Consider the following 62,834-nt stretch of genomic DNA (forward strand, 5'->3'; position numbering starts at 1 on the left):
GGCTGCCCATACATTTCCCAGAACATCCTGTCCTTCTGTTTTCATGGCCTCGTGTCCTGTTTTGTGATGTGTATCTCACCAAACATCAAGCATAAGCCATTATTTTCCAAGAAGAATGGATCCCCCCGATTATAAGGCAGATGGTTTGTGCAAACCCAGGCCGAAGGACATTGTAACTCAGCTGTAAGATTTCCCATATGAACCCCAGACTGTTTGCTCTCCATGCAGTTGGCAGCTCTCTGCCTCTGCCCAGTGTTGCCTCTGTTGTCAGGGTGTTTCTAATAAATCCACCTTTGCTTCTTTGCTGCTCTGTTTCGGTGAATCCTTTCACCCCATTCCCCCAGCTACACTCACAGTCAGCTTTGTGACCTCGAGGCTCCAGAGCCCAGGAGGTCAGGCTGGTCATGGTCTGTGACCTGTGTGGGGTCCGGTTTCAGAGAGCAGAGCCTCTGGTGCGGCAGGGGGTGGGGGTCTGGAGGCACAGCTAGAGACTTACTGAGGGGCCTTGTGGGGCAGGCACCACTAGACATCACAGCTGCTTGTGCAGAAACTCAGAACTGGCCCGGAAGACTGTGAGGGAGGCTTGAGGTCCCTCCATCCCAACCAGGTCACCTGGCTGTGCCCTCACTCTCAGCCAGTCCCCCTCCTCATTCTCCTGCTCTTTTTGTTATCTGTGAAAATGCAGGTGCACTGTTGCTGAGAATGACACACTGAGTCCTTCTGGGGCTTCAGCACGGCCCCTGGGACCAGCAGGCTCGGTGACAGCACTGATAGTGCAAGTTGATGGGGGCAGTAGCTCTGCACAGGCCCCATATTCACATGCCTCCAAATTCATTTGATGCCCCAGACAGTTTCTGGGGGTGGGGGGAGTAGTTCTTGGCAGCATGACTATTCCAGAAGAATCCAGCAGGTAGGAGGAGGGAGATCAGAAGGAACCCCAGAAAACAACATCTATCATGGCCTTCTGTTAGAAGTGGGTCACTTAGACTGGGAGTATGGATAGACCTACCAACGCCCATGTTCTGCGGGGAAGCAATTACAGAAGCCAGACCTTCCACCTTCTGCACCCCACAATGACCCTGGGTCCATGCTCCCAGAGGGATAGAGAATGGGAAAGCTATCAGGGGAGGGGATGGGATATGGAGTTCTGGTCATGGGAATTCTGTGGAGTTGTACCCCTTTTATCCTATGGTTTAGTCAATGTTTCCTTTTTATAAATAAAAAAAATTAAAAAAAAAGAAGTGGGTCACTTAATTTCGAAATAGTTAGGGAGCTTCTTGTGTTCTCTCTTTTTGCCGCCAGGGTTATCTTGGGGGCTTGGTGCTTGCACAGCGACTCCACTGCTACTGGTGGCCACTTGTCTTTCCCTTTTCCTTCCCTCTTCTTGCCCCTCCCTTCCCCCCTTCCCCATCTCTTCTTTCCCTTCCTTTCCTTCTTCCCTTTACCTTTAATAATAAAAAATACTTGATCATTTTATTTTTCTTATATTTGATAAGACAGAGAGGAATTGAGAGTGGAGCAGGGAAGCAGAGAGGGGGAGAGAAAGAGATACCTACAGCACTGCTTCACTATTTGTGGAGTTTCTCCCTTACAGGTGGGAACCAGGGGCTCAAACCTGGGCCCTTGTACATCTTTTATTATTATTACCTTATTTTTTTACTCATATGAACCTCGTGCAATATAAAATTAACCATTTTAAAGTGGACAATCCAGGGGCCAGAAAGATAGTTCACCAGATAGGGGAAGAACTTATGATTCTGTGGTACCTCTCCCTCCCTCTTTCTGTCTCTCTCCCTGAATGAACAAGCAGTCATCCCCCACACACCGTCCCCAAATAGTGAGCAACCCAGTGGCATCTGGTACATTCACCATGCTGTGCAACCACCACCTCTGTGGACTTCCAAAAGCGTTTCTTAACCCCCCAAGGAAGCCTGCTACCTAATGAAGCAGTTGGTCCCTCTTCCCCTCCCACCCAGCCCCCCCCCCCCCCATGTCCCCGGGAACCACAAATGTGGATCTGGGCCCCTGGGTTATGGGCCAATTGCTATTTCTATCACTCAAGTTCCTCTTGTTAGTCAGAGGTTCTTTCACTCTTCTCTTTGTGGTTGCCTCAGAGACTGCCGCATGTATCCAGGACTTACCAGCTTTTACTTGAAATGAGTACTTCCCTTGCTTTGGGGAGCCTCTGTGCTCTCCAAAGGGCAGCTGACACAGCCAGGCTTATACATGTCCCTGAATCCAGCCCCACCTCCCTGCCAGTGCCAGCGCTCTCCCCTGGATCCTGGCTAGCTTTTAGCCAGTGAGTCATTCAATTTCATCTTCATTAACTTTTTATTAGGTGGTTTAACTTCACTCATAAAAGGATTTGAAGCATCATTATAGCTTAATTTCTGTTATGTAAGTAGCATACTTAAAAGTATATGTATATTTATTTGACAGAGAGAGATCAGAGCTCTGCTCCGTTCTGCTAAATCTGGGGCCCCTGGAGCCACAGGCACTAAAGGCTGGTATGCAAATTCTGCGCTATCTTCCTGGCCCCTTATAAATATATGTGTACTTTATTTATAAATAAATAATTTTATTACATGAGCATATATTTATTGTGTACATATTATTTAGTAAATGTTAAACAAGTAGCTGAATTTTTATTATGTAATTATATGGGCATTCATTCTAATATATAAGTAACACTGTTCAACATATCTGAAAATATAGTTGGACAAGAACAAAAACATTCAAGTCACTCACAATCCCTCTGCCCAGATGGCTGGCACTGTGTCCTGTCCAGACTTGATTCTGCTCGCTTCTTCCACAACAGTGTTGATATCAACAATGGTTAACACTTATGAGTTCTTGTACTTTGCAGTCACTATTACCAGTTTTATCTCTATATTTCCTCATTTAAAAGTCACAGCTCTCTGTAATATAGCTTTTATTGTCATCCTGATTTTGTAGATGAGGGGACTGGGCCCAGATAAGACTGGCAGCTTATTCAGAGTAATTTCACTTATATGGAATTCCAGTCTACACCTGTATAATGGTTTATGTGTTTTTTTAATTTTCTTTATTGGAGGATTAATGTTTTATTATTTATATTTTTTATTTATTTATCAATGAGAGGCATAGGAAGAGAGAGGGAAAGAACCAGACATCACTCTGGTACATGTGCTGCCAGGGATCAAACTCAGGACCTCATGCTTGAGAGTCCAATGTTATATCCACTGCGCCACCTCCCGGACCACAGGGATTAATGTTTTATAGTCGACAGTAAATACAATAGTTTGTACATGCATAATATTTCTCAGTTTAATGGTTTAATTTTTTAACTTTTATGATATTTCCTTTTCTTCTTACTATTTTTTGTCATTAGGGCTTTACTGCTCCAGGACAACTTTTTCTTTTCCTCCTTTAAAAAAATAATTTATTTATTTTGGATAGCTATAGAGAGAAATTGAGAGGGAATGGGAGATAAAGAGGGGGAGGAGAGGAGAGGGGGAGGGGAGGACAGGAGAGGAGGGGAGAGAAAGGAAGGGAGGGGAGGGGAGGGGAGAGGAGAGGAGAGGAGAGGGAGAGGGGAGGGGAGGGGAGGGGAGAGGAGAGGGAGAGGGGAGGGAGAGGGGAGGGGAGGGGAGGAGAGGGAGAGGAGAGGGGAGGGGAAGGGAGAGGAGAGGAGAGGCCTATAGTATTGCTTCACCAATCATGAAGCTTCCTCCCCTGCAGGTGGGGATGGGGGACTTGAACCTGGGTCCTTGTGCACTGTAATGTCTGCACTCTAGCAGATGCCCCACTGCCCAGCCCCCACTAACAATATTTTCTGTGGTCGACACCCAGCTTCAACAATAGCCCGTCATCTTTTCCCTTTCTCCTATAGAGCCCCCATCCCAGTGACTCTAAAGCAAATCCCAGGCATCATACCATCTTACACAGGGTGCGTGCTTCTAAGGCTGAGGAACCATTTTCAGATGCAGCCACAATGAGGTTCTCATCACTTGTCCAAACGTACAACTCCCTAACATCCACTTCCTAGCAGTGCTCATATCTACCCAGCTGTCTCCTGAATATTTCTTCAGTTTGTTGGAATCAGGGTCACACACACTCCCCACATGGTTGGGGTTGGAATTTACATCCAAACTATCCCCTCCCTCTCGCCCTCCCCCCTTCTCTCTCCCTTTCAGTTCCTTTCCCCCCTTCCTTCCTTCTTCCCTTCCTTCCCCCCCTCTTTCTTCTTTCCCCACCCCCTATTTTTTATTTGTGATTAATAGTGGGTTATTAGATTGCAAGATTACAGGGTATAGTTCCACACCACAGCCATCACCAACATTCTGTGTCTCCACCCTCCCACCTCCCAGAAATAACCACCATAGTTCTCACAAAGTCCTATAGACAGTTGGTTTGCTTCTGTGTTTTTTTTTTCTGTTCTTTCTTTTTGCAAAATTCTGTGTATCGGTTCTCTAGATTCCACATGTAACTGATGTCATTTGGTAGTTGTCTGTGTCACGTCTTTACTCATTTCCATCCATTTTGTACCAAAGGACACAGTCTCATCTTTTTTGATTGCAGAGTAGTTTTCAATGAAGCACATCTCCCATAACTTCCTTTTTAAATGTTAATTTAATTTTTTATTTATAGAGACAGATAACATTTGAAATGGAAGGGATAGAAAGGGAGGGAGAAAGACATCTGCAGTACTGTTTCACTGCTTGTGAAGCTTCCCCATCTGCAGGTGGGGACCTGGGGCTTGAATCCGGGTCCTTGCACACTGTAACATGTGTGGAACTGCCGTACCCCATAATTTCTTTAATCAGTCATCTGTCAATGGGCATTTAGGCTGCTTCTACTTTTTGGCTATTGTGAATAATGCTGCTATGAACATAGAGTTTGCATGTCCTATGGATAAATGCCTAAGAGTGAAAAGCCATGTTCTTTTTATGCACTAAGTTCATGTTATGAATTGGAAAAAAGTCTAAAGTTAGCTTTTCTAGTTATAACTCATAGGTTTTAGGTATGGATAATCAGACTATAATACTAATGTACATTTTTTCATTTCTCTTCACTAAAGAACTGGTGAAGTCTAACCAAATGTTAGCTCTGTCATCTGCCAAATTTCTCATATGTCCTGTAGGGCTTTTGATCTCCAAGGAGGAGTTTTCTTCTCTCTCTTTGTCCCCAAATAGAGTATTTTCTATAACAAAGAAATTACAAGGTTCTTTCTTGTTATTCTCATCCATGCATCCATCCATCCACTCAATAAATTCAATAGCTATCATTTGCCATAAGCCATGGTTGACAAATATGCTCCCTATCCTGTGGACTGACCTTAATGGACATGGAAAAAAAAAAAGAAAAACAACTTTAGACTGTAATAAATACCATGAAAGCGGGAAGGAGTGACTGTAGAATGGTAGAAAGTGCTTTCAAAAGCACTTAGAAAAAGATTTGATTTTTTTGAACTTGGGACCTTGTAACCTCAGGCCTGAAAGTCTGTTTGCATAACCATTATGCTGTCTTCCCCCGCCCTACAGTTCATTTTAAATGCATTCTGCTTTGTTTTCATTTCTAGATTGTATATTTCAGTACACTCTGCTAGTTACTTGCCAGGCTAGTCTCCAATGTCTTCCCTTTCTTTGCCAGAGATGGCGGCAGTTCTGCTTCTACAAGGCTTTCATTTTAGCAGTGTATGTTCTGATGTATACTTGGTGGTGGTGGTGGGACATTTAACTGGTTTCTTTTGTGACAAAGGTAACTTCCATCCGGAGTGAAAGCAGAAAGCAGATTTCTTAGCAGGAAGAGATGCAGTTAGATATTTGTTGTACAGTTCTTCTGGATGTTGTTGTTCAGTTCATGAAAATGCATGTACTTCAGGTGGCGCAAAGCACAAGAACAGGCATAAGGATCCTGGTTCGAACCCCGGCTCCCCACCTGCAGGGGAGTCGCCTCGCAGGCAGTGAAGCAGGTCTGCAGGTGTCTATCTTTCTCTCCTCCTCTCTGTCTTCCCCTACCTCTCTCCATTTCTCTCTGTCCTATGCAACAATGACAACAACAATAATAACTACAACAATAAAACAACAAGGGCAACAAAAGGGAATAAATAAATAAAATAAATATATAAAAAAAAGAAAAAGAAAATGCATGTACTTGAATGAGTACGTACTTATTTATTGGAAAATGGAAATGCTGCAATAGCTTATGATGGAAACACAGTGCCTATCAATCCCCTCCTCCACTCTCAGCAGCCATGGAGCGTTCCCCCGGGGTCTCCCCATGTATAGGAGGGATATTAGGATCGGTTGGAGGATGAGGCCAGAGCAGACAGATGTGTGGAGTGGAGCAGCCTCTCTCAGGAGCATGCAGTCCTCAGTGGTTCTAACACTCCTGGGTGCTGGGAGCTTTGTCTGCATTGAGCACTGTTCTCTGAGAAGTTAGCCTTTGGAGCAGAATCCAGCATAGCACACCAGTTGCCACTTAGCAATTTTTGGAGATAATGACTTGTGTTTTTATGAGCATCTTGTCACTGTAGGGCTTCTGGATATTTTCCAGATTGAAACAAACAACACAGGGAGAGGATGTGACACTATCAAAGTCATCAACGCTCACACAACAGGCAGTTTCAAAAGGGACGTTCAGCTAATGTCTCAATAGGCTGTAACTCAAGCAGTGTGGATATGCAAAGGTAAGTAAGTTGAAGAATACTAATGATGTAAGCAGGGATTGTTTTTTTATTTTTTAAATTTTTAAATTACAGAATTACATGTCAACAGGGGTTTAAATCCACACCATTCCCACCACCAGAGTTCTGAATCTTCACTCTCCCCACTGCAATCCACCACAGTTCCCCTAAAGTTTTAGACATGGGCCAACTATTTTCTCTACAACTGTCTGTCCACATTTATACATAGTTGCCCCTTCTTTTCCTGATTCGATCCTCTCTTTCCCTCTAAGCCACTCACGGCATCAGAACTACCTCCATATGTCCCTCTCCTTTTCCTTCACTCTGTCTGGGTGCTGATGGAGCTGGAGTGTAGAGTCCTCTTATCTTCATCCTATCACTTCTCCCCCGCTGGGAGTATGGATCAAGTTTTTTTATGGGGAGCAGAAGGTAGGAGTTCTGGCTTCTGTAGCTGCTTCTCTGCTGAGCATGGACATTGACACGTCAATCCATACCATCAGCCTGTTTATATCTTTCCCTAGTGGACCAGAGCTCTGGAGATGTGAGGGTCCAGAACACATTGGTGAGGTCATCTGCCCAGGAAAGTTGGGGTGGAGTCATAGTAGCATCTGCAGCTTGGTGTCTGGAAGGTGGCATGATCTAAGTTGAGACAAGATGGTTAATGAACAGGAACAAGAAAGTAGGGTCAGAGCAGATGAGATTAGGGATTTTAGGGTAGAAGAAAGCTAGGAGAACCATTTAAGGCATGTTCCTAGGGGCATACAACTATAGCAGTTTTGCTTCAGTTTGGTAGCTAGCCTGAGGTTAGATGAGAATATTGTCTGAGAGAATGGTGTCAGAGTGGAGGAAAGGGCCAGAAAACTGGATTAGGGAAGAGAGTAGCTCCCATTCTTATTAAAAAAAAAAAGTGGCTAAAATTAACTATCTCCATCCACCTGCTCCAGGGCCCATATGTAAATGCATATTTGTATTTAGTGCCAGAGCCTGTGTAACCTCTAAGTCCCTATTGGTCTGAGCTTATAGCTCACAGTCACATCTGAGGAACATTGCAGGCTGCACTCACTTCAGGACCAGTCTTTTCCAAGTGGCAGGGTAGGATACCCCCAGCCTCCCTTCAGAGACTGTAAGCAGGAATTGTTAACCAAAGTACATGTGGTTCAGCCTTCTCCGCATGCCCTGGTCTCACTTTGAGTAGAGTAGGAGTTTATGTAGGATGTTCTGCAAAATGTGTTTCCATTCAATAGTATCCCCTAGTAATACAGTTTTGTCTTGCTTTTTTGATAGAATGCACAATAGTTCACAGTCTGACTATCCTGTACTTTGTATAAACATTTCTTTTATTTATTTATTTGATAGAGGCAGAGAGAAATCAAGAAGGAAGGGGAAGATAGAGAGGGAGAGGAAAAAGAGAGACACCTGCAACACTGCTTCACCACTTGTAAAGCCCCCCCACACACACAGGTGGGGATTGGGGGTTTGAACCTGGCTCCTTGCACATTGTAACATGTGTGCCCAACTAGGTGCACCACCACCTGGCCCCATGTATAAGCATTTCTATGCTGGCAGGTGCTAACGGTGACTCTCTGTATTGTTGCAACAAATATCTTTGTACACATATCCTTGAGTGTACATGTATTTCCAGAGGATCGATTCCTGAAAGTGAATGTTTAAGTCCAGTGGTATAGTTGAACTATTGATAGGTGCTCTCAGATTTTCTTCCAAAGATTGTATGAAAGAGCTCTTTCTAAAAACCTTCCCACCCCTTGGTATTATCAAGTCTTCTTCTTCTTCTAGCGTTTGCCCTTCTTCCGTAGCCAGTCAACAGCGTCAGGTTGAGCCTGATGTAAAGTTTTGAGACCTCCTTTGAATCTGGAGAGGGGGCAGTCGTTGACTATGTGGGTCATAGTCTGTCTGTAGCCACAGGGGCAGTTCGGGTCGTCTCTGGCTCCCCAGCGATGGAACATAGCGGCGCACAGGCCATGGCCTGTTCGATAGCGATTGAGGAGGGCCCAATCATAACGTGCCAGGTCAAAGCCGGGTTGACGCTTGCAGGGGTCTGTGATGAGGTGTTTGTTCTTGACCTCAGCTGACTGCCAGCTCTGTTTCCAAGAGACTGGAACAGAGAAGTTCAGTGTAGGCGTAGGGGACCAGATTGGGTGACGAGATGTCAAGCGTTGGACAGGGTGGGCGAAGATATCCGCGTATATTGGCAGGTCCGGTCGAGCGTAGACGTGGGAAATGAACTTAGATGATGCCGCATCCCGACGAATATCTGGCGGGGCGATGTTGCTAAGAACTGGCAGCCATGGAACCAAGGTGGAACGGATGGTTCCAGAAATGATCCTCATGGAGGAATATAATTTGGAATCGACCAAGTGGACATGGGGGCTACGGAACCATACTGGGGCACAGTATTCTGCAGTGGAATAGCATAATGCCAGAGATGATGATTGTAGTGTGGAAGTGCTCGCGCCCCATGAGGAGCTGGCCAGTCTTGCAATGATGTTATTCCTCGCGCCCACCTTTGCTGCAGTTTTTATGAGATGTTCGTGAAATGACAGGGTGCGTTCGAGAGTAACGCCAAGATAGACTGGCTGGGCTTCATGCCGGATTCTCGTATCGCCAAGCTGCACATTAAGCTCACGCGAGGCCGAGGCATGGTATAGATGGAAAACAGATGATACCGTTTTTGCAGTGCTAGGGATTAGTCGCCATTTTTTACAGTAATCAGATATCAGAGACATGTCTTTCGTGAGTGTTTCCTCGAGGATGTCGAACTTGGATGCCTGAGTTGCACAGCAGATGTCATGGGCGTAGATGAACTTCCTTGAAGAAGTTTCTGGGAGGTCACTGATGTAAATATTAAATAGCGTAGGAGCCAGAACAGAGCCCTGGGGGAGGCCACTGGAGACAAGTCTCCATCTGCTAGACTTGTCACCCAGGTGCACCCGGAATCTTCTGTTTTGGAGAAGAAACGATATAGTGTTGGCCACCCATGGAGGCAGGCATCTTGGGATCTTGACTAGGAGACCACGGTGCCAGACCGTGTCATAGGCTGCTGTGAGATCAACAAAGGTCTTCATATTGATGGATGCTCAGTCTGACGTACCTAATATAGCATCTTGTTTTCCTTTGAATTTCTCTGGTAAGTAGGGAGGCCACATCAATAGTCTTCTCAATGTCTCTTTTTGCCATTTATGTTTCTTCCTCTGAAAGTTTCTTGTCCATTTCATTTGCCCATTGTTCTGTTGAGCTGTTTGTTTATATTGATTTCTAGGAGTTCTCTTTGGTAGCGATATTAATCTCTGGATTATTTCCTACATTGTAAATACTTTCCAGTTTTTTTTCTTTTCAAATATTCATTTTATTTTTTTCCTATACAGAAAGTAACTTTCATAATTTTGGGGAGGCAATTTTTTTTTTTGTTAAATGTATCTGCATATTTACTTGTACTTCATTAAACACAAAATAAGCAGCATAGCTAATATTACTGAGATACACACTGAGATGGTACAACATGGGCCAGGGAGGGTTTAGCTCTAGAGTGCATTCTTGCCCAATGAAACCCTGGGTTTGATCCTTGAAACCACATACAAATAAGAAAAAAAGAAATAGAACATCATATATGGTAGAGTAAGGTTCTGTTCTCTCTTCGTCCGCCTCCCCTGTCAATATTTGAGGTTCTAGATTTGATCACCAGCACCATTTTTTTTTTTAAAGAAAATTATTGCAAGAACAAGAGACCGGAATAATGCTGCAGCATGTGTGGTGCCAAGGATATAAGCTGGACTGTGGGCAGAGACATGTGCTCTACCCACTGAGTCCCCTCCCTGGCTGCAATCTTGTAAAATGCAGGAAGTCAGTTTTTCACTCTGTTTCTTTCTGACTTCTTGGATCTGTTTTTGCCAAATTAACCATTAAACTAACCAGACTTCCTCAAATTGGCTGGGGGCCATTTTGGCTGCTCAAGGGCTTCCTCTCTACTTCCTGCAAGTTAGGCTACAACCGGAGGGGTGTGTGTGTGTGTGTGTGTGCACGTGTATGTATTGCGAGGTGGTGGTGGTAATGGATAGAGGAGAAAGGGGGAAAAGGAAAAGGAAAAGGAAGAAGAGGAAAGAGTGAAGTGAGAACAGAAGTCAGATAGAGCAGAACCTGCCAGCTCCCATTCCTGTCACGAACCTTTGAAGACTCTAAGAAAGTTAATTATGAAACATGTCTGTGTTGCCCTGCATGCTATTTCCCCCTCTAGATGTTCACTTTTCATCCGTAGCCTTCTATTTCCTCATGGCTTTAGGGGTGCAGGTTTAGGTTCTTTCTATAAAAATAAGACAAAATCTGAAACAGTATCTCAGAATTTCTTTACATAAGGACAGATTCCACTGGTGGTGTGGAGAGGTCATTTATAGGTGGTGCATCAACCAACACAAAGTAACTTTAAATCAGAAGATGAGGACACTATGTCCTTTCTAATTGTTTCTTTTATTTTTTCCCCTTTATTCTCCTCCCCTCCCCTCTCCTCTTCCCTCTTTCCCTTCCTTTTGCCTTTTTTCAACTCCCTTTCCCTTTTCTCTCTTTTCCTCCCTCCCTCCCATCCTTCCTTTCTTATTTTTTCTCCCTTTCTCTTTCTCCTTTTCCCCCTTCTCTTTCTCCTTCATTCCTCCCTTCTTTCCAGAACTCCACTGCTCAACTCTGGCTTGTGGTGTTGTAGACATTGAACCCTCAGGTTGCTGCACTTTCTTCTCCCATCCCCCCATTGTTTCATAATTTTTTCTACTGCTGTGAGGAGGAATTCAGTGGGGTGCTAATGTTTCCCACACCTCCATAATTCATGCTTCATCTCTCTCTTCAAAGTAAATAGGCCCCAGGCTAACATCTTTTTGGCAGGCAACTATTCAGCTAGAATTTAACAACATACTATTGGTTTCCTTGTATTTATTTTTAGCACTTACAGTCTATTTGTAGCAAAGGATTCTAGAGGGATTTGGAGTAGGGACAAAAGCATTTCCTTTTAAAAATATATTGAATTATTAAAAAAAAAAAAAACCAGTCAGTAGTAGTGGAGATGGTGCTAGACTGCAATAAAAGTCATGCTGGTGCTAAGTCAAGGAGGAGAGTTTGGGGGAAAGATAACCATCACCATCAGAGTCTACTCTGCCCCCTCAGCTCTGCTTCCTTTAACTCTGGCTCTTCCTTAGAGACTCTGCTTTTACTCCCGACTTCAATTCTGGCTCTCTCTGCTCCTCCAGTCACATCAGTGCTGATCTGACATTTAAAGGTGCCTATATTGCATTAGTAATGGGTATATCCCGACCAGCCCATGATGCCATTTTAACGATGACTGGTCTCTTAGTCCAAGAGAGGAAATGGGTAGAACCCATGAGTTCTGTGATCTGATAGGTCTCAACCTACTAGTAATTCCAGCCTTAAACTTTAAGAGTTAATCTGAAGTGATTCAGCTAACCTATAGGAGTCAGTTTAGCAAGCTGCAAAATTGAGAACAAAGGGGAAAGAACAGCCTTGTAAGATAGCTGGGGGACATAGGAGGGTTGTGTTAATATATACACACATACCGCTTAGGACTCCAGGCCCCCAAACAATAGAGGGCTTTTTGTTTCTATTGGTATAGCAATCGCCATTAGGGCTGGGGAGACCACATAATTGTTAGACAAAACAATTTCAGGCCTGAGGCTCTGAAGTTCCATATTCAGTCCCCAGGATCACAAGAAGCCAGAGCTGAGCAGTGTTTTGGTATCTTTCTCTGTATCCGTCCCTTAAAATAAGATAAAACATTTTAACGACAAAAAATCACCACTAGGGGCTACTATAAAACTGACCATCATATCGATTGATTGAAAATAGGGTTTTCTTGCCTTAGAGATAGTTAAAAAGTGGGGCTGGGCGGTGGCTCACCTGGTTGAGTGCACTTGTTATAATGTATGAGGACCTGGGCTTGAACCCCTAGACCCCTCCTGCAGGGGGAAAGCTTTGCAAGTGGTGAAGCAGGGCTGTAGGTGTCTCTCTGCCTCTCTTCCTAAGTTTCTCTTCCCTATCAATTTCTGACTGTCTCTATCCAATAAATAAATAAATAAATAAAAAGAGAGAGAGATAGTGAAAAAGTCAGAAAAGAATGTCCATGTCAGCTGCTTCCCCTGAACAGGTTACTGCTTCTCCCATTATTGCTTCTGCTACCCTGTGTATCCAGTTGCTTTTTTAATTTATTTAATTTTTTAAATTTATTTTAAAAAGGAGACATTAACAAAACCATAGGATAAGAGGGGTACAACTCCACACAATTCCCACCACCAGAACTCTATATCCCATCCCCTCCCCTGATAGCTTTCCTATTCTTTATCCCTCTGGGAGCATGGACCCAGGGTCATTGTGGGATGCAGAAGGTGGGAGGTCTGGCTTTTGTAATTGCTTCCCCGCTGAACATAGGCGTTGACTGGTTGATCCATACTCCCAGCCTGCCTCTCTCTTTCCCTAGTAGGGTGGGGCTCTGAGGAAGTGGAGCCGCAGGACACATTGGTGGGGTCATCTGTCCAGGGAAGTCTGATCGGCATCATGCTGGCATCTGGAACCTGGTGGCTGAAAAGAGAGTTAACATACAAAGCCAAACAAATTGTTGAACAATCATGGACCTAAAGGCTGGGATACTGCAGATGAAGTGTTGGGGAGTACTCACTGCAGACTATTGTGTACTTTCAGGTATATATTTTGCCCTAGTTTATGGATATGTGTGAACATATGCTCTATCTCATGGGACCTGGTCTATATCTAGGTTTTGGGATTTTGTTGGGAAATGAACCTCATGGAATGGAATTAAAGAATACTATGAAAAGAAAGGTCTCACCCAAGTAATGAAGCTGAAGGGTTGTCATTCCGCACCTGAAGTCTCTAGACACAGTCTGAAGAGAAGCATGCTGAGGTGGTACTCACTGCATTGCTTAGGTTGGGATCGGCAGATGCAATTGTTTGGTATGAATTGAGAGAAGCTTGCAGGAAAGTGCGCCCCACCCTAAGGTTTGAGGACTGGGGGAAATATAGGCTCTATAGTGGAAATGTGAGGTTCCTGCTGTCTTAGGGTTCAAGAAGACAATAGTTATTGTTATAATCACATTATTTGGTAATTGGGTTAACTTTGAAAAATCCCTTCGTTAGGATTTGCTGTATAATACCCAACATCACCATAATTTATGTCCTTTGACATTATTTGTATATAGCTGTGCCACTGCTTGCTTCTGTTCTCCCTGGTCTAGGCCTTTGAGAGAGTCAGCATATCAAAGACTCAGCCTATGTATTAAAAAGACTCAGTCTGTGCTTTAAAAAGTTTGAGACATACAATCAATTTTCCCCTCTCATATTAATTAAATAGTGATTTATATTACTACAATTTAATAGGAGTGTACATAAACACCGTTCCCACCACCAAAAAACTGTGTCCCATCCCACCCCTACCCCTACCCCACCACCCCGGGAAGCTGAATATCCATCCTCAACCTCACCCCAGGGTTTTTACTTTGGTTCCCTACTGCAGATTTAGTCAAATCTTGCTTTTAGTTTCCCTTTCAGATCTTTTTAGTCAACTTCTGTTGATGAGTGGGATCATCCCATACTCATCTTTATCTTTCTGATTTAGTTCACTTAATGTAATTCCTTCTAGCTCTGTCCAAGATGGGTCAGAGAACCACGGTGAGTTCATTGTTCTTGATAGCTGCATAGTATTCCATTGTGTATATATACCACAGCTTTCTCAGCCACTAATCTGTTGTTGGGCACCTGGGTTGCTTCCAGGTTTTGGTTATTATGAATTGTGCTGCTATGAACATAGATGTACAAATATCTTTTTGGTTGGGTGTTATGGAGTCCTTGGGGTATATTCCCAAGAGAGGAATTATTGGGTCATATGGAAGGTCCATGTCTAGCCTTGTGAAAGTTTTTAAAATTTTATTTATTATTATTATTATTATCTATCATAAGGCTATTTCTGGGGCTCAGGGCCTACACTACTGAATCCACCATGCCTGACAGCCATTTTATTAATTGATTGAGAGAGAATTTGAGAGCAAAGACGGAATAGAAAGGGAGAAAGAAAGACACCTGCTATACTGCTTCACAGATCATAAAACATCCCCCCTACAAGTGGGGAGTGGGGGCTTGAGCTCCAGTCCTTGGACATGGTAATATATGAGCTTTACCAGGTGGCCACTGCCTGACCCCTGTCTCCAGGTTTTTATGGCCCTGTGTTTAGCCGCAGATCCCAGGTTTTCTTCATTTTCAAATAGTTTGCTTTGTACTCTTCTTTGGTGGGCTTTCCCTCCCCCCCTTTTAAAATTTCTTTATTGAGGGATTAATGGTTTACAGTCAAAAGTAAAATATGATAGTTTTTACACACATAACATTTTCACATAACAATATAACCCCTACTAGGTCCTCTTCCGCCACCATGTTCCAGGGCCTGAACTCTCTCCTTCACTCCAGAGTCCTTTTTTTTGTTTAATTTCTTTACTGGGGGATTAATGGTTTACAGTCCACAGTAAATACAGTAGTTTGTACATGCATAACATTTCCCAGTTTTCCACATAACAATACAACTCCCACTAGGTCCTCCACCATCGTGTTCCAGGACCTGAAGCCCCCTCCCACCCATCCAACCATCTACCCACCATCCCCAGAGTCTTTTACTTTGGTGCAGTACATCATTTCCAGTCCAAGTTCTGCTAAGTGTTTTCCCTTCTGATCTTGTCTTTCAACTTCAATGAATGAGATAATTCCATATTCATTCTCCTCACCCCCCTTTTTATTGTTGTTGCTTGGTGCATGGAATTATAACAAATATATATATTTTTCTATATCTAGCTACATATTTTAATCTTTGTGGTCATGAAGCAAAGGTAACAGGCTAGTAGTGACCAGTAAAACACACACACACACACACACACACACACACACACACATATGTATACACACATATACATACACCATAAAATTTTCTTAAAAGCTAGCAGTAAAGGTCATGTGTATAGAATTTCACCCCCTGACTTCCACATTTCACTAAGACGGTGTGTGTGTGGGGGGGGGAGGGCAGTAGCCAAACAGTGGTGTCATAGTCAGATTATACACACACACATATGTATACACACATATACATACACCATAAAATTTTCTTAAAAGCTAGCAGTAAAGGTCATGTGTATAGAATTTCACCCCCTGACTTCCACATTTCACTAAGACGGTGTGTGTGTGTGGGGGGGAGGGCAGTAGCCAAACAGTGGTGTCATAGTCAGATTAAAAAAAAAACTTACCAAAAATTTTATTTTTATTTATTCTAATGAGATAGAAAGAGGGAAAGAAAAACATAGCCAGCACACTGTTCAGCTCTGGCTTCTGGTGGTGCTGGGGATTGAACTTGGGACCTCAGAGCCTCAGGCATGAAAGTCTTTTGCAGAATCATTATGCTGTCTCCCCAGGCCTCAGATGAAAAACATAATCTAGTGAAGATGCATCATTTTATTTCATCCTTTCCAATTAGGATGTTCTTTTTTTCTGTCTTTCTTTCTTTCTCTTTTTCTTGTCTAATTTTTCCAGCTAGGACTACAGAGTTTCTTTTTTTTTTAATTTCTTTATTAGGGAATTAATGTTTTACATTGGACAGTAAATACAATAGTTTGTACATGCATAAAATTTCCCAGTTTTCCATATAACAATACAACCCCCACTGGGTCCTACAGAGAGTTTTTTTTTTTTATTTAAGAAAGGAGATATTAACAAAACCATAGAATAAGAGGGGTACAATTCCGCACAGTTCCCATAACCCGATCTCCACATCCCACCCCCTTCCCTGATAGCCTTCCCATTCTCTATCTCTCTGGGAGTATGAATCCAGGGTCGTTGTGGGTTGCAGAGGGTGGAAGGTCTGGCTTCCGTAATTGCTTCCCCGCTGAACATGGGCATTGACTGGTTGATTCATACTCCCAGTCTGTCTCTCTCTTTCCTTAGTAGGGTGGGGCTCTGAGGAAGTGGCACTCCAGTACACACTGATGGGGTCGTCTCTTCAGGGAAGTCTGGTCAGCATCTGGAACCTGGTGACTGAAAAGAGAGTTAACATACAAAGCCAAACAAATTGTTGAACAATCACGGACCTAAAGACTGTAATAGTGCAGATGAAGTGTTGGGGGTATTCCCTGCATGCTCTTGTGTACTTCTGCTTTTCAGGTATATGTTTTTCCCCTAGTTTATGGGCACGTGTGAACCTATGCACTATCTCAGGGGACCTGGACTATATCTAGGTTTGGGGACTTTATTGGGGCGTGGAACACCTGGAATGGAACTAGAGAATACTATGAAAGAAAAGGTCTCACCCGAGTGATGAAGCTGAAGGGTTGTCATTCCACACCTGAAGTCTCTGGTCACAGTCTGAAGTGAAGCATGCTGGGGTGGCACTCGTTGTCTTGATTAGGTTGTGATCCGCGGATGCAATATTATTTGATTTGAATTGAGAGCAGCATGCAGAAAAGTGGGCCCCACCCTAAGGTTCCAGGACTGGGGGAAATATAGGCTCTATAGTGGAAATGTGAGGTTCCTGTTGTCTTAGGGTTCAAGAAGACAATGGATAGTTATTGTTATCATCACATTATTTGGTGATAGGGTTGACTTTGGAAAGTCCCTTTGATAGGGTTTGGGGTATAGTACCCAGCATCTTGCATATAGCTGTGCTGCAGAGAGTTTTTTAAAGGTTTTGTTTCTCGTGATAGTGGAGGAGGACCTAGGTGATGGAGGAGGGCAGGATTGATATGTGGAAAACTGAAACATTTTACATGTGTATACACTATTGTATTTTACTGTCAACTATAAACCATTAATCCCCCCCCCCCCCAATAAAGGGGGGAAAAGGTTCTGTTCCTGACTAGTTTGGCTATAGGCTCTTTCCAGAAATTGGCCAGGCATGAGATGTAAGGAATGAAGTTACTGAGAAGGTAGAATCAAAGAAAACAGACTTAGCAGATCAACTGCTGTTTTAGTAGGGAACAGCTCACTGTTAAATGGGCCTGGGCAAGATGATGCGGAAAGGCTAGTTGACAAATGACTCTGGAAAAACCAGATATCCAGAGATCAAAAGAAGGAAGCAGGGCTTTATTTTACACCATATACAAAAACTAACTCAAGGGGGATTGAGGAAATAAGTGCAAGACCTGAAACTATAAAGTTCCTAGAAGAAAACAGAGGTGTGGCAAGAGATAAAACAAGATGATGCCCTCCTGGAAGTCTAGATAACTATCAGAATAGAGTCAGGAGACTACTGAGGGACTGGCCATGGGCAAACCCGGGAATTCCCCTATCTAAGGAGATACTGAAACAAAGCTATCTCAGCAGAGAGCACCCAGGAATGACACAGAACCAATCACTGTTAGACTGCCTGCACATAATATATTAGTGTGCAGACTGGAACTTGACTGACTGGAAATCTGATTTTCTTGATGAATCTATCTGACCATGCACTCTCCTGCTCTTTCTTTGTGTATGGAAGCCCTATACATACCCTGGAAGCCTGAACACAAGATTTTAAGGTATAGGTTTGGGATTCATTTCTCAGACCTCAAAAAAATATGAAGGTTTTGGTTTTCTTTCCATTTCAGCTTGGTCAGAGTTCATGGCTGGATTTTTTTCTTTTTCTTTTTTAAAATTTTTTTATTATCTTTATTTTGTTTGATAGAAACAGCCAGAAATCAAGAGAGAATGAGGTGATAGAGAAGGAGAGAGGCAGAGAGACACCTACAACACTACTTCACCACTTGCAAAGCTTTCCCCCTGCAGGTGGGGACCAGGGACTTGAACCCAGGTCCTTGCACATTGCAATGCATGCGCAAAACCAGGTGCATTACCACCTGGTCCCAGATTTTTTTCTTTAATTTTTATTTATAAAAAGGAAACACTGACAGAAACCATAGGATAAGAGGGGTACAACTCCAGACACAGTTCCCACCACCAGAACTCCTCCCCGGGTAACTTTCCTATTCTTTATCCCTCTGGGAGTATGGACCCAGGGTCATTATGGGATGCAGAAGGTGGGAGGTCTGGCTTCTGTACTTACTTCCCCACTGAACATAGGCATTGTCAGGTCAATCCATACTCCCAGCCTGTCTCTCTCTTTCCCTCGTGGGGTGGGGCTCTGGGGAAGCCAGTCTCCAGGACACGCTGGTGGGGTCATTTGCCCAGGGAAGGCCAGCTGGCATCATGTCATCATTTTTGGGTTTTTTTTGCCTCCAGGGTTATCACTGGGACTCGGTGCCTGCACTACAAATCCACTGCGCCTGGTGGCCATCTTTCTTCCCCATTGTATTTGACAGACAGAAATTGAGAGAGGAGGAGAAGATAGAGAAGGGAGAAGAAAGATAGACACCTGTAGACCAGTTTCACTGCTTGTGAAGCAATCCCCCTGCATGTGGGGAGCCGGGCGCTCGAACCAGAATCCTTGTACAGGTCCTTGTGCTTAGTACTATGTGCACTTAACCCAGTGCACCATTGCCCATATGGCTGGATTTTGGTTTCTTGCTTAGCATGGGAAATCTTCATGGAATTTCAACGGGCAGTGACTTATTGGCTGGAAATGACACAAAAGCACAGGTAATTGCGCTCTTGCTGGAACTCCACAGTGGTCAGCTCTGAAAGCAGGTGCAGCTCTTCTGTACTGTGAGAATTCAGTAAAGTGCTCGCCCTAGGTGTGCAGGCTCCCCCTGGAGGTCAGTGGGGGGGGGCAGGGCCAGGGTGGGACTTTGTGTGCATGTTTCTCGACCTGCATGCTCTGCACAGGTGTGTTCACTTTATAAAAACTCAGCTAATCAGATTGCAGGACAAAATGACTGTGGGTAGCCAGAACTAGAAACCAGCTGTAGGCTTTGGAGTCAGATTTTAGTTGACAAGAATATGCCTGCAAACAGTGGCAGGTGCTAGAGTGACCTTTGTAGGCTGAAGAATTGATCCTAATGACTTTTATTGGGCCAATGCTGATGCTTGTAATAGGCAGCTTCTATTGGAGGCTGGTGTGTGTGTGTGTGTGTGTGTGTGTTTGTGTGTGTGTGTGTGTGTGTTGCTTTGAAGTTCTGGTGCATGATGGTGGAAAAGGACCAAAGTTACGGATGAGAATATTCCTCAGATACCTGTCATGCAAAATGCATACCTAAGGGGCTAGGCGGTGGCGCATCTAGTTAAGCACACACATTACAGTGAACAAGCACCCAGGTTCAAGCCGCCAGTCCCCACCTGCAGGGGAAAAGCTTCACAAGTGGTGAAGCAGGGCTGCAGGTCTCTCCATCTCTCTCTAGCTCTCTCTCCCCCTCCTCTCAATTTCTCTCTATCCAATAATAAATAAATAAAATATTACTTTTTTAAAAAAATGCACACCTACCATTCTAATTCTTATAGAGGTGAGAGATTGTATCCATGTGTCAACAACTGTACTGTAAACCATTAACCACCCATAAAGTGATACAAAGGTAAATTATATGTTGAAAAAATTTTAAATAAATTAGAATACAAATTTTAAAAAAAGACTCACTGTGCTAGAATGATAAATGAATCTGTAAAAGCAGGTAACCACATTGTATCTTGGACTTCGTGAGAAATTGGGGGTGGGCGTGGAACCTTGGTGGAGGGTGTAGTGATACACACACACACACACCCCACTTGTGGCTGTGAAATTATAACCCCAGCATCTTCTCATTTGGTAAAAAATGCTATTAAATCACTAATGGAAAGTTAAAAAAAAAACCCTACAGAACTGAGTGTGCATGTGCCTGAGAGAGAGACACGTTGTCCTGGCAGGTCTTCATTATAAAGGCAGACACAGAATTATTTGAAAAGTCCCTTTCTGTTAGTGTGTGGCCACAGCTTCCTGTGACAGCCTTTAACAAAAGGCTAACCACTTTTGTTCTTGAAATAAGAGGAAGGTAAGTCAAGAGTAAGAGGGGGTTTGGGGAGAGCTGAAGGCAGTGCACCCCTGACTTGGGACCCACTTGTGGGAGGCGCTGGCTTCATTTATGACCGGGAGGCTTCTCATCGCTCAGAAGGGGGTCCAGGTGCATCTACCTGGGAATCTAAAAGGCAGCAGGTTAACTGGCACGTTTACAAGAGAAGCTGACGTTGCTGGGCGGAGTCTAGCTGCCTCCTTATATTCCAGGTTTCTCTAACCCACAGTTTTGTGGGGGTGAATCTTTCTTCAATAAAGGAAGGAGTGCTTTGGGCCTCTGTGGCCTTAGTTTTTTCTCTGAATCTATAGAGCTAAAAGACCTGAAAGGTCCCACAAACGCAGCAATGGTGTGCAGGTTTGGGGAAGAAGGTGGGGTGCTGGGGGCCTGGGAAGGAGAGCCTTTTTTTTTTTTTTTTGTCTCCAGGGTGCAAGCTCGGTGCCTGCACTATGAATTCACTGTCCTGGAGGCCATTTTTTCCCATTTTGTTGCCCTTGTTATTGCTGTTGTTCGAAAAGATACAAAGAAGTTGAGAGAGGAGGGGAAGACAGAGGGAGAGAGAAAGATACCTGCAGACCTGCTTCACCGCTTGCGAATCGACCCCCTGCAGGTGGGGAGCCAGGTGTTTGAAGCAGGTTCTGCGGGTTCTGTGCTAATGCCTGGCCCCCTAGAAGGAGAAACTTTTAAACTTGAAGGAGTGGAAGCAGAGGGTCTAGGGTGGGGGGTAGGGATACTCTGGGGGGCTAATTTGAGGAGCAGACTGAGGTCAAAATGACCCTCAGCCTCAGGCATGAGAAGAGAACCCTGGGAAATCCAGCTTCTGGCTATGTTCCTGAAATGCATTGTACTTATTTCCCCTACGGGATTGTTTATAAAACTTTTTTTTCTTCTGGGGCTGGGCAGTAGCACAGTGGGATAAGTGCAAATAGTGCCAAGCGCAGGGACCTGCACAGGGCTGCTTCAAGCTCCCAGTTTCCCACTTTCGAGAGGAATGGGGTACGGGGCGGGGGGTCGCTTCACAAATGGTGCAACAGATCTGTAGCTGCCTTTCTTTCCCCCCTCTCTGTCTTCCCCTCCTCAATTTCTCTCTGATCCAACAATGACAACAACCGCAACAAAAAACTTATTTTAGGAGCCAGAATATACCATGCGTAGCAGAGCACACATCTTCCATGAGTGAGGCCCAGGGCTCAAGTCCATGGGTTGTTGAGCAGTGCAGTCTTTTTTTTTTTTTTTTTAGAATTTATTCATGAGAAAGGAGAGAAAGAACCAGACATCACTCTGGTGCATGTGTCAGGGATTGAACTCAAGACCTCATGGTTGAGAATCCAGTGCTTTATCCACTGTACCACCTCCCAGACCATGAGCAGTGCAGTCTTCACTCTCTTTTTTGCTCCCTCTGCCTCCTTTCCTCCCCACCTCTCTCTATCAAAGAAATAAGAAATGGCTGGGAGGCGGCACAGTAGATTACATTGGATCCTCAAGTGTGAGGCCCTGAGTTTGTTCCTCAGCATCACGTACACCAGAGTGATGCTGATTCTCCTCTTTGCCACTTCAGCTTCAGGGAAACAGCTGTGCGCCCAAGTCAGGGCTTCACCGCCCACCTCCCTCCCTCCTCAGTGCTCTTAGCTGGGAGGAGTGGGCTGAACCTTCCAGAAGCTACAGCCACATCTCTGCCTGCAGTCAGAGTCCTTGGTGCCCCCAGAGGGATGGTGATGGTGGATATGCTACCAGCCGTGTTGGGTGTGGGAAGCAATAAGTAAAAGTGAAAAGACTCAAAAGCTTTATTGTTGGGCTAAAGGACAGGAGTGGAGGGGCTCAAGCATGGGGGGCGGGTAGACAAGCCTGCACCGGAACTGCTTAAACAACAAGGTGGGGGGAGTTGGACGGCAGTGCAACTGGTTAAGCGTACATGGTGCAAAGCACAAGGAATGGCGTAAAAACAAGGGCAACAAAAGGGAAAATAAATAAATATATATATATAAAAAAACAAGGTGGGTGGGAAGGCTGTGAGGGAAGGGACAGTGGGGGCCCAGGTATCTTGCCCACATGACATCATGCTTTGGGGTGCTTTTACTCAAGGTGCACAGCCAGAAAGACTTAAGTATATTGGGGCCAGACACCTGGGTCCTAAGATGTGCATGGTAGATACAGGAGATCAGAGGCAGCAGCTTCTTGGAAAAGGGCAAAGATATCTTAGAAGCTCTGAGGGTCAGGAAGTAGGGAAGTGGAGGGGTCTGGGCAGGCAAGGGGAGGATTGAAGGCTGCAGGTGGTTGGGAAAAGTTTTCCTAGCTGTTTTTTTTTTTTTTCAACACCTTTGCTGAGAGCTGAGTGGTATGACAGCTGTGTGTGACCCCATTAGCAGCAGGAAAAGACAGTGAAATGCACAGAGGCCAAGGAAGATTCCACATGTGCACCTGCTGGTTGGCCAGGGTTGGAGCCAGGGGGGCCGGGGACGGGGCGGTGGGCTCCCCTAATGCTGGTCTGGATGCAAGAATGTTGGTGTTGCCCCCAAAATGCTGGGTCTGAAATGTTGAGGGTGGTAGCCTACAGGTGCACCAAGTAACCAGATGACTAGCTGATGACCAGATGGTTAACTCCCTTCAACAGCCTGCACCCAGAACCCCAAACTCAACACCCAGCACTGGGTTGGATACTGAGGGCCACGTGGAGAGGACTGAGCAGCTGGTCCTCAACAGGTCCCCCATTTCTGGTGACAGACTTTGTGCCACAGTCTGGGGAGGGACCCTCTGGAGAGATGGAGCCAGGCTAGCACCAAGGGACATGAAGGTGTGGGGGGCCCAGGCTGGGGTGGGGAGAGTACTGCATAGGAGACAGGGTGGCTGTGGGCAGGGGGTGCAGGAGAAGAGCTGGAGCAGGTGGGCTCCCACACACACAGCATTGGGGACACTCAGTGATGTGTCAAAATTTACCGCAAGTTAACAGATCAAAAGGAGTCATTTGGAGAAGTGCCTCCACCTGCTGGGCCGCAGAGAGGCCCGGGGCTGGCTGGGCAGCGGTGCACCTGGCTGAACAGACATGCTGCCATGCACAAGGACCCCAGGTTCAAGCCCCTCATCCCCACCTGCAGGGGGGCAGCTTCATAAGTGTTGAGATAGTGCTGTAGTTCTTTCTCGCTCCCTATGCCTCCCTTTCAATTAGTCTCTATCCAAAATAATAAAAATAAATTGAAAAAAAGATAAACATTGGATCCCAGCACAGTGGGGTGTGGGGAATATGGGGGCTCCCTGTGTACCCACATAAAGACATCCTCCTGGGTAGAAGGACCATCGTTCTGGCCATTTTTATAGTTGACAGAAGAGGTGCAAAGAAGAGAGGGGCAGCCAGAACCCCAGTCTGTCCAGTGTCCAGTCAGGTCTGTCCAGTGGCTCTTCCTGCTTGGATGTGCCAGCCTGTCTCCACCCCTGCTGGGGCCTGAGTAGCATGTTCTGGGCTCCCAGTGCCCCTGCAGTCTTCACAGAGAAAGGGTGTCTAGGGCAAAGTGGGCTGCTGGGAGTGTTGGAGTGCAGGCAGGAGTGTGGGTGCCTGACTGGAAAGGGGAGCACTTTGCCAGGTGGGTCACCCACAGGTGTGACAGGGAGTGTCCCTGAGTTGGATGGCACTAGTTCTTGGAGGTCCCCCACTACTAGCCTGGACCCCGCTACAGGCTGCCTCCTAGTGGCAGGCACGGGAGCAGCTGCAGGATTCCTGGATTTTATGACTCTTCCTTTCCCTGGCCTGATCAGAGGGTCTTAGCTACTCTCTCAAAGTTCCTTCTTCCTTCAAGATTTCTGGGGGTGTCTGAAATGACTCAAGTCTCTGCTGCTCCAACATGAGGGTCCTCCCACAGTCTCTCAATTGAGTACATGTTAGAGGCTTTTTCCCCCCTCAAACTCTTCAGCTGTCTGTGTTGAGAGGTACAACCCTATGTTCTCCTCTGCTCCTCCTCTCCCCACATGTGGGTGTTATCTCAGCTGGAAGCATGGAGACCTTGGGAGGTGGGAGGGGGAGCAGGAGGGCAGGGCAGGCACGATGCAGCACTGATGAGAACCTGTTACAGGCACCAGACTCTCCTGGGCACTGTAGGCAGGCCATTCAGTTCTTAATTCTTAAAGAGATCTGTTTTCTCTCACATCAAAAAAGAAAAAAGCACTGCTCAGAATTAGCACATGCGGACTCTGGACTTGAACCCAGGAAGTCGTGTGCTCTGCCTGCGGAGCCAGTTCCTAGGGAAGGCAGCTCACTTAGTCCCACTCTGGAGACACTGAGAACACACCCCGAGTCTGTGGGCAGAGTCCCTTTACCATTGTCTGTGCAAAGAAGTTAAGGTTTAGCCACTGTGCAGCCCAGGGAATGGGGCCTTCTGCTCCTCTGCTCAGTCCCTCCCCACTGCCTCGGGTCACTTTCAAATCCCTGGGAGGGGAGGCAGGGCTGCAGAGCAGGTGATTCTGTTCAGGTGACTTTGCATGAGGCCTTTCTCCTCCCTAAAGTTGTGGGGGCAGGTGTCTTCAACTTCTCCCTTAAAAAGCTTGATCTCCTTGGAGCTGTGGCAGCATTCCCATCCTGTTTGGATAAGGAAAGGGAAGCTCCCTGCACACTATACTCTCCTTCTTTCGGCCCTGAGCGCGCCCCCCCCCCCCCCATTCTCTGGGTCTCAGCTCTCCATCCATTGTGGATGTGTGTGTGTGTGTGTGTGTGTCCAGAAAGATGCTGTTCATACTGGGAAAGTGGTGGGGGGGCATGTGCCCAAGGTGTGAGCACTGGATTGGCAGAACTCCCCCACTAAGTGCTGCCCGCAGCTAGCCCTGCTTCTAAGGAAATTTCTTGGCAATGGTGGCTGCCCAGAATGTGTTTCTGGCTTTGTTTTATGTTGAAAGAAGGCATGTTTTTCTTATCTCCCACCTCACCACATTGACAGTAAGGAAGTGTTGAGGGTGGGGAGCTTAAAAGTGGAAAGAGACGGGAGGGGTCTCTATTGGAAGCACGTTACAGACAGAAACAGTAGACAGAAAACCATAAAGTAGAGAGAAAACCATAAAGGGGTAGAGAAACTTGGGGTTTAGAAGTCACTCTTACAGCTGCTTTGCAGTGGGGTCTGGCATGTTCTTTCATCTGTTTACTTTTGATTCTACTGTTAAAGATGACATTTTCCTTGATGCTCTGCTTGATTAGACATACCTTATAGAAGCAGGACCTGAGAATGAAAGACAGAAGGCTGAACTGGAAAATGCATTGTGAAAATAAGACCTGAAGATGAGAGAAAACAGAATGTGTGGGGAAGAGTGTGGTCAGCCCTCACATGTTGCTCCAGAGTGTGTCTGCTTTGAGACTGTTAACATTTACAGGAAGTGAGCAGACAGTCAAGGCACCCGGCTGTGTGACAGGACTCTGCCTGACAAAGGCAGGGCTGGGAAGTTTCTTAAGGAGACAGGCAGACAGTCTGCTGCTTCTTGGGGTCTTGGCATCTCTCAGGAGTCTGGACTGGACAATGGGGAGAGCTGGTGTTTTTTGGCTCTGGGGAGGAAATGGTAAAACTCTTGGGTGGGGCTATGTAGCCACAGAGGCCGATGTGCTTAGAAGTGTCCCTTACAGCAACCCAGGTGTCCAACAACAGATGAGAGGCTGAGTAAGTTGTGGTATATATACACACAATTGTAATGTGTGCTCATAACCCAGTACACTACAACCTGGCCCCCCATACACACAATGGAATACTACTTCGCTATTAAAAATAGTGAATTCACCTACACCACCTCATGTTGGATGGAGCATGAAGGAATCATGTGAAGTGAGATAAGCCAGAAAGAGAGTGAATATGTAATGATCCCACTCATACACAGAAGTTGAAAAATAAGAACAGAAGGGAAAACACAAAGCAGAACTTGGACTGGGGTTGGTATATTGCACCAAAGTAAAGGACTCTGGGAGTGTTCAGGTCCTGGAACATGATGGCAGAGGAAGACCTAGAGGAGATTGTTGTGTGGAAAACTGAGAAATGTGATTACACATGTACTAACTACTGTATTTTACTGTCAACTGTATACCATTAATTCTCTAATAAAGAGAAAAGACAGGACCCAGATGACAAGAATCCTGTAGACTCTCTTAAAAAAAAATACACACACACACACATATATATATACATATATATATATATATATATATATATATTTGGGGGGTGTATTTATATTTTTTTCCTTTTATTAGTGACTTAAGAGTCTATACAAAATTTCAGGATTTCAGGGGTGTAATCTCACAGCCATACATTTTGTGTCCTTTGAAGATTAGTTTTAAAAGATCACAGCTGCATTGAAATACAGAGATAAAAAACAAGGGGAGAGGAGTGTCTTCTACTTGGTTTAATGCTCTCTTGCCACAGCCTTGAAATTCATAATCATTGTTGAACTAAGAGCCTCAAATTTTAATTTTCCTCCAAGGCCCGCAGACGGTATATCTGGCAGTGCTGTCCCCTGCACTTAGGGACAGCAGGCTGAGTGGACGCCAGCCCTCTGTGATGTAGTGAAGGTGTGGACATTCACCCACGCCCCCCTCAGATGCCTGTCCAGGTCACCTGCTGTTTTGGAGCTGTTATGGAGCAGGAGGTCTTCTGCAGACTCCAGGCTCTTCTGGGGCCTGTGGTCATGTCTTCTAGCATGTTCCTGTCTGTAGCCCCACCCAGTGGCACTCACAAGGCTTCAGTCACACCAGCTTTGTGCCCCCTCCCCATGGCATGGAGACTCTGAATATTTGTTGACTAAATTTGTGATTGGAGGGACTGTGGAAGCAGTGTGGTGGAATACCCCTGTGGAAGGGCCACTGTCCTCTCCCCTGAGCCAACACTTCCTCAGAAGCCAGAGGGGGTGACAGTGGTGCTTCCTCCAGCACTGCCTCTTGAAGTTGGCCTTCCAAAGCTCCTTCCTGGAGGGAAGGAACTTGACTGAGCAATGGCCCAGCAGCCACATGTGCCCCCCTTAGACCATGAGAAGCCCCTCTTTCTACAGAGAGAGCTGGGGCTGAGGAAGGAAGGGAGGGTGGCAGGATAGCAAATGCCTAAAAGCCACTGTGAAGTCGGTTTGCAAAAGCAGAGGCTTGGGAGGCTACTCCCCACACCCCCCAAAGAAAGACAGCCTTGTCTGCTCTCAGGCTGGGGACTGAATGGGTGAGGCCACATTCCCAGATCAACCAGGCTCTTTACTGCTCTTCTCCACTCTATGGTGGAGGCTCCAAAGGAAAGCCAGAAGGTGGCTACAGCCAAACAGCTTCTATTCTGAGGGGGCTTCTTAAGGGAATTCTTGATTTAGAGCATCACACTCTTTGAGAAAGTAGGTCCTGAGGGCTCAGTGGGACACCACCACCACCACTCCCCCCCCCACACACACACTTTCCTTTCTGTGAATTTGAATACTCTCCTCTGATCTCCCTGTGGGGGTGGGGGGGAGGTGCATTTCCTGTAGTTAGCATCCACAGGGGCTGTGCTTGGAAGAAGCAGCTGCCTGTTGGTTCTCCCAATAGGTGTGTGAAAGGCAAGACTGTCATGGCACAGGAAGCAGCAGGACTGTCTGTCCCCATGAGACCCCAAAAGGGTGTTGCCATGAGGAACTGACCTCCACCCAAGGTCTGAACTCTGTCTCTTAGGCTGGATGCATGTGCTTCTCGGTACCAACCTGGAGGGATGGGGAGGCTGCATAATAGTCATGCAAAAAGACTTCCATGCCAGAGGCTCCAAAGCCCAAGGTTCAACCCCCAGCTCCACCATAAACCAAAGTTGAGAGGTGCTCTGGTCTCTCTCTGTGTCTTTGTGTGTGCCTATTTCTTTATGTCTTGCTCATTTAAATAAAACATATATATTGTTTATTTGATATTGTTGAGGGAGAATTCAGGACACAGGAGGTCCTGGAGAGTACATTTTGTTTTCCCTAGGTTTACCCACATGAAACTGGGATACACACTAACATTTTTCACTAAGTTTGCACAGGTGGAACAGAGATTCACTTGGTGAAGGGTTTCCTTTTTTTCTTTTTGCACTATATGAAGGGGGAGGAGTTGACTCCATCGGCCCCGGTGTGATGTAAGAAGGATTATAAAGGAGGAGATCCTGGACAAAGAGGGACTTGGGCTTGGTCACTGACCTTGGGCTTTAGTCTCAGTTTTGGGCCCAGTGACCCTTGGGAAATCTATCCCCCGAATCTCTTAACTTTACTTTGCGCATCTAATAAAGAATTTAAAAACCATACACCTGAACGACTGCCCTTTGAAATTCTTTTCATCGGAGCAGCAATGAACCAGAGGAGAATCTCCTTGACCCCTCCATTCCCTCAAGAATATGACAGAAATTGAGAGGGTTGGAGAAGATAAGAGAGGGAGAGAGAAAGACACCGTAGCCCTGCTTTGCCGATCATGAAGCTTCCCTCCTGCAGGTAGGGAGCGGGGGGCTCGAACCTAGGTATTTGTGCATGGTTACCGCATGTATGTTTCATTTCATGGCACACACAACTGTCATCCCTGGGGAAACATACCAAGTAGGAGTGGCCAGTCTATTTGCCCACCGTTAGGGGGCACTCGTGACTGACAAGACTTACTGCTTGGCTCTGTCTTCAACCTCAGTGTCACCTTTGGTCGAGTCGGGCCCGGCTCCCCCAGATCAGATCAGCATGTGGCATGGATCAGTGTACATTGGCAAGCAGTCTCGGTGTCCACACTGGAGGTGAAGTGAGCTGTGGGTTGGAGGAAATACTGGGTTTATCTGTGCAAAAATGTATCATGACTTTTCTAGCAACCCAAGAATTCACTTGGGTAGTGCGTTGCTTTGCCCTGTGCACAACTCAGGTTCAAGCCTAGTACCCACTGCTGATGTTATGGTCTCTTTCACTCTGCCTCTCTGCCTTCTCTATATCTAAAAAATAAAGTTGAGGCGAGTTTGCAGATGTAACAAGTAACAAGGGGCTCAGCTAATGATAGGAGGGTTCCCTAGAGTTTGTCTGTGTCCTCTTCAGCTTGGGTTTGTCTGTGAGGGATCATCAGGATTCTGGGTGAAACTACTCTCTTCCTTCAGAGATCAAGTTCAGGAGGAAAATAATTTGAACCCTCCTGTAGCCAGTGAAATCACGCCCCTACCCCCCAACACAGGCCGGTTCCACCCACCATGGGACTTGTCAGTCTGAGCCTTGCTCACAGAGCCTGAGGTGACCACTGGTGGCTGGGTCCCCCAGCTAGGGCAGTCCAGCAGCTGGTGGACCTCTTGAAGCTTCACCCCACCCTGCACACGGGGACTGGGGGCTTGAGCATGGGTCCTTGCACGTGATAACATATGCACTCAACCAGGTCTCCCATTACTTGTTTTCTCTGCCCCACCTCCCCACCCCCCCACAAACCTGTCGGACTGCTGGTCTGCTTTCCTCCTACCAAGGTCCTTATGGGCAGGGCTAGACTTGACTCCATCTTTGTCTCTGAACACAAGGCACAGCAAATGCTGCAGGAGCTAAAAGGATGAAAGAAGGAACCATGAGGGCTTTGGACCTGGGAGAGGAGGCACGGTGGGTAGAACTGGAAAGAGTTCAAGTCAGGAAGCCCAGCTGAAAAATATCTCCACATATCTTTCCTCCCAGGTTTTTTTCCTGCAGAGGTGGTACTGCCTCCTCCCTTTCCCCTGAGCCCAGTGCCCAGTACCATAGCTGCACAGACCAGTAGCTGGTGCCCTGTGAAAATGTTTTGAATAAATGCATGAATTCGGAATTTATAAAGAGAGGCTAGGGTTGGAATGTGGCAGCAGGAAAAAAGGTTAGTTAAAAAAAAAAAAAAGCTTGGAAGCAGGAATTGTAAGCCTGGCTATCAGACCGTCACAGCTAGAGGAGAGTGACATTTGGGTAAAAGCCAAGTTTGAAAGCGAGTGAATCCAATAAATTCAGGGTTGGGCATATGGAATGTGGTCAGCTTGCAAGGCCCACCTACTGGATAAGAGTGTTTATTAGAGCCAATAGAGGGAGCAGATCACTGCTCTTTGTAGTGTTGGGGGACTGAAACCAGGGCCTTATGCATGGAAGGCAAGGAATGCACTCTGTTGGCTGAGCTTACCTCCCTGGCTCTGAGAATAGGGGTGTTTAAATCAACAAAGTATTAACAAAGTAGCATCATGGATCAGAGGACATATGAAATCAGCATTTGGTACACAGATCTGATGAGAGAAGTGTCCGATCTTCAATGCTTCCCTTAAATACTACAGGTTTTCTACAGCATCTTTTAAATGCAATGTGCTTCTGATCAGAAATGGCACTTAGCTGTGGGCTGACCTGCCAAGATTGCAGTGACGTAAGCAACTGTCATATCCCTCAATGGTATAATGTAAGGGACATCAAGTACGCATCCCGAGCCCCATCCCACTTAGAAATTTCCACTAGGTGGCGACAGAGATTCAACCTGCCTCCTTCAGATCAGTGCCTGGAGAGTACGAATTAACCCCTGGAATATTCTGGTTCTATAAAAAAAATCTTTCTCTTTGTAAAAGACAAGGCAGAACTTCATATATATAAACATCAAGCATTTAAAATAAGAATACACTGAATGCATAGAAAACCCTGAATAAATATACAGACAAATCTACTGATCTTTTTTTCTTTAATCTCTAACCAACACTATTCATGACTCAAAAGAGTGTTCTAGCATGCTCTCAAGAAGTCTGTGGATCTAAGATCTTTCCTATGATTTTGTGACCCTTATTTCTGCCTTTTCCTGAGGTTTGAAAGAAACACTGTTTCTTTCTACTAGATAGCCACACAAAGCATTTGAAGTTGGACAGGTGCTTAAGTTGCATGAACAGGGGCACTTATTTAGTAGCACTTGAACAAAGCACTGATAACCTCTGATTACAGCTTCTCTGCCCCAAAACGGAAGATTATCATAACACCTCACACCTGGGACTATTTTCAGCATAAGAATAGGACAAGAGAGGATTACTTTCTTGGAGCCCAGAGGCAGGTGGTCAAGGCAGCTCTATTGGATACAGGATATAGGCTGGGAATACCAAAGGAGATCACCTGGGACCTCAACAAGACAGGACTAGAGTGAATTCAGGAACCCACCAAATCACTGGTGAGTGCAAACACATGTGGCTCATGGACAGCGAGGAGCCCAAGGAGAGATTGAGTGGCTGGTAACAGTTCAGCAGTTTACCAATTAAGGCACCACTTCCAGTCTCTTTTATCAATAAAAAGTCTGCTGAAGAGAGGAGAGGACCCCTAAGACTCACCAAATGCAACTGTGAATCTCCATTGCTACTACCCTCAGAGGCTTGAGCAGCAGGGGGGAGGCCCTGGGCTGACAACAGGGGACAGAGAACTGCCCAGGAAACTCAGGAGAAGTGCTACACCTCGGTAGCCTATCAATGGGGCTGTGTATCAGAGCCTTTCCACATTGTTCTCCTGATGAGAACATGGTGAATAATTGCCTCAGAACCTTCAGACTATAAATGGGACTTGCTTAGAAACTCACAGGGCCCAGCAGTGTTGCCCAGCTTGGCAGAGAAGCTGAATTGAGCCCAGAGCTTTGAATCCAGAGCTTTGGATCCTTAGGGTGTGAGAGTCTCTTTGCATAACCACTGTGCTATTTCTCCCCTACCCTGCTTTTATCTCTTGGTCAGGAGTGAGTGATTAAGCCTACTTATAGTTTTTTGAAGCTTTTTGCCTTCAGGCTCCCATAACCTACAGGGAAGAAAAAAAAAACAAAAAAAAAAAAAACAAGAGGCTTTAACAGCCACTGTGCTCCAACTCAGAGATTGAAATAATATTGAAACAACTATTAATTTCCACAACTGTGAACTCTTTAAGTACCTTACTTAGTCACAAGTCATTCCAGGCAAGAGTGATCAGTAATTTGAAAAGTACTGAGAGAGGGACCTCATAACATACTATATAGAATGGTTAAACCAAAAAGAAGAAATATTGAGGAAATGAACCAGGAAAAAGTCCAGCTAAAAGTCCCCCAAAGGTTGAAGCACAGATTAATGAGGTCAGCAACCAAACAATAGGTAAGGAAATAGTCACAGTAGTGAGTAAAGAGTTTGAAATAGTTGTCATCAGAAATGCAGAAACAACAAATGAGACTCTGGAAGAAAAATACTAACTATCTCAAGGTTATTAGAGAGCTGAAAACTGAAATAGCTGAGATAAGAACACAACTAGTTGAACAAGCTAAACCAGTATTTATAACAGGGTAACAAAAATAGGTGAACCAGAGAAAACAGTAGAGGGGAGAGAGAATAAATGAGGCTGAAAACAGAATTAGCAAGATTGAGTATGAATTAGAGAAAAAAAGAAGAGACATCAAAAAGAGATTAAGAGATACTGAAGACAACAGAGACATATGGGATGACTTCAAAAGAAATAATATACACATTATAGACCTACCAGAGGAAGAAAGAGAGGGAGGAGAAGAAAGCATTCTTCAGGATATAATAGCTGACAACTTGTCTAGTATAGACAAAATAAAAGACATAAAGTTTCAAGAATCCCAGAGGGTCCCAAATAGAATTAACCTAGACTTAAAGACACCAAGACACATCATATTTAGAATAGAAAGGAATAAGGATAAAGAAAGGATCCTGAAGGCTGCAAGAGAAAAACAAAGAGTCACCTACAGAGGAAAACCAATAAGATTAGCAGCAGAATTCTCCACACAAACACTACAGGCTAGAAGAGAATGGCAAGATATCTATCAAGTGCTCAATGAGAATGGTTTTCAACCAAGAATACTATATCCTGCTAGACTGTCATTCAGACTAGATGGAAGCATCAAAACCTTCTCAGACAAGCAACAGTTGAAGGAAGCAACCATCACCAAGCCTGCCCTGAAAGAAGTTCTGAAAGGTCTTCTATGAACAATCAGACCACCATAAATAGGTCATATATCAGAACTAACACTCTACAAGAATGGTGTTAAAATATCTTCAATCTTTGATATCAATAAATGTCAATGGCCTGAATTCACCTATTAAAAGGCACAGAGTAAGAAGATGGATCAGAAAACACAACCCAACAATATGCTGTCTACAGGAAACCCACCTAACTCAACAAGACAAAAACAGACTTAAAGTGAAAGGATGGAAAACTATCATACAAGCCAATGGCCCACAAAAAAGGGCAGGAACAGTTATTCTCATATCTGACACGATAGACTTTAAAATAGATAAGATTTTGAAAGTTAGGAATGGACACTACTTAGAGGGTCAGTCAATCAAGAGGACTTAACAATTATTAACATCTATGCACCCAATGAGAAGCCATCTAAATACATCAAACGTCTACTAAAGACTGGAATATTATGCATGTACAAACTATTGTATTTACTGTTGAATGTAAAACATTAATTCCACAATAAAAAAAAATTTTTTTTTAACTACAAGAAGGGGGCCGGGCAGTAGCACACCAGGTAAAGCACACATAGTGCAAAGCACAAGGACCAGCACAAGGATCCCAGTTTGAGCCTCTGGCACCACACCTGCACAGGGATCACTTCACAACTGTTGAAGCAGGTCTCTGTCTGTCTACCTTTCTCTCCCCCTCTCTGTCTTCCCTTCCTCACTGTAATTTCTCTCTGTCTTGTCCAACAACAATGGGAAAAAAATGGCCAACAGGAACAGTGGCTTCATAGTGCAGGCACTGAGCACAAACATAAGCCCTGGAGGCCAAAAAACCCCAACTATAATGAAACATCATTTTATATCTACCAATTAGACAAAAAATATTCAAAGGTGATCATGTGCTTCCTACGGAAAAGCATTGTCATATATTTTTCTGAGAGTGCAGTGATCCAACCCTCTTGGAGGGAAAGCTGACCTACAGTTACAAAAGTACATTTAATCCCACGAAGAATTTGAGAATCAGTTTGAGAATTGCCATTTTAACACTATTCAGGGCTAACAATTCATGAATATAGAAAGTCTGTTTCTGAGAATTTTATTTATCTCTGCATATCTTGCAAAATATATGCATATGTGTTTTTTTTTTTTTTTTGCTATTTTATTGATCTAGGGCCTCACCCATACACACTTTTACTGATCTGACCAACTGTTACACTCATTGCTCTGTTTTAGTTATCATAATTATTGCTGGGTCTCATACCAGCATGGCTGCCCCAATTATATTCTCTTCCTCTAGAAAGAGGGTGGTAATGCTGGAGAGAGTGAGAGAGAGAAAGGGAGAGAGAGAGACAGAGAAGTATTAGCCTCATGCCATCCATTTTGAAACTTCCCCTTTCAGCCACTCCCATGTAATGACCAGGACTGAAACCTGGCCTCCAATCATGGCAGGACCATGTCCCCATGAGGGGAAATATCTGACCCTTAAATTTTGTTTTATTAGATGATTTCACGAGTATTTCCATTTCATATGCAATCAAAGAGTACTTTCAAAATACTTATTTATTGGATAGAGACAGAGAGAAATTGAGAGGGAAGAGGAAGACAGAGGGAGAGAAGGGGCCCGGTGTTGGTACACCTGTTTTGAGTGCACATATTACAGTGCACAAGGACACAGGTTCAAGCTCCTGGTCCCTACTTGCAGGGGGAAAACTTTAGGAGTGGTCAAGCAGGGCTGTAGTTTTGTCTCTGTCTCTTTCCCTATTTTCCCCTCCCTCCTCAATTTCTTTCTCTATCAAATAATTAATTAATTAATTAAAAGAGAGAGGGTGGAGAAAGATACCTGTACCTCTGCTTCACCATTCATGAAGCTTTCCTCATGCAATTGGAGACCAGGGGCTTGAACCTCGGCCCTTGCACACTGTAATGTGTGCGCTTAACCAGATGCACCACCATCTGGCCCCAAGAATTATTTCCTTATTTCATTTCTATATTAGCACACAAAATACTCAGGTTTTGTAGACTAATACAGCATCTATGATACTTGCAAACTATTTAGGTTACAGTAGTTTAGTTATGATTTTGTATATACTTTTGAAGAAAAGGTTGTGGTCCTTTGATTAAAGACAAGTTAATTGGTCTCATCAGAACTTTGATTTACATTTGTGCACTGGCTTCTCTGCCAGTTCACCTTCCAGATGGAGGCCCACACACCTTCCAGGTGTCCAGTGTCCAGCTGTTGAGTAGCAGGGTAGGGACTGGGCCATGGTGGATGCTTGGGCATGCAGGTGGCTGTGGTGGTGGCCCCGCAGCCGGACAGAAGCTAAGGAGGAGCTGCAGGATGGGCAGATGGACTGGGGTGGACGCTTTGAGTCCTGGTGTTGACCAACAATTCTCCTTTGGCTAGTTCTGCTTCTGTTTCTATCTGTGTCATGCCAGGTTCCCCTGCTTGCTTAACGCTGTGGTCTATTTACATAATCATTGTTTTGTTTGAGACCCACCCTGGTTTAATCCCCATTGGTTTAATCCCCACTGGTTTAATCCCCACTGGTTTAATCCCCATTGGTGTAACCCCCACTGGTTCACAACACTCTTTTTCCACTCCGCCCCCTTATCCTACGTACTCCTTATTCCACCCTACTGCTTCCGTCTCAGAAGATATTTAAAGGCAGATCAATAAACGCAGCAGGGTATTGTTTGTTCCCACTCCTGGAGTCCCAGAGTCCCAGAGTCTCTCTCTTGCGACGCTAGTTCCTGATCCCTTTCCTGCGCAGCAGCCTAAGTCCTAGGTTGGTTCGGGTCGAATTCTCTCTCACCCAGAGAGCACGTGCCTGGAAGAAGCACCCTCAGGGTATCCCAGCATTTGGCGCCGAATAGGGACCGGCATCCTGGATTTCCTGTGGGGTCCGAAACACCCTGTGACTCAACAGAGCAAGGGCTACAGAGAACTGTGGGTGCATTGAGGATCATGGAGTGAGTGAACAAGCTCAGAACAAACACACACTTTATTTCAATTGAGTAAAAGCAGAGCAATATATCTGAAGAGTATAGGGCACATCAGCAGGCAGGAGACCAAGAAAGCCATGCAGGACTCCCTCAGGGAGGGGAGGGCCAGCTGAGGGGTGAGAGAAGGGCGCAGGGCCTTCTCCACAGCTGGATCTGGGAGTGCAGCTCTGAACCTCCGGCTCTGAGCAAGAAGTGCCTCTGCTAGCTGTGCCTCTGGGGTCCCTGCTGTCCGGGCTGAGGGTCCTGGCTCCAGTGCTGCTGAGGGCTCCACACCTGCAGAGGGCACTGGTTCTTGGGCCTCCTGGCAACAGGGGGCTGTTGGCACCTCCTCACCATCCCAGGGACCTGAGAAACAGAAGTCACCCCATCAACTCTCAGGGCCCCAAGAGTCACACCCATCCAGGGAGCTCCTTTCCTGCTGCTGTCCCCCAGGAGGACTGAGGTCAGTCTCTCTCCTGATGTGATACCAGCTTTTGGGCCTCCTCCCTGTGGGGCCCAGTGTCCCCCTGTCCCCCACTTCCCTCAGAGCTCACACAACACAACCCCCTCTCACCTGCAGGCTGTGTGTGTAGAACACACAGGTCTCTGGGGGGCTCATGGAGCAGGATGTCACTATACAGGGGGCTGCTCCCCACCACCAACTGCACGCAGCCCTGGGGGAGGACATTCTCTGCTGTCTGGGCAGGAGGCTCCCCCTGGTCGTCCACGGAGCCTTCTGAGGACGTGTCCAGGGACAGCAGCCTCCTCCTGGATCTCAGTTGCTCCCAGGATTCTGTCCCCTGAGGCCACTCTTCCTCAGACAGGGAGTCACAGTGCACACTGGAGACCTCCTCCAAGTACCCAGACTGAGATCTCTGCAGAAACAGAGACCAGAGTGTCATAGTCTCCAAGCCCTGCACACTGGCCTGGATGCTTCTGCCCCTGGACACTGCTTTACCTCAGCCCAGCACTGTCTGCTTAGACCTCCATCCAGGAAGGCAGACACACTCTTCCAAGGTGGGTGTAGACCTTGGGCAGTAGAAGCCACCCAGTCCTCCCAATAAATACTGCCTGCCTGCCTGCCTTGACCTGCTGTGTGACCTGACCCTCCCTCGTTCTAAGGGCAGGACACACACACACACAAACACACACACACACACACACACACACACTCTCTCTCTCTCTCTCTCTCTCTCTCACACACACACACAATTGGAAATGTCTGTTCTGCCATCATCTGAGTTGTGACTAACATGGACACTGCTCTGGTACCTGTGTTACTCTAGGAGCCCTGCAGCAGCAACAGCAGAGGCTTCTACACTGATCCCTCAGCCAGACTCTGAACCGAGTCCTTCTGCCTCCTTGGAGGCCCTTCTTCAGGTCATCCTCAGCAGGGTGCCTCATGGTAGAGAGCATCTTTCTCTCAGCTCTGAGAGCTAAGTGAACTGGGCAAGGGTCTGTAGACAGAATGTGGTTGCCCAGTGACCAGAGTTCCAAGTCGGTTGGTCTAGCCCAGGGAGGTGATGTCACTTCCTGTGTCCTCTGACCTGGGCTTCTCTTTAGAGAGCACCCCTTCCACCCCCACCCCCAACCAACAATGGCTATATGTGCTGATGACAGCTTACACTCCACCCCATGCCACACACACACACACACACACACACACACACACACACACACACACACAGTGATGACTATAGACACTCCACAGCCCCTAGAGGTATGGGAGTACAGCCAGGGTCCACCTATGAGGGCATATTCCTGAGGCAGATGCTGAACTTCCTTTTTATCAAGATGACTCTGGAGTAGTCAGTCAGGAGCCTCTCAGGAACCCCAGTCCCCACAGGAGACTAAATGTCCCCAGCTGTGTGCCTGTTAACACCTGTGATCCATGTAGCCAGAGCTGGTCCCTCATGGGGGTCACACACACACACACACACACACACACACACACACACACACACACACACACACTGTTTCTCTCCCTCTCTATCACTCCCCTTTTCTTGATTTCTGGCTGCCTCTATCCAATCAATAAAAAAAAGATAATTTTAAAAATTAAAAAATAATATTTATAAAAATAAATAAATAGGAGTCTTGGCCAGAAACTATCAAATACTTAGAGGAATGTACTGAAAGAATTATTTTCAATATAAAATTTAAAGTCATCTTCAGTGAAATTAACCCAATTACAAAGAAGACTAAATCAGAAAGAAACTAATGAGAGTACATCAAATTAAAAAGCTTCTGCAGGGGGTCAGCTGGTGGCGCACCAGTTTGAGCACGAATGTTACAGTACACAAAGACCTAGGTTCAAGCCCCCGGTCACCACTTGCAGGGGGAAAGCTTGATGAGTGGTGAAGCAGTGCTGTAGATACCTATGTCTCTCTCCCTATCACCTTCTTCCCTCCCAATTTCTGACTGTCTCTAAACAATAAACAAAGATAATATTTTAAAAGTTTTTCAAAAGAGCTGGGAGTTAGGCGGTAGTGCAGCAGGTTAAGCGCATGTAGTGCAAAGCACATGGACTGGTGTGAGGATCCCAGTTTGAGCCCCTGGCTCCCCACCTGCAGGGGAGTCACATCACAGGCAGTGAAGCAGGTCTGCAGGTGTCTATCTTTCTCTCCCCCTCTCTGTCTTCCCCTCCTCTCTCCATTTCTCTCTGTCCTATCCAGCAATGACAACAATAATAACTACAATAATAAAACAACAAGGGAAACAAAAGGGAAAATAAATATTTAAAAAATAGAGCTTCTGCACAACAAAAAGAAACCACCACCCAAACAAAGAGACCTCCCAAAGAATGGGAAAAGATCTTTACATGCCATATATCAAACAAGAGGCTAATAACCAAATATACATAAAGAGCTCACCAAACTCAGCAACAAGAAAACAAACAACCCCATCCAAAACTGTGGATAGGATATGAACAGAAATTTATCCATAGAAGAGATCCAAAAGGCCAACAAACATACGAAACAATGCTCCAAGTCTCTGATTGTCAGAGACTTGCAAATAAGGACAACAATGAGATACCACTTCACTCCTGTGAGAATGCCATACATCAGAAAAGGTAGCAGCAACACATGCTGGAGAGGTTGTTGGGACAAAGGAACCCTCCTGCACTGCTGGTGGGAATGTCAATTGGTCCAACCCCTGTAGAGAGCAGTCTGGAGAACTCTCAGAAGGCTAGTAGTGGACCTACCTTATGTGACCCAGCAATTCCTCTCCTGGGGATATATCCTAAGGAACCAAACATACCCATCCAAAAAAGATCTGTGTATACCTATGTTCAGAGCAGCACAATTTGTATTAGCCAAAACCTGGAAGCAACCCAGGTGTCCAACAACAGATGAGTGGCTGAGTAAGTTGTGGTCTGTATACACAATGGAATACTACTCAGCTATTAAAAATGGTGAATTCACCTTCTTTACCCCATCTTGGATGGAGCTTGATGATATCGTGGTGAGATAAGTCAGAAACAAAAGGATGAATATGGGATGATCTCACTCACAGACAGAAGTTGAGAAACAAGATTAGAAGGGAAAACACTAAGCATAACTTGGACTGGAGTTGGTCTACTGCACCAAAGGAAAAGGCTCTGGGGTGGGAGGATTATTCATGTCCTGGAACATGATGGCAGAGGAGAAACTAGAGGGGTCTGAATTGTTATGCGGAAAACTGAGAAACATTACACATGTATGAAATATTGTATTTTGTGGTTAACTGTAAACCGTAATTCCCCCAATAAGGAAAAAAAAAAAAGACTTTATACAGGGCCAGCAGAATAACATACATGGGAAGGAAGTGACCTACTTTGCTATGCATGGAACTCAGGTTCAAGTCTGTCTTCCACCACGCTGGGGGAAGCTTTGCTAGTATGGTGTGTCTCCTTCTCCCCTTCTATCTCTCTTTTTTATTTAAAAAATTTTAATTATTTTTATTTATTTATTGGATATAGACAGCCAGAAATCAAGAGGGAAAGGGCTGATAAAGAGGGAGAATGACAGAGAGAGACCTGCAACACTGCTTCACCACTTGCAAAGCTTTTTCCCCTTGCAGATAGGGACTGGGGGCTCAAACCCAAGTCCTTATGCATTGTAACATGTGCGCTCAACCAGGTGCACCACCACCTGGCCCCTCTCTCTCTTTCTATGTGAAAAAAAATGTCAGAGCAGTGAAACCCCAGAGATGGAAAAGAGAGAAAGAAAGAAAGGAAGGAAGGAAGGAAGGAAGGAAGGAAGGAAGGAAGGAAGGAAGGAAGGGATTTTTATACAATCTTACTCCTTGTTATTTCCACAGATGAACTAAAATCCTCTATCTACACACAAATCTGCACCACGCTAATGATTATAGCAATTTTAGTCATAATATCCAAAGTTTGGAAAAAGCTCAGATGTCCATCAGTGAGTGGATAAATTTTGGTATATCTAGTAATTAAATATTATTTAGCACTAAAAAGAAAAAATAAATGAGTAATATCAAAATCCAAAGGAAAAATTGGCAAAAGACATGAACAGACAACTCACAGGAAAAATGCATCAATGGATCTCAGATACATGAAGCAATGTTCAACTTAGTAAAATAAATCTAAATGAAAACTACAATGAGGAACACTTCTGGAGGCGCGGCTACAAGCAGCAGCAGATCTCTTTCTCTCCTCTCCTCTCCTCTCCTCTCCTCTCCTCTCCTCTCCTCTCCTCTCCTCTCCTCTCCTCTCCTCTCCTCTCCTCTCCTCTCCTCTCCTCTCCTCTCCTCTCAAATAGGAATAGGATCAAATAGGAATACCAAAGGCGACCACCTGGGACCGAAACAAGACAGGACTAGAACGACTACAGGAACCCACCAAATCACCGGTGAGTGCAACACGAGTCGCTCGTGGACAGAAAGGAGCCTAGGGAGAGATTAAGTGGCTGGTAACAGTCTGGCAGTTTATCACTTGAGACACCACCTCCAGTCTGTTCCACCAACAAGGGGACAGCTGAAGGGAGGAGAGGACTCCCCAGAGACTCACCAAGTACAACTCTGAGTCTATGAATCCGACATCACTCTGATACCAAAAGCAGACAGGGGCACAGCCAAAAAAGAAAACTACAGACCAATATCTCTGAACATAGATGCTAAAATATTGAACAAAATTCTAGCCAACCGGATACAGCAGTATATTAAAAAGATTGTTCATCATGACTAGTGGGGTTTATCCCAGGGATGCAAGGTTGGTTTAAAACATGTAAATCAATGTTATCTACCACATCAATAAATGCAAAACCAAAAACCACATGGTCATATTAATAGATGCAGAAAAAGCCTTTGATAAAATACAACAGCCCTTTGTGATCAAAACACTACAAAAAATGGGAATAGATGGAAAATTCCTCAAGATAGTGGAGTCTATATATACCAGACCTACAGCCAACATCATACTCAATGGTGAAAAACCGGAAGCATTTCCACTCAGATCAGGTACTAGACAGGGCTGCCCACTATCACCATTCCTATTCAACATAGTGTTGGAAGTTCTTGCCATAGCGATCAGGCAGGAGCAAGGAATTAAAGGGATACAGACTGGAAGAGAAGAAGTCAAACTCTCCCTATTTGCAGATGTCATGATAGCATACATAGAAAATCCTAAATAATCCAGCAAGAAGCTTTTGGATATCAGGCAATATAGTAAGATGTTAGGCTACAAAATTAACATTCAAAAGTCAGTGGCGTTCCTCTATGCAAACACTAAGCTAGAAGAAATTGAAACCCAGAAATCAGTTCCTTTTTACAATAGCAACTAAAACAATAAAATATCTAGGAATAAACCTAACCAAATAAGTGAAAGACTTGTATACTGAAAATTATGAGTCACTACTCAAGGGAATAGAAAAAGACACAAAGAAGTGGAAAGATATCCCATGTTCATGGGTTGGAAGAATTAACATCATTAAAATGAATATACTACTCAGAGCCATCTACAAATTTAATGCTATCCCCATCAAGATCCCAGCCACATTTTTTAGGAGACTAGAACAGATGCTAGACATGTTTATCTGGAACCAGAAAAGATATAGAATTGCCAAAACAATCTTGAGAAGAAAGAAGAGAAATGGAGGCATCACACTCCCAGATCTCAAATTTTATTATAGGGCCATTGTCATCAAAACTGCTTGGTACTGGAACATGAATAGATACAGTGACCAATGTAATAGAATTGACTAATCATGAACCTAAAGGCTGGAATAGGTGCAGATGGAGAGTTGGGGTGTCTCTGTTTTGTAAATAGCTAGTAGGCCTATTATAGTTCCATTCAAAGGGCCTATGACTATACTAGTTTGTTTGTTTTGTTTTGTTTTTTTCCCCTGAGCCAATAAGCTGATATGCAAGTGGATTCGAGTTATTGTCTGGGGAGATGGTGTCATGGCTGGAAAAAGTATCAGAAATCTGGATCAGGGAAGAGAGTAGCTCCCAAATATGGGAAATGTGTATAAATATTGTTGACTATAAACCCCATTGATTTTATCTGATCTGGGGCCCATATTCAGCTTAAGAGCCTATGTGACCTCTGCATCCCTGTAGAATTGTATGGAGTTGTACCCTTCTTATCCTATGGTTTTGTCAATATTTCCTTTTTATAAATAAAAAAAAATTTTTTAAATGAGAGCCCAGAAGTAGGCCCCAACACCTATGTACATCTAATCTTTGACAAAGGTGCCCAGACTATTAAATGGGGAAAGGAGAGTCTCTTCAATAGATGGTGTTAGAAAAAATGGGTTGAAACATGCAGAAGAATGAAACGGAACCACTATTATTTCACCAGATACAAATGTAAATTCCAAGTGGATCAAGGACCTGGATGGTAGACCAGAAACTATCAGATACTTAGAGGAAAGTATTGGCAGAACTCTTTTCCGCATAAATTTTAAAGACATCTTCAATGAAACAAGAATTCAATTACAAAGAAGACTAAGGCAAGTATAAACCTATGGGACTACATCAAATTAAAAAGCTTCTGCACAGCAAAATAAATCAATACCTAACCAAAGAGACCCCTCACAGAATGGGAGAAGATCTTTACATGCCATACATCAGACAAGAGGCTAATAACTAAAATATGTAATGAGCTTGCCAAGCGCAACAACAAGGAAACAAATGACCCCATCCAAAAGTGGGGAGAGGACATGAACAGAATATTCACCACAGAAGAGATCCAAAAGGCCGAAAAACACATGAAAAAATGCTCCTAGTCTCTGGTTGTCAGAGAAATTCAAATAAAAACAATGAGATACCACTTGACTCCTGTGTGCTGGGAAATTGTGCAGATGCAGTCACATCTGCCATGTTGTCCCCTCAAGCGCCTGTTCTGCCATGTGGTGCCCTTAGGGCATTGTCTATTCCCTGCACTAGTTGCAGTGCTCTGGTTACTCCTCCCCCTTCCCATTCTCATGAGTTATTATCCTACCCTGGAGTGCTATGGTTACTCTAACCCCCTTCCCATTCTCTCGAGAGCTACTCCCATAAAAGCCCTTCTTCCTCCGCACCTCGCTCTCTTGCTGGCTCTTCACTTTGGTGTTTAGATGCAGAAAAGGTTACTGTGTGAGGCGGTCATTTTTGCTACCTCCACGTGGCCCAACCTGCTTCTCTCTCACCCAACTCTGAGGTGCCAGCGCAAATAAAGATTTGTGTTCCCTCTTCGCTCCAGATCTCCTCTCTCTCTTCTCCGCGGCACAGCACAACACCTGTGAGAATGTCATACATCAGAAAAGGTAACAGCAACAAGTGCTGGAGAGGTTGTTAGGGTCAAAGGAACCCTCCTACACTGCTGGTGGAAATGTAAATTGGTCCACCCTCTGTGGAAAGCAATCTGGAGAACTCTCAGAGGGCTAGAAATGAACCTACCCTATGATCCTGTAATTCCTCTCCTGGGGATATATCCTTAGGAACCCAACACACCCATCTAACAAGATTTGTGTATATCTATGTTCATAGGAGAACAATTTGTAATAGCCAAAACCTGGAAGCAACCCAGGTGTCCAACAGCAGATAAGTAGCTGAGCAAGTTGTGGTATATATACACAATGGAATACTACTCAGCTATTAAAAATGGTGATTTTGGGAGTTGGGCTGTAGCGCAGCGGGTTAAGCACAGGTGGCGCAAAGCACAAGGACCGGCATAAGGATCCCAGTTCGAACCCCGGCTCCCCACCTGTAGGGGAGTTGCTTCACAGGCGGTGAAGCAGGTCTGCAGGTGTCTATCTTTCTCTCCTCCTCTCTGTCTTCCCCTCCTCTCTCCATTTCTCTCTGTCCTATCCAACAACGACAACAACAATAATAACTACAACAATAAAACAACAAGGGCAACAAAAAGGAATAAATAAATAAAATAAATATTTTTTTAAAATGGTGATTTTACCATTTTCAGCCCAGCTTGGGTAGAGCTCTAAGAAATCATGTTAAGTGAAATAAGTCAGAAACAGAAGGATGAATATGGGATGATCTCACCACAGGCAGAAGTTGAAAAACAAGATCAGAAGAGAAAACACAAGTAGAACCTGAACTGGAGTTGATGTATTGCACCAAAAAAGACTCTGGGGTGGGTGGGGAGGTAGAGTACAGGTCCTGGAAAAGGATGACAGAGGACCTAGTGGGGGTTGTATTGTTATGTGGAAAACTGAAAAATGTTATGCTTGTACAAACTACTGTATTTACTGTAGAATATAAAACATTAATCCATCAATAAAGAAATTTTATAAAAAATTTTTAAAATAGGACAAGATAGGTGTTTGAGGGGCCAGGTGGTAGAACACTCAGTATAACAAACATGTTACCATGCACAAAGACCTGAGTTCAAGCCCCTTGTCCCTACCTGCAGGGGGAAAGTTTCACAAGCAGTGAAATAGTACTGCAGGTGTCTTTCTATCTCTTGTTCTCTGTCTCCCCCATCCCTCTTGATTTCTCTCTAGTCAATAAGTAAATATTTTTAAAAGATACTTGCATTCTCTATTGGTAGAGTTATGAAATGTATTTGCCAAAAAAAAAAAAGAATTTTTTTTTTTTTTACCAGAACACTGTTCAGCTCTGGCTTACGGTGGTGCGGGGTATTGAACCTGGGACTTCAGAGCCTCAAGCATGAGAGTCTCTTTACATAACCCTTATGTTATCTATCCTCACACCCCCCAAAATTTTCATAGCTTCAATTCCAGTCCTTAAAAGAACATTCTAGTCTTTATCTTTCTCATATTTCTAATCTAACATCCATTCTCCATTTATTTATAGTGATTTAACTTGCATGTCAACAGGGGTATAATTCCACATGGTTCCCACTGCCAGAGTTCTAGATCCTCAATCTCTCCATTGCAATCCATCATAGTTCTCCCAAGGTTGCAGATGTGGGTTAACTATCATCTCTACAACTATCTGTCCAGATTTGTACATAATTGTCCCATTTTTATTCCAGGTCCACTCTTCTCTTCCCCTCCAAGCCACTCATGACCTTATTAACTACATCCAAATGTTCCTCCCTTTTTCGTTCTATCTCTGTGGGTACTGATGAAGTTGAAGTTCAGAGCCCTCTTATCCTCTTCCTTCTGTCACTCTCTCCCACTAGAAATATGGATTAACATTGTTTTGGGGGTGCAGAAGGTAGGAGTTCTGGCTTCTGTAATTGCTTCTCCATTGGACCATGGGTGTTGGCAGGTCGATCCATACTCCCAGTCTGTTTCTGTCTTTTCCTAGTGGACCAGAGCTCTGGAGAGGTGAAGTTCCAGAACACATTGGTGAGGTTGTTTGTCCAGAGAAGTCAGGATGGTTTCATGGTAGCATCTGCAACTTGGTGTCTGCAAGGTGGCAGGTCATAAAGTGAGACAAAATGGTTAATGAACAGGACTATAGAAGATGAGATTAGGGACCTTAAGGTAGAAGAAAGATCAGAAGTCTGTTTCATGCATGGTTCGAGGGGCCCATGACTATGGTAGTTTTTGCTTGAGTTTGATGGCTAGCATGAAGCTGGATAAAAATATTGTCTGAGAAAATGATGTCAGAGTAGAGAAAAAAGTTAGAAAGTTGGATTAGAGCAGAGAGTAGCTCCCATTCTTGAAAAAAAATCTGTGGATAGAATTAGCTATCTCCATTCACCCAACACAGGGCATATACATATATTTAGCACCAGAGCCTGTGTAACCTCCGTGTCCCAGCTGGGAATGCTATAGGCTGCACTCATTTCAGGCCCAGTCTTCCTTGAGAAGCAGGGCAGGATAGCCCATCCTCCCTTCGGAGACTGGGACAGTCCCTACCACTGCTGCTTTATGGTGAGGGCAAGGCCCTGGGAAGGCCTGGCATGCAGTCTCCATAACCTACTTATTATTTGTTCAAGTCTAGGACACACAGAAAGAGGTTTCAAAATGGCTAGCTTATAGCCACTGAGAAAAGCCAGCTTATTGACCTGAACAGCTCAGCCTTTGTTTTCCGTTATTTATTTTTTTTAGGTAAAATGAGCAATTTGTATAATTCATATCTTAAATTTATAATTTGATGCCTCATCTTAATCCTCCCAGATCTAGTCCTTCCACTTTTTCTTTTTTCTTTCTTTCTTTCTTTCTTTCTTTCTTTCTTTCTTTCTTTCTTTCTTTTTTTTTTTTGCCAGGAGGGCTCTTTCTGGCACTCAGTTCCTGCATAATTTAACTATCTCTGGAGGCCATTTCCCATTTTACTTGTGTTTTGATAGTGAGAGGGGGTGGGGGGGGGGATGGAGAAACGGAGTAGACAAACAGGAGAGGTTACCTGCAGCACTGTTCCATCTCTTGTAATGTTTCCTCCCTGCAATTGGGGACCAGGGTTCTTGAAATCAGTTCCTTACACATGGTAGCCTGTGTACACCACCACCCAGGCAGGCCAGTTTTCTGATTTTTTTTTTAACTTCAGTTTTGTCTTTTGAAGACCTTTTGCATAAATAAATTCATGCAATATCTATGCCTATGACAGACTTCTTTCACTCAGCATCATGTCTGGGATTCATTCATGATGTCTTAGTAGTTTGTTAACAATCTATTGAAGAGTAGCCTCCATCTTATGAATATGCCACAGATCCTTTCTCCATTTCTCCCAAGGGGTGGGAACTTGGGCATTCCATTTTTCACTATTGTGACTGAAACTGCTATGAAAATGCTTATATTTCTTGTATGAGTCATCTCATGGCTATACATACTCAGTTTTCTCAAGCAAAACTCTAGGTGCCGAGTACAGTGGATGCATGTTAAATTGTATAAGAAGTGAACCGTTCCAAGTTGTCATTTTCTACTCCCAGTAGCAAGATCTGAGAGTTCTGGCTGCTTCACACTCTCACCAGCATTTGATGTTTTCAATCCTTCTAATAGAGCTATTCTAGTAATTGCACTTTTAATTTCTTAGGTTGCCCATGACTTTGAGGATTCTTTCTCTACCTTTACACATGAGCATTTCAGAACTTGGGCCCATAGCCTGCTCCTCTTTGTGATCAGTTGGATTTAGTTCAGGGAATGGGAATCTTGAGGTTTTTTTTTTTTTTTTTTTTTTTTTTTCCTTTCTGCAGTTGAGCTTGAAGGAAGCAACCAGAAAGTTCAAAGATGCTCTTTACATCCCTAATTCAGATTTACATAAGCTTTTGTTAATGAGACAAAATTTTGTAATTAATCACATGTGCACAATTTACTTGGGTTTGTTCTGTTTTGTAAAGCTGATCTCAATTATAGATTTTTTTTTTATAAAGAAAATGAGTCTCTGGTATTGTTTACATGCTAACACTCCAAGAGTTTTTATGAAAATGATACAAGTTGGAGAGATGCATTCTCATAAAACTCTCAGCAGCCTGTTTTATTTTTAGAAAGCAATACAAACTGTTCAAGGCTAGCATCAACATATTGCCAGACCAAAAAATCGTGCTGAGTATTTCCATAATACTTTCTTTTGTGTGTGTGTTCGGTATGCTCACTGCATCCCCAGAAGGTGTCATCTGCATTTTATAAGTGGGGGGCCTCAGAGGTAGAGTGACTTGCTTAAAGTCTCATGATGGGTATCAGATCAGGAATGACAAGATCTGGCCCATGCTGATTCCCCTGGGATCTCCTGTGAGCCCAGGGTGTGTTCTTAGCACCTGAAGACAGCCTGTGTGTATGTGTCGGCTGTCTGGGGTCCAAGCCGGGGGGGGGGGGGGGGTTGGGGCAGATCCAATTGGAGGAGGGGCATGTACAGTTGGAGGTGTCTTCTAGGACACTAAGAGGGCAGGTGTTTCCTTAGCTTCCCAGAGGGAAGAGTGTATTCAGCTGAGCAGCAGTTATGAACCTGGGCTCTCTTGGGGGTGGTGTGTATATTTTGGGGGGGGGGGTGCCTAGCAGTACAGTAGCCAGGGCTGGAGAGAGAGCTTAATGGGTAGCACCAGGTCCTTGCCAGAGTTGGTACAAGGGGCAGCAGTGATGTCTGTGTCTTTCCTCTCTTTGAATGAAAAAGTAGACTAAAGAGTGGTGAGATTATGCATGTTACAAGGCCCTAGATCCTAAAAAAAAAAAAGTTGGAGTCAGGTGGGGGTAGTAGTGCCTCTAGAAGAGTTCACATGTTATCACACATGAGGATCCAGGCTCAAACCCATGGTCCTGCAGTGTCGGAGGGACTTCCAAGTGGTGAAGCAGGGCTGCAGGTCTCTCTCTCTCTCTCTCTCTCACTCTCACTCTCTTACTCTCTCCCTATCTCCCTTTCCCCTGTCAATTTCTCTTTGTTCTATCAAATAAAATAAATAATAAATACATTTTTTCTAAGTTTCCCATGTAGACGTAGTTCAGACTGTGGGGCAACTTTGATTGGAATTCTAGCACAGGAATAACAAAACCATATGTAAGGCAGACATCTGGGGAGTAGAGAAAAGAGATGTGGCTGGGCAGGGGAGATAGCACAATGGTTATGCAAAAGGACTTTCATGCCTGAGGCTCCTAGGTCCTGGTGAAGCAGAAAAGTAGATGAATACAGATTTAGTAACAACAACAATGATAAAACAACAAGGGAGACAAAAGGGGAAAAAATAGCCCCCAGGAGCAGTGGATTCGTGGTGTAGGCACTGAGCCCCAGCATTAACCCTGGAGGATACATATATGAGAGAGAGAGATGTGACTTTATGTTGAATCTCATGTTACTTTTTTTACAAGCTTTCACAAGATACTGAAACAGGCAGAGTGAAATCTAAAAGCAGGCATGACATGAGTGTCCATCAAGACTCCGTGTCATTTGCTGATGCAATTAGTCTGGACACCAGAGGCACGAGGTCTGACACAATTATCTTAGGATTCATTAGGAATGGTATTCAAATGTAAATTGAAAATAAGAATAAAAGCACTTAAAAATCAGCATGGTGGCAATGAAGGTTTTTTTTTTTTTTTTTCTAGTCAAACCCTCATTATGGTAGATATTTCTCTGAAAAACATAATACTTGAAAACTTCTTGCCAGATGTCTGAATCCTATGGAAAATTGGGAAACAGTATGACTCGACTTTCTTTCATGTGTTACATCTCTAAACAGTATTGTGGGGCAAACAGTCCTGCTGACGCCTTTGATAAAGGCGAACAGGAATCTGGGAGGGTAGGCCTCAATGGTTTTAGGCATCAAGGGATAGGGTTTGAGCCTGAGCTGGATGGTGGGGCAGGGGCTTTGATGGGGACAACTGTTATGGACTCTGAGCAGACAGGCCAGGGTCAGAGAAGGAAGCCAGGACTCGGCCCAACAAGGATCAAAGAGGCTACTGAGGTCCTGGATCAAAGAGGCTACTGAGGTCCTGTGCCACCCATTTCTCCCCAGTGCCCTCTTCTGGAACCAGTAGTTTAAGAAGCTTGGTGAAATTTATGAGCCCAGAAGCTGGCTTTATACAGTGTCAGGGTCCCTCTCAATTTGTGACCCCAGAGAAGGGGTGGGGGGGGGATCCACCTAACTGGAGTGTTCATTTTCTTCTCTCAAATTTGAGAGTTCAGGAGGGTGAATTTACCAGTGGTTGAGGCCCAGTGCTCCATCTCTGGAAGGTCTAGTCTCTAGAGTGAAGACACAGGATGTCTTTCCTGAGGCCAAGACTTCAAAAGGTGAAGTCCAGTGAAAGTCAGAGGATTGTTCTCACAGCAGGTGTTTTCCCAAATGTGGCCCCAAGCATGCAGTTTGAGGAGGAGCTGACTCATCACATCACAAGCCTGAGATCTAATAAATATCTCCCTAAGAACACTACCAAATTTATTTGTCATCAGGGTTACTGCTGAGTTTCCACACCTGCACAATTCCTCCCTGTCTTTCCTCCCTCCCCCTCTTCCTTCCTTCCTTCTATAGAGGGCAAGAGACAGTGTGGAGAGACCACAGCACTGGTTCACCACTCAGGACAGTTTGCCTGTGCAGGTACTCCCCTTTGGGGGTGGGTCCTGCATGTAACTCTACCAGGTGAGCAAGCTCCTGTATTGGGTTTCTTTCTTTCTTTTTTTTTAGGTTTATTTTCTAGTATTTATTATTTATTTATTTATTTATTATTTATTCCCTTTTGTTGCCCTTGTTTCTATTGTTGTAGTTATTATTGATGTTGTTGTTGTTATTGGATAGGACAGAGAGAAATGGAGAGGAGGGGAAGACAGAGAGAGGGAGAGAAAGATAGACAGACACCTGCAGACCTGCTTCACCACTTGTGAAGCAACTCCCCTGCAGGTGGGGAGCCGGGGTCTCGAACCAGGATCCTTATGCCGGTCCTTGCGCTTTGCGCCACCTGCTCTTAACCTGCTGCCCTACAGCCCGACTCCCTGTACTTGGGTTTCTATGAGGTCATGAGGGTGGGGTCCTGTGCTGGAATTAGTGCCCTTGTAGGAAGAGGGTGAGGATATGAGGTCACAGTGAGAAGATGGTCACCTTCCAGCCAGGGAGGGGAACCTTCCCTCACCAAGAACTAAATCTGATTCTTGATCATCCCACCTGGGAACTAAGGAGATATACATAACCTGCTCTTTGAGCCACTGAGCTCAGTTTCCATCAGTTCAGGTCAGGTTTTGCCACCAGTTTTTTGGGTGCCAGAGCCCTTGATCACCCCACTTCTGTGTGGGAAGCACATACAGGCAACGACACCTGAGCTCCCTGCCAGCACCTGGTCCCTGTGGGCCTCATGGTCCTCAAGTCTGTGCTACAGGTCCAGGCCATGAGAAGGGGCAGGAGGGAGAAGCTTCACCTCATTCACATTTAGCATTTTCTCCTGTGTGTTCAGTTCTCTCACAGAGAAGCCTAGAGGGGAGGAGCTGAGCACACACACCCCATACTTCAACAACCCCTTCGTTAACGCTTCATGGGGGGGTCACCCAGTTGAGCATACACATTACCATGTGCAAGGACCTGGGTTTTAGCCCCTGCTTCCCACCATCAGGGGGGGATACAGGAGTCTCAGTGCCTCTTTCTCTTTAGCTTCCCCTCCCCTCTCAATTTCTCTCTGAAAAAGGGGGAAAAATGGCTACTGGAAGTGGTGGATTTGTAGTGCTGGCACTGAGCCCCAACATTAACCCTTGTAGCAAAAAGAAAGAAAGAAAGGAAAAGGAAGAAAGGAAAATACTTCATCCAGGCACACTTTGGGCATATGCTTAATGTAATATCACTATCTGAACTCTAGGTTTTTGCTTCTCTCTCTCTCTCCAGCTGAGCATCCTATTGCAATCTCTTCTCATTGTCCCTTACCCACCAGGGTATATGCGCACATTGTTCCATGAGTTGATTTAGCCTCACGTTCATACTCATGTTCATACTTGAAAATGTGTGTGTGTGCCCCCATGCTCCACCCTCTTTCTCCTCCTACGTTCTTTGTTGGTGGAGTTAGTTCCAGAATAGAGTTGGCTTGCCTTCTCTGTAGGAAAGTGACTGTTGAGTTTTCTCTTCCTGGCCCTCCAGAGCCAGGCTCTTTTGCTTTGTGGGTAAGGGGACACTAGCGCAGAGAAAGGCAAAAGGAAATGAATATTGAAATGCAGATGTTTGGTAGAGAAGGTTTGGATACCCCAAGAGTGGTGACTGTTCAGCTGTGTGGGGACATTTACCCAGGTGTGTGACTAAGTTAGCAACTGTAGTCCTCACTCTCTTCAGTTCCTCTCTGTACATGTCACTTTCTTGTCACTCTTGAAGTCATTTTTCACTCTGCCTTCCTTCATTAATGCATGGTGCAAATATTTTGACAGGTGCTCCTTATATAGTTGTATGAAAATTAGACTTTTTAACACTTTAAAAATTACACTTTCAAAGGTGACTGAGATTGAGTTTCTCACCCTGCTGGAGAATTGTCCGAGTTTAATTTGAGTTGGGGAGATGAAGAGAGGGGTGGGTGAAGACAGTATAATGGTTATGCCAAAAAGACTTTATGCCCAAGGCCCTGAAGTCCTAGGTTCATCTCTCCACACCATCATAAGCTAGAACTGAGCACTGCTCTGGTCTCTTTCTCTATCTTTCTCTCTAACTAAAATAAAGCGAATAAAAAAATATTTTTTAAATAAAGAGAGAGAAATGAAGTCTCTTTATCTTTCTCTCTGACTAAAAAAAAGCAAATAAAAATATTTTTTTAAATAAAGAGAGAGAGAAATGAAGTGAGATGGGATTTGTGCTCTGGGCTGGTTAAGAACTAAGTTGAAGAGTAGGAAATCCCAGGCCAGGCAACAGACCCCCAATAACCCTGAGGGCAATCTTTTTTAAATTTATTTATTTATTTATTTAAGAAAGGAGACATTAACAAAACCGTAGGATAGGAGGGGTACAACTCCACACAATTCCCACCACCCGATCTCTATATCCCATCCCCTCCCCTGATAGCTTTCCCATTCTCTATCCCTCTGGGAGTATGGATCCAGGGTCATTGTGCGTTGTAGAAGGTGGAAGGGCTGGCTTCTGTAATTGCTTCCCCACTGAACATGGGCCTTGACTGGTCGATCCATACTCCCAGCCTGCCTCTCTTTCCCTAGTAGGGTGGTTCTCTGGGGAAGTGGAGCTCCAGAACACATTGGTGAGGTCGTCAGTCCAGGAAGTCTGGTTGGCATCATGCTGGCATCTGGAACCTGGTGGCTGAAATGAGAGTTAACATAAAAAGTCAAACAAATTATTGAACAATCATGGACCTAAAGGCTGGAATAGTGCAAATGAAGTGTTAGGGGTACTCACTGCAGACTATTGTGTACTTTTGCTTTCAGGTATATATTTTGCCCTGGTTTGTGGACACATGTGAACATATGCTCTATCTCAGGGGACCTGGTCTATATCTAGGTTTTGGGACTTTATTAGGAAGTGGACCACCTGGAATGGAATTAGAGAATACTATGAAAGGAAAGGTGTCACCTGAGTAATGAGGGTGAAGGGTTGTCATTCTACACCTGAAGTCTCTGGACACCGTCTGAAGTGAAGCGTGCTGAGGGCAATCTTTACAGCTTAAGAAAACCAAATGGAAGGTGGCCTGGCAATGGATATGGTAGTGTATGTTAATGCATTTATTTGTTCATTCTTTTCTTCACCCAGCACATTCACTAAGCATCTGTTAGGCACCATTCTAGCATCTCGATGTTGAAGTGTGGGAATAGAGGTATTATTTAGTCAAGATGGTTGTTCTAAGAAATGGCTCAGAGTAACGGGGAGACTGAGACACATGGAGTGAGTTACAGTAGGTCAGTGCAGAGGGTAGGGGGAACCAAGTACAGAGGTGGGGAAGAGCAAGAGCACTGGCGTGTCCAGAGTGGCACCTAATGTGCCACTTAGATGGTGTCCTAATGTGTGACTTAGTCAAATATGAAGATGAGGGTATTATGGTGGGTAGAGAAAGAGCATGGAAGGTGGTGGAAAGCATGTACAGAGGCCCTCAGTGCTCGGGGTGAGGCTGTCAAGGGTATGGTCGGTCATCTTAGAGAAGCATTTGCTTAGTTGATGGTCAGATTTATGGGTCCACTTGGCTGTGCCACGCAGCTCTGGCTGAGTATCATGTTGTAGTGTGTCTTGGGTTATTTCCATATATGGGTAGTGTGTGCATCCACAGACTGGATGAAACTACCCTCTTCGCTTGTAGCTTCCTGATCCCAGACTTTCTGATACTTTCTGTTATTGGAAATTCTACTGATAGTTAACCTTTGTATCTGTTTGCAAAATTCAAGTTGTTTGTCTGCCAGGTACATTCTTTTGAGTAATATACCATGAGGCCTGCCCTAGGGTAATATCTGGATATTTCAGAGGTTCTTCCCACAAGCAGTAGAGAGGTGTATTGCCACGTGTGTATAACTTTTATGTCTGGCTGATGCCCTAAGGTTTTGGAGATTGTACATGGGATAACTGGAATAAACTCAATATTTTATGACATCAAAAGAATGTACCAGATGTAATTATGACATTTAGATAATGACAGTCTCAAGCACCCTTACACTGATGTTTTCTCCCTTAAAAATAAATGTATTCTGATCTTTGTCTATGTGATGCATAGCCGCCTATTATTTGTACATTAATAACTACTCCCTGAAGCTTGTGATGGAAGGCACACACTTGACACTGTCCCAGCTGGGGGTGTCTTAATGTGTGTGTCCCATTGTTCTCTCCTGATCAACTGAATGGCCACGCATCTGATCTCAGGGCCCTGGCAACTGGCTAAGTTTCTCTACTGTGTGTTAGTCATACACTTCAGTGCAAGTGGGCATCATCCAACTTGTGGAGGGTCTCAGTGGGACAAAGGGGAGAGGAAATCTGAGTTCTCTCTTGCTCAAGCTGAACTAAGACATGGATTGTCACACACCCTTGAATTGAGACTTGCTGCTCACGCCTCTGCATTTAGACTGGGATACTCTGGGTCTCCAACTTGCTTTGTAGGTGTTGGGTCAGGAGACCCCTCAGCCTCCACAGCTGTGATAGCCAAGACCCCACCTCTAATTTGACCCTATTGGTTCTGCTTTTCTGGAGAGTTGACATGCAAGCTGTTTCTAGTCTTTGTTAACACCCTGCCCCACACTTGCCTTTTTTTCCCCCTTTTGTTGCCCTTGTTTTTATTGTCGTTGTTGTTGTTGGATAGGACAGAGAAATCAAGAGAGGAAGGGAAGACAGAGAGGGGGAGCAAATGACAGACACCTGCTTCACAGTCTGTGAAGCGACCCCCCTGTAGGTGGGGAGCTGGGGGCTTGAACCAGGATCCTTAAGCCAGTCCTTGCGCTTTGCGACACCTGCGCTTAACCTGCTGTGCCACCACTTGGCTCCCAACACTTGCCTTTTCTATTCTAGCAACCTTCTTTCCCCAGTGATAATTATAAAAGTTTGTTCTTCTTTTCATGCTGGAAGTCCAAGGTTGCAGGTTCAATCCTGGAACCACAACATGCCAACTGAGCAGTAAGTACTCTATTCTCTCTTTCTCCCCCCCCCCCCCCCAAAGAAATAGGTGAAATCTTGCAGAGTTCACTGTAGAATCAGCAAAGCAGCTGTAGTGCATCCCTGGCCTTCAGCTTCCAGACCTCAGTGTAGGAAGAATCACTGAGCACATGGGCATATCCCCCACCTCAGGCTGGGGACAGCCTTCCCAGCTGTGGTGAGGACAATGGGAGGAGAGCTGCCAGGGAGAAACTTAAGAAGTGGTCTTTCCAGCCCAATTTCTCAATTCCAGAAGTCCTGGGGAGCCTTTTTTTTTTCTTTTTGTGAAGGTTTATTTATTAATGTGAGAGAGAAAGGGAGAGAAAAAGGGAGGGAGGTGGGGGGGGGTGCAGGGCCAGGCACCAGATGTTGGCAAGGGTTTGGGTTCAACCCCTGGTCCATTTTTTTTTCTTTTACTTTTTTTCCCCTATTTTTTCTCCCTGCAGCAGGGAAGTTTCATAAGTGATGAAGCAGATCTTCCAGTATCTATCTCTTCTTTCTTCCTTTCCTCTTTCAATTTCTCTGTGTCCTATCAAAAGTAAATAAGGAATATTTTTTTAAAAGTCAATGAGAGGGTGAGGTAAATAGCATAATGGTTATAATGGTTATGCAAAGACACTCTACAAACATGACTGAGGCTATGAAGTCCCAGGTTCAATCCCCACACCACCATAAGCCAGAGCTGATAAGTTCTCTGGTTATATAAAAAATTTAAAAAGGATAAAATAAAATAAAAAATGATAGGATAAAAAATAAAAAAGGATAGGATAAAAAATAAAATAAAAAGGATAGGATAAAAAATAAAATAAAAAAGGATAGGATAAAAAATAAAATAAAAAAGGATAGGATAAAGAAAATAAGAGGACAGGATAAAGAAAAAAAGAGGATAGGATAAAGAAAAAAAAGAGGATTTAATGAGAAAAAAAGAGGATCGAATAAGAAAAAATTAAAAAAATAAAAAGAAACTTAAAAAAATAAAAAGAAAATTAAAAAAAAACAAAAAAACACTTTAAAAAATTAAAAAATCTTAAAAGAAAAAAAGGAAAAACTTAAAAAATTAAAAAACTTGAAAAAATAAAAAACTTAAAAAAGAAAAAACAAAAGAAAAAAGAAAAAATTAAAAAATAAAAAAACTTAAAAAATAAAAATAAATAAATAAATAAACAAAAAAATTTTTAATAATAAAAAAACTTTAAAAAGAATACTATGAAAGGAAAGGTCTTACCTGAGTGACGAAGCTGAAGGGTTGTCATTCCACACCTGAGTCTCTGGACACAGTCTGAAGTGAAGCATGCTGGGGTGGCACTCGTGTTGATTGGGTACCGATCCACGGATGCAATATTATTTGATTTGAATTGGGAGCAGCATACAGGAAAGTGTGCCCCACCCTACAGTTTCAGGACAGGGGGAAATATAAGCTCTATAGTGGAAATGTGAGGTTCCTGCTGTCTTACGGTTCAAGAAGACAATGGATAGTTACTGTTATCATCACATTATTTGGTGACTGGGTTAACTTTGAAAAGTCCCTTTGTTAGGATTTGGGGTATAATACCCAGCATCTTGTATATAGCTGTGCTGTCGGTTGCTTCTGTTCTTCCTGGTCTAGGCTTTTGAGAGAGTCAACATTTCAAAGACAGCCTGTGTATTAAAAAGACTCAGTCTGTGTTTTAAGAAGTTCTAGACATATGATCGATTTTTCTCCTCTCATATTAATTAAATAGTGGTTTATGTGTCTACACTTTCCCAAACCTAGATATAGTACAGGTCCCCTGAGATAGAGCATATGTTCATACATACCCATAAACTAGGGAAAAATATATACCTGAAAACTGAGGTACACAAGAGCCTGCAGGGAACAACACTTCATCTGCACTATTCCAGTCTTTAGGTCCATGGTTGTTCAACAATTTGTTTGGCTTTGTATGTTAACTCTCTTTTCAGCCACCAGGTTCCGGATGCCAGCACAATGCCAACCAGACTTCCTGGACAGACGACCCCAACAATGTGTACTGGAACTCCACTTCCCCAGAGACCCACCTTACTAGAGAAAGAGAAATGCAGACTGGGAGTATGAATCCACAAGTCAACGCCCATGTTCAGCAGGGAAGCAATTACAGAAGCCAGCCCTTCCACCTTATGCAACCCACAATGACCCTGGGTCCATACTCCTAGAGGGATTAGAGAATGGGAAAGCTATCAAGGGAGGGGATGGGATATTGAGATCAAGTAGTGGGAATTGATGGGAGAGGAGATCAGGTAGTGGGAATTGTATGGAACTTTAAAAAAATTAATTAAATTAATTAATTAATTAAAAACAAATAAAAAATAAAAAAACTTTAAAAAAAAACAAAAAACTAGGGAGTCCGGCGGTAGCGCAGCAGGTTAAGCGCACGTGGCGCAAAGCACAGGGACTGGCTCAAGGATCCCTGTTCCAGCCCCCAGCTCCCCACCTGCAGGGGAGTCGCTTCACAAGCAGTGAAGCAGGTCTACAGGTGTCTGTCTTTCTCTCCCCCCTCTCTGTCTTCCCCTCCTCTCTCCATTTCTCTCTGTGCTACCCAACAATGACGACATCAACAACAATAATAGCTACAACAACAATGGAAACAACAAGGGCAACAAAAAGGAAATAAATAAATATTTAAAAAAAAAATAAAAAACTTAAAAAAATAAAAAACTTAAAAAACAATTTAAAAAACTTAAAAAAAACTAAATTAAAAAACTTAAAAAAATAAATTAAAAAATTAAAAAAAATTAAATTAAATGGCTCAGAACGGTATATTTAGGCAGTTTTAAAACACTTACTATTTACTTCAAGACCAAATATGATAAATCTGTTCTAAGTATTGTGTGTCAATCCACAGTATGGAGCTATCACAATGTCACTACAGATGATGCATATATCAATTATGGAATTACTGCACTATCAATTATGGAATTACTGCACACTAGCTGGACTTATACTCAGCCATTCAAATAAAATGAAAACATCATGTGAATGAGACCATGTGTGTGACAGCCAAATCTCACTGTACACTGAAGCACGAGGGTCAGAGCACCTCAAAGCAACTGTCTGCATCTCCCAGGCACTTTACAGATACCTTGGAATGTATATTTTTAGTTGTCTTCTTTCTCAGAAGGTCTGCAGTTTGCAAATAATTAGAGTTGTGCCGTGTCCTGTATGTGGGGTTGGATTGTTCCACTGGGCTGCTCCAGACCTTGGTCACGGCCAGCGTGGCCTCCTGGCCAGGAGCTATAAGCAGGTGCGTGAATAAGACTGCCCCTAGACAGGCCAGACAGCGGGTGCACTTTAAAAAAATTTTTTAAATTTTTTTGTTTTGTTTTTTTATTTTTTTTACAGAACCACTGGGTCAGAGATTCACTCAAACAGGAAATTCAAATGTTCCTGGAAACAAATGAAAATGAAGACACAACCTATCAAAATATTTGGGACACAGCTAAAGCAGTACTGAGAGGGAAACTTATAACCATACAATCACATATTAAACACCAAGAAGAAGCTCAAATGAACGACCTTACTGCACACCTCAAAGACTTAAAGGAAGAGGAACAAAGGAACCCTAAAGCAACCAGAAGGACAGAAATCACTAAAGTTAGAGCAGAAATAAACAACATCGAAAATAAAAGAACCATACAAAAGATCAATGAAGCCAAATGTTAGTTCTTTGAAAGATTAAACAAAATTGACAAACCCCTAGCCAGACTCACCAAACAAAAAAGAGAGAAGACTCAAATTAATAGAATTGTAAACGATGGAGGAGATATCACAACTGACACCACAGAAATCCAGAGAATCCTGCGAAACTTCTATAAAGAACTATACGCCACCAAGCTAGAGAATCTGGAAGAAATGGAACAATTCCTAGAAGCATATGCCCTTCCAAAACTGAACCAAGAAGAACTACAAAATCTAAATGCACCAATCACAGACAAAGAAATTGAAACCGTTATTAAGAACCTCCCCAACAACAAAAGTCCTGGACCAGATGGCTTCACAAATGAATTCTACAAAACTTTCAGGAAACAGTTAGTACCCATACTTCTTAAGCTTTTCCATAAAATTGAAGAAACAGGAATACTTCCTTCCACCTTCTATGAAGCCAACATCACCCTGATACCAAAAGCTGATAGGGACAGAACAAAAAAGGAAAACTACAGACAATATCTCTGATGAACATAGATGCCAAAATATTAAACAAGATCTTGGCCAACCGGATACAGCAACATATCAAAAAGATTGTTCATCACAACCAAGTGGGATTCATCCCAGGAATGCAAAGCTGGTTCAACATCCGTAAGTCAATCAATGTCATTCACCACATCAATAAAAGCAAAGCCAAAAATCACATGATTATCTCAATAGATGCAGAGAAAGCCTTTGACAAAATCCAACACCCATTCATGCTCAAAACTCTACAAAAAATGGGAATAGATGGGAAATTCCTCAAGATAGTGGAGTCTATATATAGCAAACCTACAGCCAACATCATACTCAATGGACAGAAGCTGAAAGCATTCCCCCTCAGATCGGGGACTAGACAGGGCTGTCCACTGTCACCATTACTCTTCAACATAGTATTGGAAGTTCTTGCCATAGCAATCAGGCAAGAGAAAGGAATCAAAGGAATACAGATTGGAAGGGAAGAAGTCAAGCTCTCACTATTTGCAGATGCTATGATAGTATACATAGAAAAACCTAAAGAATCCAGCAGAAAACTACTGGAAGTTATTAGGCAATATAGCAAGGTATCAGGCTACAAAATCAATGTTCAAAAATCAGTGGCATTTCTTTATGCAAACACTAAATCTGAAGAAGACATCCAGAAATCACTCCCATTTACTGTTTCAGCAAAATCAATCAAATACCTAGGAATAAAGTTGACCAAAGAAGTGAAAGACTTATACTGAAAACTATGAGTCGCTACTCAAGGAAATAGAAACTGATACCAAGAAATGGAAAGATACCCCATGCTCATGGATTAGAAGAATAAATATCATCAAAATGAATATTCTCCCCAGAGCCATATACAAATTTAATGCAATACCCATCAAAGTTCCACCAAGCTTCGTTAAGAACAAACACTACAATCATTTATCTGGAACATGAAAACACCTAGAATTGCCAAAACCATCTTAAGGAAAAGAAACAGAAATGGAGGCATCACACTCCCAGACCTTAAACAATATTATAAAGCCATCATCATCAAAACAGCATGGTACTGGAACAAAAATAGGCACACAGACCAGTGGAACAGAATTGAAAGCCAAGAAATAAATCCCCACACCTATGGACATCTAATCTTTGATAAGGGGGCCCAAAGGATTAAATGGAAAAAGGAGGTTCTCTTCAATAAATGGTGCTGGGAAAACTGGGTTGTAACATGCAGAAGAATGAAATTGAACCACTTTATCTCACCAGAAACAAAAATCAACTCCAAATGGATCAAAGACCTAGATGTCAGACCAGAAACAATCAAATACTTAGAGGAAAACATTGGTAAAACACTTTCCCACCTACACCTCAAGGACATCTTTGATGAGTCAAACCCAATTGCAAGGAAGACTAAAGCAGAAACAAACCAATGGGACTACATCAAATTGAAAAGCTTCTGCACATCCAAATAAACTATTAAACAAACAAAGAGACCCCTCACAGAATGGGAAAAGATCTTCACATGCCATACATCAGACAAGAAACTAATCACCAAAATATATAAAGAGCTCAGCAAACTTAACACCAAAAAAGCAAATGACCCCATCCAAAAATGGGCAGAGGATATGAACAAAACATTCACTACAGAGGAGATCCAAAAGGCTAACAAACATATGAAAAACTGCTCTAGGTCACTGATTGTCAGAGAAATGCAAATTAAGACAACACTAAGATACCACCTCACTCCTGTAAGAATGGCATACATCAAAAAGGACAGCAGCAACAAATGCTGGAGAGGTTGTGGGGACAGAGGAATCCTTTTACATTGCTGGTGGGAATGTAAATTGGTACAGCCTCTGTGGAGAGCAGTCTGGAAAACTCTCAGAAGGCTAGACATGGACCTTCCATATGATCCAGTAATTCCTCTCCTGTGGTTATACCCCAAGGACTCTATTCTTCTTCTAGCGTTTGCCCTTCTTCCGTAGCCAGTCAACAGCGTCAGGTTGAGCCTGATGTAAAGTTTCGAGACCTCCTTTGAATCTGGAGAGGTGGCAGTCATTGACTATGTGGGTCATAGTCTGTCTGTAGCCGCAGGGGCAGTTTGGGTCGTCTCTGGCTCCCCAGCGATGGAACATAGCAGCACACTGGCCATGGCCTGTTCGATAGCGATTGAGGAGGGCCCAATCATAACGTGCTAAGTCAAAGCTGGGTTGACGCTTGCAGGGGTCTGTGATGAGGTGTTTGTTCTCTACCTCAGCTGACTGCCAACTCTGTTTCCAAGAGTCTGGAACAGAGAAGTTCAGTGTAGGCGTAGGGGACCAGATTGGATGACGAGACGTCAAGCGTTGGACAGGGTGGGCGAAGATATCCGCGTATATTGGCAGGTCCGGTCGAGCGTAGATGTGGGAAATGAACTTAGATGATGCCGCATCCCAACAAATATCTGGCGGGGCAATGTTGCTAAGAACTGGCAGCCATGGAACCGGGGTGGAACGGATGGTTCCAGAAATTATCCTCATGGAGGAATATAATTTGGAATCGAGGACTCCATAACACCCAACCAAAAAGAGGTGTGTACTCCTATGTTCATAGCAGCACAATTCATAATAGCTAAAACCTGGAAGCAACCCAGGTGCCCAACAACAGATGAGTGGCTGAGAAAGCTGTGGTATATATACACAATTGAATACTATGCAGCTATCAAGAACAATGAACCCACCACCTTCTCTGACCCATCTTGGACAAAGCTAGAAGGAATTATGTTAAGTGAGCTAAGCCAGAAAGATAAAAGATGATTATGGGATGATCCCACTCATCAACAGAAGTTGAGTAAGAAGATCTG

General features: G+C 44.1%; 1 protein-coding gene across 1 annotated transcript; it reads right to left on the reverse strand.

Annotated features, from left to right (window-relative positions):
• Positions 1-36,475: 36,475 nt before the first annotated feature.
• LOC132533513 (uncharacterized) lies at positions 36,476-37,868 on the reverse strand. The gene is made up of 3 exons (XM_060175586.1): positions 37,737-37,868; positions 37,039-37,339; positions 36,476-36,830 (listed from the first exon to the last, which is right to left on the reverse strand). The coding sequence occupies exons 1-3, from the start codon at positions 37,866-37,868 to the stop codon at positions 36,490-36,492; spliced, it is 774 nt and encodes a 257-aa protein (XP_060031569.1). The 3' UTR covers positions 36,476-36,489.
• Between the last annotated feature and the right edge of the window lie 24,966 nt (positions 37,869-62,834).

The sequence above is a fragment of the Erinaceus europaeus genome, chromosome 16 (assembly GCF_950295315.1).
Source record: "Erinaceus europaeus chromosome 16, mEriEur2.1, whole genome shotgun sequence".
NCBI classification, from domain to species: domain Eukaryota; kingdom Metazoa; phylum Chordata; class Mammalia; order Eulipotyphla; family Erinaceidae; genus Erinaceus; species Erinaceus europaeus.

Bases quoted from the DNA above. Each gene is read 5' to 3' on its own strand.
- LOC132533513 (XM_060175586.1), bottom strand. From the start codon at position 37,868: ATGAGGCACCCTGCTGAGGATGACCTGAAGAAGGGCCTCCAAGGAGGC. The intron at 37,340-37,736 runs GTACCAGAGCAG...CTGTTTCTGCAG, and splicing joins GGGCTCCTAGAGTAACACAG to AGATCTCAGTCTGGGTACTT. The intron at 36,831-37,038 runs GTGAGAGGGGGT...TCTGTTTCTCAG, and splicing joins TCTACACACACAGCCTGCAG to GTCCCTGGGATGGTGAGGAG.